Genomic DNA, 71017 nt, shown 5'->3' with positions numbered 1-71017 from the left:
AAAAGTTCATGTTTTATGTTTGGTCGAGTTCTTGAGTTCTTAGTTATGTTGTTGTGTCTTAGTCGAGCTAGTATGGTTGTTTTTATGTATGGGTTGAACTTCGGGGACGAAGTTCTTTTTAAGGAGGGAAGACTGTAATACTCCGTATTTATGAGTCTTGGGGTACTCTATCGAGTAGGCCTTACTCTGTCGAGTAAGGGAGTTTTGCGAAATAAAATAGTTTCTGACCTGTTGGGTACTCGATCGAGTAACTAGGGTACTCGATCGAGTAATGGGGTACTCGATCGAGTAGCCGGTTTACGGGGAGTTTTTCTCGGGTTTTGTTAATTATGCGATTAAGATATATAACCTTCCGTCATTGTTTCTAAATCACTTTTGCAAAACCTAATTTACTGTTTAAGAGAGAAGGCAAGTTTGTTCTTAATCCTAATCGCATTGTTGACAAATCCCGGAGCTAGAGGTGTCGGATTTCATTGTTCTTGGCATCATAGTGTTCCTTGCGTCAAGGGTAAGTCCTACATACCAATTTTATAGCGTTTGGTTGACTTTGTTTAAACCCTAAGTTTGGGATTGGGGGTTTTTATGATTTGTTAAGGTTAGATTGTGATTATGTGATTATGTGATAGGGAGAAGGATTTGTAAAGGAGAGGTTTTGAGACAAGCTGCTAGATCGTCGATGATTGTGTTGCTTTCCGGGTAGGATTTCTACTCGGTATTAGTCCCATAATGGGATGATTGTTGATGTGTTGAGATTGATTGTTTAATATCGTAATTGTGTTGTGACGGTGGTTGATTGTGATTATTGATTAATATCGTAATTGTGTTGTGACGGTTGTGATTGTGATTGTTGTCTCTGGTTCTCGAGATGCGTTCTCGGCTGAGTGGAGTCACTTGCGGGAGTGGCTTCACGCCCTAGTTTCGCCCTTCGTGGAACCCGCCACGGAAGGGGATGTGCACATTAATGGACAGGGTTATCGCTCGGTATGATGAGCGGGGCTTAGGTGGGAACGGCTGCGGTCCCCCACTGGCAGGGCTGGTCCATTGAACAGTCGGTGATTGAGATTGATGGGATTGGAGTAATTGTGTGTATGTGTGACGGTTAAGCTGTCTGTGTATCTTACTGTTGATATATACATAAGTTGTGTGATTAGTACTGACCCCGTTTAAATGTTTTAAAAACTGTGGTGATCCATTCGGGGGTGGTGAGCGATTTAGCAGCGGTATATCTTGGATACGCGTGGGATCTAGCTGGGGGTGGAGTCATCACATATCAGAGTCTTTAGTCTTTATTTGTGTTTATTAGAAACAGTTCCTTTCGGTTGGTTTATAGTTTGAGAACGATTTGTATTTTGCTTACGGTTGGTTTTGTAATGTAATCACTTAAACTTATTTAATAAAGTATGTTTCTTCATTGTCTTATGATTATCATGCCTCGGGTAACCGAGATGGTGACATCCTTATACCTGAGTGGTCCTGGTAAGGCACTTGGAGTATGGGGGTGTTACAGTTCTAGAAGGTTCCAGAATATTCTAGAATAATGTAGAAACATCTAGAATGTTCTAGAATACTCATGTACATACTAGAATAATCTAGAAGAGTCTAGAAGGGTCTAGAAGAGACATGAATGTTCTAGGTGTGTGTAGAGAAACCTAGAATATTCTAGAGATATCTTGTATGTATAGAAGAGTCTAGAGGCTTACAAGTCTAGGTCACTCTAGAATGCTCTATTCTAGAGAATTCCAAGAATGTGGGAGAAGGAGGAGGAGCACTATAAATAGAGGTCCTCCCCTCCCATTTCATGTATCCTGAATTCACAACAAATCAATACAAAACTAATTCCTTCAAACTAAACTCCAACTAATCAACCTTCAACTAATCAACTAAACAAACAACTAATCTTCACTCTACTTCTTATACTCCCCCATACACCAACAAGTGGTATCAAGAGCTCTAAAGATCTTAGGGCAACAAAATAAAACTATGGCTTCCGCATCAAATACTCTATCGTCTACTCTTCCAATTTTTGGAGGAGAAAATTACGACTATTGGTGCATTAAAATGAAGGCTCTCTTAAAATCAAATGCACTATGGGAGATTGTGGAAAATGGTCCCGAAAAGCAACAGCGGTGTTCAACCCACGAAGCATCCTTAAAGAAAATAAATGAGGATGAGATAAAGGACGCCAAAGCCTTGTCTTTTATCTTTAATGCTGTTTCGGAGACCATCTTTCCAAAAATAATGCGGGCTTCTACCGCAAAAGAAGCATGGGATTTACTCCAAAAAGAATTCCATGGTGATGAAAGGATAAGAACAATACGTCTCAATACCCTAAGAAAAGATTTCGAAAATTTGAAGATGAGGGAGAATGAAGACATACAAACCTATACTTCGAGAGTAACGGAGATAGTTAACCAAATGAAAATATATGGTGAAGATATTACCGACACGAGAATCGTGCAAAAAATTCTCGCGACTTTAACCAAAAAGTTCGACATGATTGTCACTGTTATTGAAGAATCAAGGGATCTTTCAAAGCTCAAAGTAACCGAGCTACTTGGATCCTTACTCGCCTATGATCAAAAATTCAAGACTGAAGAATCTTCTTCCGAGGATGCGTTCAAGTCATCACATAAAGAAAAGCGGTCCGGAGGGTGGAAGAAGAAAAGTGACGATGGTGGCAATAAACAAATGTCACAATCAAAGGGAAAGTTTCCTCCTTGTGGTATTTGTGGAAAGAATAATCATGCAGAAAAGAATTGTTATTTCAAAGGCAAGCCCCGGTGTCACCATTGTAAGAAGTATGGGCACATTAAAAAAGATTGTAGACAAAAACAAATGGAGTCCAAGGACCAAGCTCATTATTCAAGTAGCGTTAATAATGAGCACCTCTTCTATGCCGGCCAAGCAAAGACTTCAAGCAAAGAAAGTAGGTGGCTAATTGACAGTGGTTGTACAAGTCACATGACGAATGATTCAAGCATCTTCAGCGAGTTGGATACTTCTGTCCAAACTCCGGTACGAATGGGGAATGGCGAAGTTCTGACATCGAAGGGCAAAGGTACGATCATTGTTCCAACTAAGCAGGGTACAAAATACATTAAAGATGTGCTGCTTGTCCCGGATCTTGCTGAAAATTTGCTAAGTGTGGCACAAATGATCAAGAATGGTTATTCACTAGTCTTTGCGAATAATCATTGCACCATATATGACCCCGGAAATAAGGAGATTGCTAAAGTTGCCATAGAAAATAAAAGCTTCTCCTTGAAATGGAAGTATGGCCTAGAGTCATCATATCGAGCTCACGCCGCGGAGACCTGGCTATGGCATAGAAGGTACGGACATTTCAACTTACGTGCACTAGCCGACTTACACAAGCAGAATGTTGTGCGGGATTTTCCAACGATTCAAGTAACTAAAGAACTATGCGAGCCTTGTCAACTTGGAAAGCAACACCGCCTGCCATTTCCAAAGAGTCAAGCATGGAGGGCAAGTAAAAAGCTAGAGCTTGTTCACACAGACGTATGCGGTCCTCAAAGAACCTTATCTCATCTTGGAAACAGGTACTTTATCCTGTTTATTGATGATTTTACTCGAATGACTTGGGTATATTTTATGAAACAAAAATCAGAAGTATTCCAAGTCTTTCAAAATTCAAAGCTCTCATTTGAAAATCAAAGCGGGTGCAAATTGAAGATGATTAGATCCGATCGCGGGAAAGAATATACTTCTTCACAATTTGACCAGTTTTGTGAAGATGAAGGTGTAGAACATCAGCTCACCGCAGGATATACTCCACAACAAAACGGGGTATCCGAAAGAAAGAATAGGACCGTGATGGAGATGGCGGATGCATGTTGGTGAAAAGAAAATGCCGAAGAAATTTTGGCCGAGGTCTACACATCCGTATACCTGCTCAACAGACTTCCAACAAAGGCAGTTAAGGGAAAAACTCCAGTAGAAGCTTGGAGCGGTAAAAAGCCTACAGCTAAACATTTAAAGGTGTTTGGCTCGATTTTCTATGCTCACATTCCAAGGCAAAAAAGGAGCAAGCTTGATGATAAGGCAGAGAAAGGTATATTTCTTGGCTACGACTCAAAATCAAAGGCTTACCGGATTTTCAATCTCAATACGGAGAAGATTATGATAAGCCGAGACGTGGAGTTTGATGAAGATGCAATATGGAATTGGGAAGAAATGAAGGTGGAAAGAAATGTGATCCTAGTTCCTGATCACCAACATCCAGAAGGTGATGAAGATATGATCAACAATAATGATCCTCCTACACCTCCATCAACTCCAATTCATGCACACTCTCCATCCTCTAACGACAATTCGGAGAATGCTACGGGACCTCGAGGTAAGAAAGATCTCTCAGAAATTTATGCAGAATGTCCCATTATTAATCTGAATGAAGAGGAATGTGAGAGATGCTACTTCGCTTTTGAGGAGCCAAGAGACTATGATGAGGCTTCCAAGTACAAAGAGTGGCAAGACGCAATGGAGACGGAAATAAACATGATAAAGAAGAATAACACCTGGGAATTAGTGGACAAACCCAAGGATCGAAAGGTGATTGGAGTGAAATGGGTCTACAAAACAAAGTTGAATCCAGATGGCTCAATCAATAAGTACAAAGCAAGATTGGTCGTAAAAGGGTACTCCCAACAAGCTGGAATAGACTACGGAGACACATTTGCTCCAGTTGCTCGTCATGATACGGTAAGGACTCTTATTGCTCTGGCTGCTCAAGAAAGATGGAAAATTTATCAACTTGATGTCAAATCTGCCTTCCTTAATGGAGAACTTGAGGAGGAGATATACATCGAGCAACCTCCAGGCTTTGTCACACAAGGAAATGAAGAAAAGATGTGCAAGCTGAAAAAGGCTCTATATGGCCTCAAACAAGCTCCAAGGGCGTGGTACAGCAAGATTGATTCTTACTTCCTTCAGCAAGGCTTCATGAGGAGTAAAAATGAGCATACACTATACGTAAAGAAAAAACAAGGTGATCTTCTCATCGTTTCTCTCTATGTTGATGATCTCCTTGTCACAGGAAACAATGCCCAAATGATTCTTACATTTAAGGAGGAGATGAAGAAAAGGTTTGAAATGACGGATTTGGGCTTAATGAATTTCTTCCTTGGCATGGAAGTCCATCAAGCAGAAGATGGAATCTTCATTTCTCAAACTAAGTATGCTCGGGAAATCCTCAAAAGGTTCAAGATGGAGAACTGTAAGCCGGTTTCTACTCCTTTGGTCTTGAATGAGAAGCTATCCAAAAATGATGGGTCAAAAGAAGTTGATCTCAAGCAATACCGAAGCTTGGTTGGAAGCTTACTTTACCTCACAGCTACAAGACCTGATCTTATGTTCGCCACAAGCTTATTATCAAGATTTATGAGCAAACCAAGTGAGGTTCACATGGGTACAGCGAAGAGAGTACTTCGATATCTAAAGGGTACTCTAGAGTTTGGAGTATTTTACCAGCCTTGCGACAATCCAAGATTAATAGCGTACTCCGACAGTGACTGGGCAGGATCGGTAGATGACATGAAAAGTACTTCAGGCTATGCCTTTACTTTCGGCTCAGGAACATTCTCATGGAATTCAAAGAAGCAAGATATCGTAGCTCAGTCAACAGCCGAAGCCGAGTACGTTGCGGCTTGACCATGATCAATCAAGTAATATGGCTAAGGAAGATACTTCAGGACTTAGGCTACAATCAAGAAGGAGCAACCAAGGTTATGGTGGATAACAAGTCAGCAATCGCCATTGCGAAGAATCCAGTGTGCTTCAGCAAGACAAAGCACATGAAAGTGAGGTTCTATGCACTTCGAGATGCTGAGCAAGAAAAGGAAGTGGAACTTATCCATTGCCCATCCGAGTTTCAACTAGCTGACATTTTAACCAAGGCTCTACCGACAACAAGGTTCGAGTTTCTACGATCAAAGCTGGGTGTCACTCCAAAAGTCTCAAGGAGGAGTGTTGAAGTGTGAGACTTTTCTGGAGTGTTCTAGAAGGTTCCAGAATATTCTAGAATAATGTAGAAACATCTAGAATGTTCTAGAATACTCATGTACATACTAGAATAATCTAGAAGAGTCTAGAAGGGTCTAGAAGAGACATGAATGTTCTAGGTGTGTGTAGAGAAACCTAGAATATTCTAGAGATATCTTGTATGTATAGAAGAGTCTAGAGGCTTACAAGTCTAGGTCACTCTAGAATGCTCTATTCTAGAGAATTCCAAGAATGTGGGAGAAGGAGGAGGAGCACTATAAATAGAGGTCCTCCCCTCCCATTTCATGTATCCTGAATTCACAACAAATCAATACAAAACTAATTCCTTCAAACTAAACTCCAACTAATCAACCTTCAACTAATCAACTAAACAAACAACTAATCTTCACTCTACTTCTTATACTCCCCCATACACCAACAATTGTTCTAATGTCGAGATACCCTACTATGAAGTCGTGGATCTTGTGTCTCTCGAGTATTTGAGTTTAAGTCATGTCGTTGTAGAGGAGCGTATGCTATTTCATATTGTTAGTTCCTGTCTGAACCTGAAAGACTTGTGTATCTCATTTTGCCCTGGCTTCAAAAATTTGGTGATTCCACGTCATAATAAACTAGAGTATCTCTATATTGAGGGAGATGTACCTGTAGACGGCGGGAAAGTCATTCTCGAGACTTTCGATTGCAATATCAACTGCGGGAAAGTCATTCTTGAGACTTTCGATTGCAATATCAACGGCGAGAACGACCATTGGCCGATTATCTCAAATCGTGGTTTATTGAGAAATTTGAGGCATCTGTTTGTAACTCGTCTTCCTATTACAGGGGAGGATCTTGCTAAACTACTACCGGAACTCACCTCGCTAGAGAAATTGATGTTTATTGGCTGTGACATGCTGACGAGTATCCAAATATCGCATACTCAACTAAAACAAATTTGCTTATATGAATGCGACAATAATTTGTTAAATGTTGTGATTGATGCTCCAAATTTGAATAAGTTCAAATTTCATGGCAAAATACGCCCGCCCTTATCTATCACCATTCATAGTCAAGCTAGTTGTACCATAAATATCCGTACAAAGGCACGCTATCTTGATACTGACGGATTTTTCAAATTGAAGAAGCTCTTGAAAGGACTAAACAGCTGCAATGTTCTGAAAATCTTCTTGTCTGGGAGACACGATATCGAGTTTGATGAAGAAAAAAGCGGAAATGCTGAACTTGGACCCCCTTGTGATATCGAAGAGCTGGTGTTAAACATGTCACGTTGGAAACTCTCAAGCTCCTCGCTTTCAGCCTTTTTAAACGGTTTATTCTGGACTTGCCACCCTCCTATAATTTCTTTGCGAATTTATCCATACCTTTATACATTGAGAGTTGAGGTATGCTCATGTTTTTGCTTTGTGTTACGGGTTTTTACAATGAGCTCTCTTGTGATAAAGGTTTATTCGGCTCTATCTCTGTTATTGAACTCACAGTTGTTGTTTTGCAGCCTTTGGTGAATAACCTGGTGGAGATGGTCAAATGTTTGGAACATCCTCTCAAACGGATTGAAGTTGAAGAGACTAATAATGACTCTTATTTCCTCCACGTACAGTTGAGATTGTGTTGGTGAAGAGTAAAAGTCTCTCAGTCTCGAGTTGATGGCGTTGCAAGTTTCGTGTAGTACGATGTTGTAGTCTTTCTATTAGTATCTAACTATCTATATGAACTATATCAGTCTTTCTGACTGTTTGGGCATAGCATGCTATTTGGTTTGTTAAAATTTTAGGTTATCAAGGTTATTAATCAAACTATTTATCAATCCGGATTTTCTAACATGTGCCCTTAGGGCACATGATAATAAGCTAATTAGGGAAGGTTTGTTGAGAATATATCATGACAAATTAGAGATAAAACTCATATTTACCATAATTAGTGATATAATGTTGAAAATCTTTCCATACTTAACTTATTAACATGTGCCCTAAGGGCACATGTTAGAAAAACCCCAATCATTTTAGCACTCGTTTGAAAATAATTATCGTCAATAAATCCACGTTTATCATTTTTTGAGATTTGAGGAAAAACTGCTAGCAATTTTAGTCAACTAGATTATTGTTATCTAATGATGAAATACACCATTATTGTATTTCAATGCAACATATTTCGTCCGACAAAGTTTCCTAAGAACCGGTTAAGTTGATGCTTTAAGGACCCCTGTCATCCTGCAAACCGGAGTTTTTGACCTGGTTTTACTCATACCTCTATATGTTTTTCAGTTTTTGACCTGGTTTTGCTCACTATTATTAATTTCTATTTTTTTAATACACTACTGTATTATTTTTTCCGATTATATCCTATCCTACTATATAATATAATACTAGTATAACAAAACTTTATCGTATATTTATTAATATACTTTTCCTATTGTAATTTGTACACTTTCCCTGTTCTAGAATTCTTGTACCCTCGGGTTTTTATATTGGCTCTACTATAGTCTATATATATATATAGCAAAACCGTATGAAATACACTACCTGTTGTTTTTTTAATGAAATACACAAATAACACATTCAATCAACTTCTTCAACTCTTAGTCTCGAGTTTTGGTTGGGAGTTTTACACTACCTGTTTGACGAAATTCCTCGGTGAATATGAAGTCCGATTGCAATAACCCAAAACATGAGCAGTTTAATTCTATGGATAGGCTCTCAGATTTACCGGATTTTATCATACATCAGATAATTTCTTATTTGGATACGAAAGAGGCGTATAGAACTAGCGTCTTGTCGAAAAGGTGGAATCAAGTCTTCACTACGAACCCAATTCTAGATTTTTATCAGTGTCAATTTTCTAATGAAACCGCTTCAAGACTTTTGGAATATATAGATACTCGAATGCAAAAAATTTCGAAAGAAAACCTGCGTATAACGACGTTCAGACTTGATCTTCCAGCTACTGATTTACTGTTGGCTTGCAAAGTTGATGAGTGGCTTGAGATAGCCTTGCGTAACCAAGTTTCGGAATTGTTTCTTGTAGGTCCCGCTAATTACAAATCACCCAGTATTCTGTTTTATGCTAAGTCATTAAAACGTCTTGATCTTTCTTATGTTGAGATACCCTACTGTGAAGCTATGAATCTTGTATCTCTCGAGTATTTGATTTTAGGTGATGTCATAGTAGAGGAGCGTATGCTATTTCATATTGTTAGTTCTTGTCTGTTACTGACAAAATTGGTTATCTCAAGCTGCTCCGGCTTCAAAAATATAGTGATTCCACGTCATAGTAAACTGGAGTGTCTCTATTTTGATGGAATCCTACCTGAAGACGGGAGAGTCATTCTCGAGACTTCTAGTCTTAGGTCTTTTACGTACATTCCCGATGACAAGACCCCTTGGCCGATTATCTCAAGTCGTGGTTTGTTGAGAAGTTTGAGGTTTATATGCGTAGCTCAACTTTCTATTACAGATGAGGCTCTTGCTGAACTACTACCTGAACTCGCCTCGCTAGAGAAACTGGAGTTTTCAAGCTGTGACACGCTGACGAGTATCAAAATCTCGCATACCCAACTAAAACAAATTTGCTTAGTAGATTGCGACAATTTGTTAAATGTTGTGATTGATGCTCCAAGTTTGACGAAGTTCAAATTTCATGGCGAACTAGACCCGCGCTTATCTATCACCATTCATAGTCAAGCCAATTGTAACATCGATATCCATTCATATGCTTGGTATTTTAAAACTGACGCATTTTTCAAATTGAAGAAGCTCTTGAAAGGACTAAACTGTTGCGATGTTTTGAAAATCTTGTTGATTGACGGATCATCTGAGGTATAATTAATTGTTTAGATTAGACTATGAGTTTATGTTTTCATTAGCTTTGCTAACAAACTCTTATGATTGTTTTATTGAAGACTACGGACGATGATATCAAATTTGATGAAGAAGAAAGCGGAAATGCTGAACTTGGACCCCCTTGTGATATCAGAGAGCTAAAGTTAGACCTTTACTCATATTGGGAACTCTCAAGCTCCTCGCTTTCAGCCTTTTTAAATGGTTTATTCTGGACTTGCCGCCCTCCTGTAATTTCTTTGCGAGTTGATTCTGGCTGTCGTAAATTGACAGTTGAGGTATGGTCATGTTTTTGCTGATTTTTGTTTATATGTGCTTTGTAACGAGTTTTTACAATGAACCGTGTATTCAGAACTCTCTCTGTTATTGAACTCACGGTTGTTGTTTCCCAGTCTGTGTTGAGTAAACTGATGGATATGGTCAAATGTTTGAGACATCCTTTGAAACGGATTGAAGTTGAAGACACAAACAATGACTCTGATTTCCTCAAGTCAAGGAAAGTCAAAGTACAGTTGAGACTATATTGGTGAAGAATTACAGTCTCACAGTCTCGAGTTGTGTTAAAGAAGATTCTTTATGATATTGTGATATATCGTAATTGGAATAATTCCGAATTATGGAATAAGTTAGAAGATATTATGATTCTATTTAGTTCGATTTTGAGGAACAGGTTCTCTAGTTATAGGCTCTCGTTGTTTTCGTCGGTTTGCTGAATTTTTTTGGTTTTAAGGTTATTAATCAAACTATTCAGCTACAAGTTTATATATACAAAGCTCGATTTAAGCGACCATAACTCATGTTTACAAGATCAAAAAATGACGATTTTTTTTTCAAATTGGTCGTCTTTCCGAGAACTACGACCCGAAAAAAAAGATTGTCGAGTTTGAAATTCATGGCCAAGAGATTTTAGTTAATGTATTATACAACTGGTGATGCAATGTTCTTCGAGCTAAATATTGTAGCGGGCGATGCGATGTGGATATGTTCAAACCCAAAGCTAACATGTCCAATGTCTGGGCTGGCATATCGTCACAAGCAGCTAATATAGTTCGTGGTACCACAGCAGACGTCGGGAATGGACAACGAAATCTCTTTTGGGATCACTCATGGGTCGATGAAGGTAAATTATCCGACAAAGTAATCGCAGAGATACCGGAGAGTTTAAGTGGAGCATCAGTCAGTGATATGTGGGACAATGGTTCGGGGTGGAAGTGGGATGTCTTCGCTAACTTCTTACCCCAAGAATGTCTTCTAAAAATTGCCTCGTTCTCGCTATCGATGGATCCTAATCTCGTTGATTCGCTATATTGGAACGGCACATCCCATGGGAAATTCACCATAAAGTCAGCTCTCAATATTATTAAGGGGACTAATCCAGAAACGGATGATAATCAAGTTCGATGGCACGTTATATGGAAACTTCCTGTACAGCAGCGGATTAAATTTTTTATTTGGCTAGCTGCTCACGGTCGGGTCATGTGCAACGTGAATAGAGTCCGTCGCAATCTGTCGGATGACCCTAGCTGCCCTCGTTGTCAAGCAGAAGAGGAAACTATAGATCACGTCCTTCGTCATTGCCCTGTATCTCGCAGTATTTGGCATCACCTCGGTATTCCTAGTACCAATGCTTCCTTTTTTAATTCGCCTTTCCCGATTTGGTTATCTCTAAATGCTAGTAACAGTGTGGCCGAGAGTTTACATGATTGGTCGATGAAGTTTGCGATAACTTGTTGGTGGATATGGCGGTGGAGAAACAACGTCGCGTTTGATAGGGCCCATGAGAATCCAACGTACCCAATTGAATTCCTCCATCAACAATTTGCTACTTCGAAATCAGTGTTCGATAAATTTTCGCTATTCATTCCCTCACCTGGTTCCACCCGCAAGGAGGTGTTCATTCGCTGGTATCCGCCGCCTTATGGATGGTGTCTTCTCAATACAGACGGGGCCTCTAAGGGGAATCCGGGACACGCGGGTTGTGGAGGTATTTTTCGGGATGATACAGGTAATTTTATCTCAGCCTATTTATTCTCGGGTGGTATTTGTACGTCTATGTGAGCGGAGATGCTTGCATTGGTTGCCGGACTTGAAAGAGCAAGGACCCTCCAAATTAAGAAACTACTTGTCCATATGGATAATGAATCTTGCATCAGCCTGGTTTTGGAGGACAAATTGGTCAGCAATAGTCTTCGACACTTAGTCCTTCGTTGCAAGGAATTAATCCGGGAACGTGGTTGGATAGTACACATACGCCATGTATTTCGAGAAGCAAACAAGGCTAGCGATTGGTTAGCTAATAAAGGAGTACACTCGTCTACCATCATCAAGCATCTTGACGCTCCCCCGGAAGCTCTTCGGACGATTCTTCGTGAAGATCTGTTGGGTGTTACTACACCCCGTTTTGTTCCTTAATCCTCGGGCTTAGCCCTCTTATGAACCAAAAAAAAAAAAAAATACAACTTGTTTAATGCAGGTGAGCTTTGTTATAAAGTTATCGAGCACTACTAACAAAATTATCGACCTATGATACAAAGTTATTGAGCTTAACATAATAATTATTAAGCTCAATAACTTCGTAAATTAGCTCAAAAACTTGTAAAATAGCTCAACAACTTTGTGTAAGAGCTCAACAACTTTGAGACGGTTGTACCATGCTACTATACAACTGGTTGTAGGATAGTATTTGTGAAGAGATTTGGTCACTCGAAATTTCTTCGGTAAAAAAAAACCTTTGACATACAAAAACTCCTAGCCAGGAGATCCAAACTCGACAATTTTTTTTTCAAGTCGTAGTTCTCGGAAAGATATAAATTTTAAGAAAAAACTCGTCACTCTTTGAGCTCGCCAACTTTTGATGAAATTTTGAATGTTTGATGCAAATCGCCATGGGGCTGGCGACTGGATTTTTTTTTTTTTTTTAAATTTTTTTTTGGAGATTACTGATACAGTGGGAAGGGGAACATAATCGCCAACCGACCTGGCGACTTGAACCCTTCACATTAGCTTCGTCTACACCGAGTCTACGTGGCCCATTTTCGACAATTAATTTGAGACTCAACCCATTTCGTTAAATAATTAGTGAAAATTGCCCATTTTGAAAACTAATTCTTAATAATATGTGATTCTGTATGTTTGAAAAATTCACTTAACAGGCACCAGGCAGCCTTTCTAATTATATCTATACCGGAAATTTTCGAGTTCATTATTAAGCTGTAGTGATATTTGCTGAGCTCAGTACTTGTAAATTGCGAGTCGATTATTAAAAAGTATTAAGTTGTGAGTAAGTTTTATTGAACTGATGAAACCAGGATTTAACGTCTGGGGTAGCAAAAAATAAATTAAAAAGAAATATACATGTAATGGGATTCGAACATCTTAAGAGTTGTATTTATCATTATCCTTATATTAATTATTACTAGTTTGGATGCCCGTGCGTTGCAACGGGGTAATTAACTTAGTTAAAAAAAATTGGTTATAAGGTCTTAATATTTACATCTTATCTCTAATCATTTATTTAGATATGATCAAAAGTCAAAACATCTTATTTAAGAGACGCAAAAGATGTTAGGTTGATACCTAAGTTCCAAGGATGCCTCATATTTATAATCATAAAACCACTACATCTTATGTTAATCTTTCGATGTGGGACAATTCTATTATTTTTATATAATCTTACATTATTTTTCAATGTGGGACATATAACATACTAAGAAGTACACAATTTTATATATGTACAAATTATATGAAATCTATACGGTAATGATATCATTTTTACCACGAATCAAATTATGTTATTTTCATAATTTTCTTAATGATATTTTTTTGCCAAATGAAATGTAAAATTTTTTATATAAAAATTAGAAACATCACTTGAATATAATGTAGGAAATAAATTTTATAATAATTAAAAGATTCTCCACTTTATTTTTTACATCAAAAAATATTATTTATAATACTTTCCTAAATTAATTTTTAAGATCACCCCACCTTATGTGAATTTTCTAATGTAGGACAATTCAACTATTTATATGTAGTATATTTACTACACCTACATTATTTTTCAATGTGGGACAAATAACACACGAAAAAGTACACCATCTTTTTTGCACCTATTTCGATATCCAACCCGATTTAATAATGAGAAAATATTATACTATCTATTTATATTTGTACGTTTTTTCCATTTTTTGTCATAATTAAAATATGTACAAATGATATGATTTAAATTACATTTTTTTCCTAACACGACTTTTAAGATGTAATTGAGGGACAATAGAATGTATAAACAAATGCAAAATATTTCTTTTTTTTCTGGTGCGATTTTGATTAATGGTTAAAAATTATGATGTATTTTAGCTACTCAAATGTAATGAGGCATAATAATTACCTATATTTGAAAGCTAAAAAGATTTAATTCTACTATTTATCAAAGTAAAAAAGCTCATTATTGATTTGTCTGTGGATTCAAGATCTTTTTATGCAACACTTGATTGTATTATAATTCATAAATTTTCTATTTTAGTGCAGAGATTATCATTATATGACACAAACAAATTTATGTATATTTAGCACCCATTTTATTTTTTAATTATGGCTTTGTCTTAAATAAAGTTATTATACTATCGATTGTCTTAAAATAAACATTATAATATCACTAATATAGTAATATATAATCGCTTTTATAAATATCTACGTGATTAATATTTGTATGGTATTGTTGCAACTAAGGTTTGCCGTTAATACAAACTCTTATAATAACTCTCTAAGATAATTTTTAAGCGATTCAAAAGATTTTGGGTTGATACCCCTAAGTTATGACTCATATTTATAATCATGTGATACATCACCTCATGATAATCTTCTAATGTGGGACAATTCAACTATTTATATGTAGTATATTTACCACACCTACATTATTTTTCAATGTGGGACAAACAATATACTTAGAAATACACCATCTTTTTCACACCTAATTCGACATCTAACCCAATTTAATAATAATAATAATAAGCAAATACTATAGGAGTACTATTTATTAATATTCGTATAATACATTTTTTTAACTTCTTATCGTAATTAAAATATGTGCAAATAATATGATACTATATTCTAATGCTAGCATTTATTTACCACGAATCTAATTATATAATTTTTCAAAAAAAAAATTATGTTGCTTTGTTGCTAAATGAGATGTATAAGTTTTTATATAAAAATTATAAACATTACTTGGACATATAAAAAATATATATATCATATCGTGGAGTTAATGATAAAAACTCTTAAGAGTTCTCCAAGACAATGTTTAAGAGACTCAAAAGGTTTTGGGTTGGCATTTTGGTTCTAAGAATACCTTCTATTTATAATCATATTATAGGAATATAGAAGTTAGTTAAAGAATTAGTTGGAGTCGGTTATACACTAACTACTCCTAAACAACTATGGTTAAGTAATTAACTAACTATGGTTAGGTTGTTAAGAAATCTGTTATAAATACTAACAGATTCATTCATTGTAATTACTTCTTATTACATGTAACAAATTCTCAAATTAATATTACAATCTCTTTACATCAGGTTTTGTTCCTTATACAATTCTTGCGTATTCATCTTCATATCTTCATCTCTTCTTATCTTCACCATCTTTTACATCTCCATCTTCAACCTTGAAGCTCAATTGTTCACCTATGCTAACAGTCACATAATTCAATACATATGATCACCCACCTTATGCTAAACTTTCGATGTGGGACAATTCTATTATTTATACGTAATATATTCACCACACCAACATATTTTTCAATGTGGGACAAATAACATACTTAGAAATACACCATCTTTTTCGTACATAATTCGACATCTAACTCAGGTTAATAATAATGAGCAAATACTATACTCCCTCGATTCAAGACCAAATACAACATTCATTTTTTTACACTATTCATGAACGAATAGAATCTTTACGATTCCTTGCAATATGTAAGACAAAATATGGTCACGTGGGATCTTATTTGATTCACCTATAAAGTACAATGAGAATATCAAATTTTAAATTTTTTATAATGTAAACTTAAAGATATTTACGTTGTAATTTGTGTCTTGGCAAGTGTGTAAATGAAAATGTTGTATTTGGTCTTGAATGGAGGGAGTACTATTTATTAATATTCGCACGTTTTTTTTTATAATATTTTTTTGGCAAATGAGATGTATAAGTTTTTATATAAAGATTATAAACATCACTTGAATATAATACATAATATAGAAAAAATATGTATATATCATACTGTGAAGATAATGATATAAACTCTTAAGAGCTCTCCAAAACAATACTTAAGAGACTCAAAAGGTTTTTGGTTGGTATATAGGTTCCAATGATGACTTCTATTTATAATCATAGGATCACCCATCTTATGTTAATCTTTCGATGTGGAACAATTATATAATTTATACGTATTATAATCACCACACTAACATTGTTTTTCAATGTGGGACATATAACATATTAAAAGAAGTACACCATCTTTAATACTCGTATGTGCAAATCATATGAAATCTATACTCTAATGAAAGCATTTTTTTGCCACGAATCTAATTATATTATTTTCATAATTTTTATAACGACATTTTTTTGCCAGATGAAATGTCAAAGTTTTTATATAAAAATTAGAAACTTCTCATGAATATAAAATAGGAAATATAGATATTATAATAATTAAAAGATTTTGCACTTTATTTTTTATGTGGAAAATATTATTTATGAAACTTTCCTAAATTAATTTTTGATGATGTGGACGCTCTAGAATCGCTCGAAAAAACTCTCTTTTATGTATATATATAGATATATAGACTATACCTTATATTGGTGATTCAAACATCTTGTGATTATAAGTTTATTATAAATTTCAACGTCTTAAGAGTTGTATTTATCATTACCCTTATACTAATTATTACTTGAGTTCGGTTTAAATTAGCAAGCTTTATAATGAGTTTACTTTTTTTGAAGCTCGGGTGAGATCGAAATCAGCTAGTTTCCAATAGCTCGGGTGAGATGATGAGAATCCTACCTGGCTTCCATATCGAAATCAGCTACTTTCCTTGTTCTAGAGTTCTTGTATCCTTAGGTTATAATATTGACTCTACTATATACCAAAACCGTATCATATATTTTTTTACTCGGCCCTAATTGACTCTACTATATATGGGGTCGTTTGGTTACCCATTCTAAAACACATGAATTACAATTCATGGGATTTGCAAAATGGGAGAGTTGTTTGTTTGCCCCAAATCACATGAATTGAAGTTCCATAGGAACTTCAATTCCTCCATGATGTGGGAAGTTGCTTACCTAGGCCCCCTTAGGTAAGTGTGAATTCCTGTGGAATTAACTTCCCACATTCCAACCAAACATCTTTCTTCCATTTCATGTGATTTACGAAATCATGGGAACTCTTATTTCCTTGGAACTTCAATTCCCTTAGCGAACCAAACGACCCCTATATATATGTACCTCTTTTTTCATTGAATACACGGGCAGTTTAATTCCTCAGCCCTGTTTGACGAAATTCCTTGGAGCATATGATGAACGATTGCAATAACCCTAAACACGGGCAGTTTAATTCCATGGATAGGCTCTCAGATTTACCGGATTTTATCATACATATTATCATGTCTTGTCTGGATACGAAAGAGGCATATAGAACTAGCGTCTTGTCGAAAAGATGGAATCATGTCTTCGCTACGAACCCAAATCTGGAATTTTGTCATTGCGAATTTTCTAATGAAACTGCTTCCAGACTTACGGAATATATAGATACTAGAATGCAAAAATATTCGAAAGAAAACCTTCGTATAACGAAGTTCAGACTTGAATTTGCAGCTATGGATTTAGATTTAGTGTTGCGAAGCAAAGTTGATGAGTGGCTTGAGATAGCCGTGCGTAACCAAGTTTCGGAATTGTTTCTTGTAGGTCCTGCTAACTACAACTACAAATCACCCCGTATTCTGTTTAGCGCTAAGTCGTTAACACATCTTGATATTGGTAATGTCGAGATACCCTACTATGAAGCCGTGGATCTTGTGTCTCTCGAGTCTTTGAGTTTAAGTAATGTCGTTGTAGAGGAGTGTATGCTATTTCATATTGTTAGTTCCTGTCTGTTACTGACAAAATTGGTTCTCTCATTCTGCTACGGCTTCAAAAATATAGTGATTCCACGTCATAGTAAACTGGAGGATCTCTATTTTGATGGAGATGTACCTGAAGACGGGAGAGTCATTCTCGAGACTTCTAGTCTTAGGACTTTTAAGTACAATATCCAGGACGAGAACCCTTGGCCGATTATCTCAAGTCGTGGTTTATTGAGAAATTTGAGGTTTCTAAGCGTAGCTTTTCTTTCTATTACAGATGAAGCTCTTGCTGAACTACTACCTGAACTCGCCTTGCTAGAGAAACTGGAGTTTTTATGCTGTTACATGCTGACGAGTATCAAAATCTCGCATACCCAACTAAAACAAATTTGCTTATGTGATTGCGACGGTTTGTTAAATGTTGTGATTGATGCTCCATGTTTGAAGGAGTTCAAATTTGATGGCAAACTACGCCCGCGCTTATCTATCACCATTCATAGTCAAGCCAGTTGTAACATCCATGTCCATACAATGGCTCGCTATCTTGATACTGACGGATTTTTCAAATTGAAGAAGCTCTTGAAAGGACTAAACAGTTGCAATGTTTTGAATATCTTGTTGCAGGACGGATCATCAAAGGTATCGCAAATGAGCTGCATATAATTATTTAGACTATGAGTTTATGTTTTCATTAGCTTTGCTAACAAACTCTTATGATTGTGTTCTTCAAGTCTACGGATGATGATATCAAATTTGATGAAGAAAAAAGCGGAATTGCTGAACTTGGACCCCCTTGTGATATCGGAGAGCTGAAGTTAAACCTGTACTCATATACGAAACTGATCTCAAGCTCCTCGCTTTCAGCGTTTTTAAATGGTTTACTCTGGACTTGTCACCCTCCTATGATTTCCTTGCGAGTTGATTCTATATGTCGTAAGTTGATAGTTGAGGTATGGTCTTGTTTTTGCTTTGTGTTATTTTAAGTCGAATTAGGGGCTGAAATGGTCAAAAATTAACTCACAGTCGTTGGTAACGGGTTTTATGATGAGTAGCGTTTTCCAATCTATCTCTGTTATTGATCTCACAGTCGTCGTTTTGCAGCCGTTGCTGAATAACCTGGTGGATATGGTCAAATGTTTGGTACATCCTCTCAAACGGATTGAAGTTGAAGAGACTACCAGTGGCTTTGATGTTCTCGACGTACAGATGAGACTGTGTTGGTGAAGAAATGCAGCCTCTCCGTCTGTAGTTGATGGCGCTGCAAGTGTGATGGACATAGCAGTACGACATTGACACTCATTTGATAGGCCGATAGAACGTTGATTTCAAGCACACTATTTTTAGGACATACCAGGCAGTCTTTCTTATTGTGTATCTATATGGACTATATCAGTTCGGTTTATCTTGATTTCTTGTAATACCGGAAATTTTCGACTTTTATTTTGAGAACAAGTACTCTAGTTATAGCCAAATTCAATCTGGCTATACAGCAATCGCTTATATATTTGCTCTCATTGTTTTTATATTTTCCGCTTGCTCCACAGTACGAACTATTGCTGGCAGGTTTCGAAATCACAATGACAACACAAACATTACCACTTTCGCTTTTCAATCAGTTTTCGCGGAATATTAATGGTCAAAGTAGTTACCATTTACCAATACAGTTTTATTCGAAGCTCAAAGTCCCATGACGAAAGGGAACCATTAGCATCTTCGATTTCCATACGTTTCAGCGGATGCTTCAAACATTTCACCTTCTTCTGCAGTATGTCAATCAAAGTCTGCAATACCATTAACATTAGCCAGTAGGATCTTAGATCACAACCGATTCAAGATATTCCGGACAAGAACCTTTACTATGCGAGACGGATTAACCACAAACTGTTTAATCCTATAAAGTAGTCCCTTCAGTTACTAATCGTTGTCCTTTCTATTTTAAGAATGAATTTGATGAGCAATTTGATCATTCACACTCAATTTGTTCCACTTGTCACCTGGTAATTGGTCCCCTCCTCTTTCCTTGGTCATTGTGCCAAAAACAAAGGATAACAATTGACCAGGACAGAATAACTGAAGGAGTATAAAAAAAGTAGGCATTAATGAAAATGAGCATACCTTGATGATAATGTTCTGAGATTCTAAAATAATAGATAAAGATAGAATATCAGGGCGGCAACACCATAGCAAGCCATCTACGAGAGCTTCACATGAAGACACTCCAAAGTTGGAATCGAAGGAGTTTACAGACAGCTTCAGCTCTTGGATATCACACGGTGATCCGTCATCAATCGTGTTAAGTAGATCCTTGTCAAATTCAATCTTTACATTACAGATGAAGATCAATCAGCAAAAAGATGTTTCACTTACCCTCCAGTTTAGCAAGTAAAAAGTGCCAAAATAGCATTCATGGTTCTATAAATCACTGTTTTCTGAAGGTATTTCAAAGCACCCATTTTCACTCTAACTGAAATGCACACTGAATTTTGCAGTGAATGCCTTAATAGCATTCATGGTTCTATAAATCCTTGGCATTTAAAAATGACGAAGTTTTTAACTCGAAAAGTATTGGTTTGTTTCATTGTGTTAGTATGTCGTACACTAATACACAGTGGTGGAGCGAGGGGGGCTAGCAGGGGCGGTCGCCCCCGCTGAAAATGGAAAAATCCGAAATTTTTAGTTAAATTTTCAAACATTTTTCAAATTTCCCTTGTGAAATTTCTCGTTCGCCCCCCTAATGGGAAATTCTGGCTCCGCCACTGCTAATACATGACAAATAAAACAGAATGGCATATGATCGTTTCCTGAAAAAAAAAATACTAAAACTGATAGCAATACCTGTTGTGCATTAGCATTGAGAATGATAGACAAAACCTTGCAGCAGCAGTTTGATTTGCTGAGGAGGTTTTTGATTCCGACCAATGCTCGGGTACCAAGATTAAAGAAAGATAGATGAAGATAGGCATTGTATTTTTTATGACTGTTGATCACCCACAAAAGTGGTAAGTGACCATTATAGCGAAATGTGTCCAGGTTTGGAGCTTCAATCACGAGATTAATCAACTTGAAACAATGATGGATGACAAATTCCTTAAGCGTTTGACTTGCAATTTTAACATTTTTTGGCATGGTACAAAACAAAAATTCCATGTTTTCTATTGATGGAAGTTCAGACATTAATTTGTCAAAAATATCATCGACGATACATACATGAGAAATTTGTAATACCCTCAAATTTTTCTTCGAAGCAGGCGTAAGAATAATGGGAAAAGGATCAACTGTTTTGCCATCGAAGTAGATACAACGCTGAAAACTCGATGTATCCACCAAGATAGTCCCACCTGCAAGTACAGTTTGAGCTACACTGAGGGACTCCAGTCCACTGCAAAATGGAATAGAAATATTTTGAAGGCCAGAGCACCTGTCAAGGTTCAGAATTTTCAACGGATATGACTTGATAATATCGTGTAGCATATGTTCGTCTACAACGACCTCTGATAAATCCAAAGATTGTAGCGAGACAAGCTTCAAGTTTTCATAATATGGCACTTTCACTCTACTCAATTTCATACTTGTCAATGATTTTGACAAGAACAAAATAGCGGGTAATCCATAAGGAGAACGCTTATGAATAAAAGACAGCGACAATTCCTCAACTTGGTTTTGCAAAGCAATTCCAACACATCCATCAATCCTCCCAGCCATCCGTTTATCAGCAGTTAGATATTCAACTCTGAACTTCCTTATAGATAGATTTTTCTCGGAGTATTGTCGCATTGTAGTTCTACGCAATTCATAAGTCTATGAACAGTTTTCTTATGAGAACGACCTTTTTTCTTAGTAACAAAAAACTGAGACCTAAAATCAAGAATTAAGCCAGTGGACCAAATATGAGCCCATCTTTTCGACAAAATGGTCGTTCGACATGCTTCTTCGGTACCCAGATAAGAAATGATATGATGGATGATAGAATCAGGCAAATCTGATAATCTATCCATGGAATATAACTGCCCATATCTTGCTTTCTTTCCATCGACCACCATTTTCATTGAGGAATTTCGTCGAACAGTTGGTGTGCAACTCCCAAATCCTAATTATGCTAAAAGATTGCAATTTGTTCAAGTCTCTTTGACCAATAATACCAGCTTTTCAACCTCAGTGGGAAATAGATCGGATCTCGACTTATTAAGCTTATTGAGTTTGACCTAATAACTTGCCTAATAAAAAACACAAGAAGGTTACGAATTTAATTAGTGCACGTAAAAATGTAAAATATGTATAGGTGTCATGTTGGAGGCTAAAGTCAAAATGTTGAGTTGTGAAATATCTGGTGTAAAATAAATTAATTTTGAAGGATATTTTTTATTTTTAATTAATTTTGTCGAATTTGGTTTGTTAAAGTGGTAAAACCCGACAAAATGAGTCAAATTCATCCCCTATCTACCAAAAAAATCACTAAAATTTAGGAGAGACGGTCTCTCACTAAGTTATTAAGAGACCAATCTTTCGTACCCTTTTATTTGTATTTCGTACCCTTTTATTGTTGATCGTGACATAGTAATATCGTACTTGTTTAGATAATAAATGTACCTATTTTATCACTAAGCATGATTTGTAGCTATTTTATTACCTTTAGTACCACTTTTTCTTAAAATTGTACATTGGTCTCTCAATAAAGCTTATTAAGAGACCGTCTCTCAGAAGACCTACTAAAAAAATTGGTGGATCTAAAATTTTTCATCCGTAAGTGGATTATACATCCGATGTATTACCACCAATAGCTTAGTTTTTTAGCATTATAATAAAGTTTCTGAGTTTTATTATAAAGTTTCTGATTTCATTCAATTAGACATTAAGCTCAAAAAATTACAATATTACTCAAAAACATTACATATAGGCCCTGTTTGTTACTCAGCAGATTAATAATAGCAGAAGCAGATTGGTCAAGCAGATTATAAATGACATATTGGATTGACATGTTTGACCATTATGTTTCAATTAGCAGATTTAATAAAAGTGTTTGGTAATTAGCGGATTTAGGTTAATAGATTGTTGTATCTATCTGTAAATGGTTGACATATTCAATTTTCCCAATCTACTAATATGAATATGCTGGGTGGAGCAGCATATTGAAAAACAGTAGATTGAAGCTCAATCTACTGTTTTAATATGCTATTTACCAAACACATAAATTAGTAGATTGGTGAGTCAAACATGCTAAAAGGCTTGAATATGCTGAAAATTCACCAATCTACTGTTTACCAAACACCCCCATAACCTTAGTTAAATTTGGGTTTGACGGCAAAAAATTAAAATTAAAATTTATAAACTCTAAAAAAACTCAGAAAAAATACACATAATCTCAAAAACTATTGAGATCTGAGGTAGTACAATGTTCCTATTTCTCAAAATAAAGTTATACCCAGTTTTTGCCAAAAATAAAATTATACCCAGTTTTTGGCGGGAAATTTTCTCTGATCATCTTCTCAATTTTGGCGGGAAATTCTTACTACCCTTTAATAGTGATGGGGCATATTCTGCACCGCTGACCAAGTCAACACACTGAGCAAGGTCAAAGATATCCACAGCAAGTCAACGACTTAGACTGCCTAGCCGATGCGACCCATCTACCGCTAGCAGGGTATCGGCATGGCAACCCGCCAGCCGGGGCACATATCCGCGTACTCACATCCAAGACCCTCGGCCGGCCTGCCGTAAGTCCATCGGCCGAGGGTAGAACGGTCATTCCACCTGATAAGCCACTTGGCCACTTGGCCACTACGTGACAAAAGGTGAAAGCCTATAAATACTCCTCAACCTTCATTGAGGAAAGGATCCACGACATCTCAGAACTTAACCTAAATACACTATTCATCTGGTAATATCTCCCTTATCTCTCTACAATACACCTCTAGCCAAGTATCACAGCTTAATCCTTTAAGTTTACTGACTTGGGCGTCGGAGTGAGTACGCTTGGCACAAAGCCAAGCCCTCAGTTCGTTCATTGTTGCAGGAGAGGCCGAGAGGAACGATAAGGACAAGAAGAATCCAACCCAAGACATTACTCTACAAGCCACGGGTGGTAACGATACTTGCTCTGGAATTACACCCGGAACAATTGGCGCCGTCTGTGGGAAAAGACACTAGAAGCTAGTCACATTCATTCCCAAACAAAAAAAAAAAAAACCCAACAAAAACCCACCCAAAAAGCTAAGAAAATGTCGAAACAACAAGATGCAGTCGTAACCGACGAAACTGCATTTTACCAAGATGATACTTTCAACAATTCTGGAGTCATACAGCCCTCCACCGGCGGTGTAGTCCAACCGGAGTTCGGGATGCCATCGATACCCGACACGCTCGCCCCAACCAGGTCACCATCATGGGACATGTGGTTGACATAGCAAAACTGAAAATGCTCCTAGACCTAATTAGTAGTACGCCTGCTCACACTGTCACATCGACAAGAGCGGCGGAAGCTGTCCGGGAGACCAGGGCCCAAAATGTGACTCCGAGAAATTTGGACGGAGCACTAGGAGAAGCTGACCCAGCCAAGCCGCCAGGGGAGCCCAAAGTGGGCGCGGTAGACCAAAGTCCTTCCCGCACTCGTGGGAGGACAGCGTCCCCGCCGCACGAACGAGGCTCACCCCGAAGAAGCCAGAGGAGTCCGACTCAGCAGAGTTGGAGAAGAAGTCCAAGCCGAAGAAGGAGCCCCTCCCGCTACGGGGGAAGGAGCCAGGTTAGGGACCCACGGAGCCGATCGCCGCGTGCCGTTCGACACGTGGTTAGGCAACCCCTCAACGCCTACGTCCTCGAAGTCCCGGTGCCGAATAAACTCAAGCTGCCACCTCTGTCATACAAGGGAGATGGTGATCCAGTCGACCACGCTGAGGCCTTCGAGTCTTACATGTCGGTATGGGAGCAGCCCGATGAGGTCTGGTGCCGAATTTTCCCAACAACTTTGCATGGGATGGCTCAGAGCTGGTACAAAGGGCTTCCTGATGGCTCGGTGTACTATTACGCCGACCTAAAGGGCGCTTTCCTAGCCCAATACTCCTGCAATAAGAGAAGGGCCGTAGAGACATCTGACCTCCTGACTATAAGACAGGAGGGGGGCGAGTCTCTCCGAAGCTACGTAAAGAGGTTTGATGAAAAGGTCCAGCAGATCCGAGAAGTTAATCCCGAGCTGGCGGCCTTCGCGCTGATGAAGGGCCTCCCAAAGGGAGATTTAAAAAATGAGCTCATCAAGTGCAGAGGCCTGAGCATGGACGCCGCCAGGCAGTTGGCCGAACAAGCCATCAAGGTAGAAGACTATCACAAGGCCTGGGTAGGCCCCGGCGAAGCCGAGCACTCAGGGGAAAAGAGCCACCGGGAGAACAGCCCGGGGGAAAGACGCCGTGGCGACAACAGGTCACGGTCCGACGAAAGACGCCGTAAGAATGATAGGTCGCGGTCAGATAAGCCTGCCTGGAAACAAAGCCCGGCGGATACCCGAGGGAGCTCGGGAACGTACTACAAAAAACAGTACGAAAATCACACCCCTCTGGTTGTATCGGCCGCCGAAGTTTTCGCTTTGAGCAAGAACGAGGGCCAGAAATGGGAAAGACCCCCTAGGCCGAGGAGTGACGGTGACACGAGCCAGTACTGCAAGTACCACGGCCACACCGGACACCTTACCAACGATTGCCGACACCTGAAGGATGCCATTGAGGAACTGATCCGTAAGGGAAGCCTCGGCAAATATGTTGCCAAAGGCCAAAAACCAGATGCCGGCGGATCGAACAGCAAGTCCACCGCTGAGCGGTTAGGAGTAGTCAATGTCGTCATCAGGGACAACGAGAGCAGTGGGTCCGCTCATGAGCACAAACGGCCCCAAGATGAGCCTCATCCGGCCATCAACTTTGTGCCCAACACAGCAACCCCCGCTCCCAGCATCCCAGACATGACCATTGGACAAGAAGACTACGATGGAGTCGTCGCTTTTCATAGCAACCCACTTACAGTCCGCCTGGACATAGCCAACCACTTGGTGAAGCGATGCCTGATTGACACGGGCGCCTACACAAACGTTATGTACAGAGAATGCTTTCTCAGCCTCGGACTGAGGATCGAAGATCTGAATCCCTGCACCGACCCATTATACTGACTTTTCGGGGACGGCCTGGTACCCCTGGGGTCGGTTAGATTGCCGGTGAGGTTTGGCGAGGGGAATACAACCAAGAGTGTCATGTCTGAATTCATAGTCATCGACGGCGTGTCCGCCCACAACGTTCTCGTAGGCCGAGTCACTCTGAGCGAGATCGACGCTGTGGTATCCATCAGGGCCCTGACACTGATATATGTCTCGGACCGGGGGGAGGCGCAGAAGCTCACCTCGAAAAACGAAGACCCCGATTTATGGGAGGTTTACGCTAATAACTCGAAGGCCGACATCGTTATTATCAGCCCAAACGGAGACGTGTTTGAGCACGCCTTGAAGCTTACCCCATTGGCCACAAACAATGAATCCAAATACGAGGCGGTAATAACTGGAGTCGAGCTAGCTAAAGCCGCCGGAGCAGAGCGTATCATGGTGACGACGGACTCACTCTTAGCGGCCAACCAGATCAAAGGCGAGTGCGAAGCCCAAGACTACGGGACGATCGGGTATCTAGTGAGGGTGAGAGCCGTCGCTTCAGAACTAAAATCCTTCCGGATACAGTACGCCCCCAGATCCGGGAATGATCGGACCATCGGCATGGTCGAAGGAGCAGAGACCGAGGAGGTAGAGATTGACCCAGGCCGCACCGTAACCATCGGTGTCAACCTGGAACCAAAATTCAGAGCCGACCTCCTGGACCTGCTGAGGAAAAATAAAGATGTTTTTGCATACTCGGCGGCCGAGATGCCAGGTGTGAACCGGGAGGTGATTGTTCACAAGCTGAACGTACTCACCACCGCTCGCCCAGTCAAGCAGAGAATGAGGAACTCCTCCGCCGAGAAAGATGAGGCCATCAAAGCCGAAGTAGACAAATTACTAGCGGCGGGTTTTATCATGCCTTGTACTTACCCCGAGTGGTTAGCCAATGTTGTAATGGTGAAGAAGTCATCGGGGGCATGGAGAATGTGTGTAGACTTTACCAACCTTAATAAAGCATGCCCCAAAGATTGCTACCCCTTGCCTCGAATAGATAGCTTGATCGACGCCACGGCAGGCTACACCATGCTGAGCCTGCTGGACGCTTTCTCGGGGTATCACCAAGTGTTTATGGCCGAAGAGGACATGCCTAAATGCGCATTTATCACCGCCAACGGCACGTACATGTACAAAATGATGCCGTTTGGTTTGAAGAACGCTGGAGCAACGTACACGAGGCTGGTGGACAAAGTGTTCCAAAACCAAAAAGGGCGAAACATTGAGGCTTACGTCGACGATGCTATTGTAAAAAGCAAGTCCGACAAACGAGCATCCGGCCGATTTACACGAGACATTTTGTTCACTAAGGAAATACAAGATGAAGCTCAACCCAATGAAATGCAACTTCGGTGTCCGGGTAGGCAAATTCCTAGGCGTACTTGTCGGTGCCGGGGCATAGATGCCAATCCGGACAAGGTCCGAGCAATCCTAGACCTACCGGAACCAAGGAATCGGAAAGAGGTTATGATGTTGACCAGGGAGAATGGCGGCTCTTGCTCGTTTCATCTCTCGGTCGGCCGACAAAAGCACCCCATTTTTCAAAGTGTTAAAAGGAAATAAAGACTTGGTGGGGAGGAACAGAGCACGGCTTTCAAACAACTAAAAGCTCACCTTCAGACTCTCCCAACTCTGTCCGGTGCCCGTCATCGGGGGAGACGCTATACCTATACATAGCGATTACCTCGGCCACGGTCGGTATTGTGATCATCGGGGAAGAAGACAAACAAAGAACACCCAATCTACTTCGTCACCATACACTGTTGCCCGCCGAGAGAAATTACCCGCTAATCGAAAAAGCAGCCTTCGCCGTCGTCATCGCCACAAGGAAGTTAAAACCCTACTTCGATGCACACCCCGTGATGAGTCCTAACCGATCACCGTTGGAGAAAGCTTTGGAAAAGTTTGAGCAGTCCCACGAGCTCATCAAATGGGCAAGAGAACTCTCCGGTTTCGGCATTCAAGTACAAACCAAGGCCTTCGATAAAGGGGCAAGCGCTTGCAGATTTCCTGGCCGAATGCACATATCAGGAAGAGCCAAACCCAGGCATATGGGAGGTCTACACCGACGGCTCCTCCACGACGAACACTCAGAGCCGGCATCCTTATCATCAGCCCAAACGGGGACGAGTTTGAGTACGCCCTGAAATTCACCTTCTCGGCCTCGAACAATGAGTCCGAATACGAGGCGGTGATAACCGGAGTCGAGCTAGCTAGGGTGCGGAGCAGAACACATCGTGTTGAAGATCGACTGTTGTTGGTTACCAACCAAATCGAGGGGGGAGTATGAGGCCCGGGACGACGGAATGGTAAGGTACCCGGAGAGGGTAAAAGCCGACGTAGCAAAATTGAAATCCTTCCAAATCCAGTGCGTTCCCGCATCCGAGAACAATCGGGCCGACGCTCTCTCTAAACTAGCCAGCTCAACCATCAAGAATGTCACCAACCGTCTTTGGTAGATATCGGGAATGCGAAAAGCATCACCGAGACCGTCGGCATGGTGGGTAACATAGAGACCGAGACAACGTGGATGACTCCTATAATGAGATACAAGCTTACGGGTGAAGCGCCGGAGGGCCGCAATCCCTCGGCCAAAATAAAAAGGATCGCCGCTGTGTACCGGTATTCGAAGGGGAATCGTATAGGAGATCCGTAGTAAGACCACTCTTGAAGTGTGTCGGTCCGGCCGACGCAGAACTAATATCGACGAGAAATTCACGAGGGCATCTGCGGACATCACATGGGGGCAAGAACACTAGCCCACAAGGCTCTCCGAGCTGGCTACTCGGCCCACCATGCTTCAAGATTCCGAACGAAGACCAAGAAGTGCACGAACGTCGGATGCACGCCCGGTGATACACGCTCCCTCCAGAGACCTACAGCCGGTGCTTAGTCCCCTTCCCTTCGCGCAGTGGGGGATGGACATGCTAGGGCCGTTCCCGACAGCCTCCGGAGGAAGGAAATTCTTAATCGTCGCCGTCGACTACTTCACCAAATGGGTTGAGGCCGTAGCAGTACCAGCAAAGACCACAGCAGCCGTCAGGAAGGTAATCTGGGAAAACGTTATAACCCGCTTCGGATTGCCCCAAGTTATGGTATTTGACCACGGTCGAGAATTCTGGAGCGACCTAATAATGAACTGGTTAGAGGAGCTGGGCATCAAGTTTGCGTACTCCTCCGTCTGCCATCCGCAGAGTAACGGGCAGGCGGAGGCAGCCAACAAAACCATCCTCAACGGCTTAAAGAAGACAGTCGAAGACCTTAAGGGTAGGTGGGCCGACGAACTACCCGGCGTCCTATGGTCCCTTCGAACCACAGAGAAAGAAGCAACGGGATACACCCCTTTCCACCTAGTCTACGGCCCCGAAGCAGTCCTGCCAATCGAAGCGACGGTGCCGACATTCAGAACGACCACCTTTGACCCAGTTGAAAACGAGGAGGGCCTAAGGGCTTCCCTGGATCTGGTCGAAGAGAGCCGAGACGCGGCACGCCTGAACTTGGCCGTATATCAGAACCGGATGAAGAGAGCCTACAACCGAAGAGTCCACAAAAGGGACTTAAAAATAGGGGACCTAGTCCTAAGGAAGTCGGCTGCCACCAACAAAGGAAATATTCATGGGAAACTGACGGCCAACTGGGAAGGTCCCTACAGAGTAGTTGAGGAGATGAGGCCGGGTACATACCGGCTGACAGACATGGGAGGTGTGCCCTTGATGAGCCATTGGAACACCGACAACTTGAGAAAATACTTTGTATAGCGGCGGAGGTATCCAAACCCATTGTGGACACCCCAGCGCACAATCATAACATATGAATAAAACGCCCAGGTTCCCAATCAAAGTGTCTGTCCCCTCCGAAATTTGCCGCCAAACGAGGAAAGAAACGCTATCGAAGCCGCAACCCCGATTACCTCGGTCAAAACCGAGAGCGACGGGGAACACGACGGCCGATACGCTAAAAGAGAGACGTATACTCAGCGCAATTGAGACGCCAATCTAGCGGTCAATATGCCTACACGATTCTACGGACGCTATCAAAGCCGCAACCCCGATTACCTCGGTCAAAACCGAGAGCGACGGGGAACACGACGGCCGATACGCTAAAAGAGAGACGTATACTCGGCCGCAATTGAGACGCCAACCTAGCGGTCAATATGCCTACACAGTTACGGACGCTATCAAAGCCGCAACCCCGATTACCTCGGTCAAAACCGAGAGCGACGGGGAACACGACGGCCGATACGCTAAAAGAGAGACGTATACTCAGCGCAATTGAGACGCCAATCTAGCGGTCAATATGCCTACACAGTTACGGACGCTATCAAAGCCGCAACCCCGATTACCTCGGTCAAAACCGAGAGCGACGGGGAACACGACGGCCGATACGCTAAAAGAGAGACGTATACTCAGCGCAATTGAGACGCCAACCTAGCGGTCAATATGCCACACAGCACGGACGCTATCAAAGCCGCAACCCCGATTACCTTGGTCAAAACCGAGAGCGACGGGGAACACGACGGCCGATACGCTAAAAGAGAGACGTATACTCGGCACAATTGAGACGCCAATATAGCGGTCAATATGCCTACACGATTACGGACGCTATCAAAGCCGCAACCCCGATTACCTCGGTCAAAACCGAGAGCGACGGGGAACACGACGGCCGATACGCTAAAAGAGAGACGTATACTCAGCGCAATTGAGACGCCAATCTAGCGGTCAATATGCCTACACAGTTACGGACGCTATCAAAGCCGCAACCCCGATTACCTCGGTCAAAACCGAGAGCGACGGGGAACACGACGGCCGATACGCTAAAAGAGAGACGTATACTCAGCGCAATTGAGACGCCAATCTAGCGGTCAATATGCCTACACAGTTACGAACGCTAAAGACGTTGAACACAGTTGAGACGTGCATTCGAACTACCTCGGTCATGCCGAGTGCGGAAACGAGCGCACTCAATCAGCAACGTGAAAAGAAGCGAAGAACTATGATCGAAGCCCCGGCCAAGCCAAAGGCCGGCGAAGATAACTTTATTACAGGTAATTGCAAGGAGAGTACAAACGACGGCCGTCCCCATGTGGGTAGCCTAAACTCTACCTACCAAAGTTTTACAAAAGGCAAAAAAACAAAAAAAAGCAAAAGATTACAGACTTGGGATTTGAAGCGCCAAAAGGATGGCAGGGAGAGAAGGCTCAATAGTTGGCCCCCGAACAGCTGAAGCTATCCGAGACGCCGGGTGAGTCCGGTGACGACCGCCCGTCTCCCTATGCCTGCTGTTGCCCTCCATCTGTAGCAACGGCATCTTCGGTGGCCGGCTTTGAGGAAGGCTGACCATCTCCAAGTAACTCCTTCGCCTCAGCTGTCTGAGCCGCCTTCGCCGCTTCCGCCTTCTCCGCAGCCTCAGCTATCTCATCCATGAACTGGTCATATTTATCCCACGGGAAGGAGCCGTCAGGGACGGACCTTCTGATTGCCTCCCTGGCCGCCTCCTCGGCCCGGTCCCGGAATTGGACGCACATTTTAGGGAGGAGATCGTCTTGGAGCATTTCAATATCCTTCTCTTTTTGAGCAAGGATAGCCTGCACATTACTGAGCACCTCCGCCTGCTTGTGGAACCGACCCTCCCACTCGTCCCTCTTGGCAACCACAGCGTCGTAGGCGCCTTTATACCTATTCCGCTCCTCCATCATCTTGGCCGTGGCACCATCAGCATCCTCAACTTTTGCCCTCTCAGCCCTCAGCAGCTTTTCAGCCTCCTCCGCACGCCTCACAGCAGCATGAAGATCCAGCTTAGCCTTCCCGGCTTCCCCCTTCGCAGCGGAGAGATCAAGGCCGGAGCCTTGTAATCGCGGCCGGATTGGCCGTGGCCTTTTCCCGCTCTATGATAAGGGAGGCGGCGGACGACTCCATCTCCCACCTCTTGTATATTTTCTCGCCCTCCGCCACGAGCTCGGTGGGAGTAAACTTCTGGGGTAAGGAGTCCACAACGACGTTTTGGTCACCAGCCTTCTCAGCCGCCTTCTCAGTCGCCTTCTCCGGTCGCGGTTCAGTGAGAACGGCAGCCGCCGACGATGGATCTACAAAAAATTTACACAGAGCATCCAGGTCACCTTGCGTTGACATGTCAGAAAGCCTGTCGTCAGGAATGCCCAACGAGCCGGCTAAATCCGAACCACAAGTTAAATCCGTACCAGTTCGAACCCTCTTAGTTGAGAGTCTTTGGTGGAAGAAGCAGCTCCTCCCCGGAACGGCGGCGGAAGCAGACGGTGGGTCTTTCCTCTTCCTCGGAGAAGGGATCTTAGCAACGGTCACCTCCTCCTCAGAAATGTTGATCACCTCCACATGAGCCTTTTCGGCCACTGGGGTCAAAGAGGGAGTTGCCATTGAAGCGGCCGCCGACTTGGACGCCGCCTTCTTCGATCTCTTCGGCACACCACCAAGAACCCGTGCCTGAGCCGTCTCCGGATCCAACGCCTTCGCCTGTTTGTCCATGAGATCGTTAGGGGACACTCGGCGATCCTTCACTTCTGCCGTAGGATGACGGGTGAGAACCTTCCCGTCCTTATCAAGCCCCAACCTCCCCAAGTCTTTTTCTCGACGAGATCCCGACCAAACCGATCTGCAAAAATCGAACAAGAGTTACGTAAAGGAAGTAAAAGCAAAGCTCAGGAAAAAGAACATAGCAAGCAAAGGTGGGCCTCACACCGACCCCACTCACCCCAGCTGAGGGCCGGTATGAGGCCGACGCGGCATAGCATCTCGTCCTGAAGAATAATCTGAGTCGGGGGCAGCCATCCCTCCTCAGCATCAAATAGCTGCATTGCCCGCCTCTCATCCGCAGAAAGAGGGACAAAAGTAGCGTCCATCTTAACCTTGTTACCCCGGGAGACGTATTTCTCATACTCCTCCCGGGTCTCACACCGTAGGTGAACGGGGCCATGAAAAGACCGAGGCAACGGGTAGTCCTCCGGCACTTGGACGTACACCCATCGCTCTTGCCAGTCTTTGCAGGAAGTGAGTTTGTTTACGGAGACATATCCCGCTCCGTCTCGCACGCTTATACCACCCCACCCTTCGGGCGAATGACGGCCGAAGACTATGAAGTCGGCGGAATAAGTCAACCGTAGGGACCTCCCCTTTAAAGAGACAGAGCCATACAAAGCCAATTATCGTCCTCACGGCCAACGGATGCAGTTGGGCCACGGCAAGATTCATAGCTCTGATGATGGGCACGACGTGTTCGTTCAAAGGAAACCGGAGCCCGTACTCCAATTGCCTAATGTACACGCCGATATGACCCGGGGGAGGACAGCAGACCGCCTGACCCTCCCGAGGGAAAACGATCTTATACCCCTCACCAAGGAAGAAGTGATCTCCGAAAAGAGTTTCCCCGGAGCTGCTTGCGAATTTGTTTGTCCAGGCACGGTCGAGGCCAGTCGTGCAGGCCTCACCATGGTCTGGAACAGCCCTCCTCCCACCACCAGCAGGAGCCCCCTCACCGCGATCCGGAGTAGTAATCCTCCCACCGTCACCGGGAGCCCCCTCATCGTCATCCTCATCTTCCAACCCCTCCAGGAGAGCCATCTCAGCTACAGGGGAAGGAGACCTAGGCCCCCCAAACCTTAGCGGGATGGCCTCCAGTATCTCCTCCTCATCAAAACGCGACGGGGAACCCCCCGGCGCGGAAGTACCAATCCCGGCATCAGCAGAAGACATGATTCACAAAAATTACTAGCAAGAAAAAATAAAAGTTTGTTTGTTTACCTTAAAGAAAAACACTCGCCGGATCAAATCTTCCGAAGATTAAGAAGACAAAGACAACCCTTGAAAGTTTGGAGAGATGAAGGTTTTAGAGAGAAATTTTCGAAAATTAAATGGAGGCCAAAATCACGGAATAACTACCCTATTTATAGAGAAAAGCCCATGAAGAAGGACCAATCAGGGCACAGCCCATGAAGCGTCAACCAATCAGCGAACACACACGTGTCAAGCATGCAACCGCGGAATGTCAATCGTCGCAACAGTTGAATGTCAATCAATGCACCAGTGACCAAACGTCTTCAACACGCCTATTACATCTCTTCGATCGTTCATCTCCCTCAAACAGATTCCTAGGTACCTAGTCTCCGCGGCTCATCGATCAACCAAGCCAGGAAGCACGTACGGGGCAATCCAAATCAACCGGCACTCTCAGCCCTGGTCTCGGCCAGCGTCATGTTCTTTTCCACATCGGATACCCTTTACGCATCCATGTGGAGGGGGGATATGGTATATGGAGCGGCCTAGCAAGAGCCACGCTGGTACACAAGAAGACACCGATACAGAAAGATTTTCGAAATTTACTCTGCAGAATATACGCTCGGCATACATCGGAGCCCATACCACGGCATAGACTACGCTGGGGGCAAATTGATGGGGCATATTCTGCACCGCTGACCAAGTCAACACACTGAGCAAGGTCAAAGATATCCACAGCAAGTCAACGACTTAGACTGCCTAGCCGATGCAAATCGACCCATCGGCACCGCTAGCGAGGGTATCGGCATGGCAACCCGCCAGCCGGGGCACATATCCGCGTACTCACATCCAAGACCCTCGGCCGGCCTGCCGTAAGTCCATCGGCCGAGGGTAGAACGGTCATTCCACCTGATAAGCCACTTGGCCACTTGGCCACTACGTGACAAAAGGTGAAAGCCTATAAATACTCCTCAACCTTCATTGAGGAAAGGATCCACGACATCTCAGAACTTAACCTAAATACACTATTCATCTGGTAATATCTCCCTTATCTCTCTACAATACACCTCTAGCCAAGTATCACAGCTTAATCCTTTAAGTTTACTGACTTGGGCGTCGGAGTGAGTACGCTTGGCACAAAGCCAAGCCCTCAGTTCGTTCATTGTTGCAGGAGAGGCCGAGAGGAACGATAAGGACAAGAAGAATCCAACCCAAGACATTACTCTACAAGCCACGGGTGGTAACGATACTTGCTCTGGAATTACACCCGGAACAAATAGCTTACAAATTACAATTAAATCTTTCTCAAAAGCAATCAAATATAAAATCAATTAGGGTTAGGAGTTGCACACCAACTGTTCGACGAAATTCCTCAGTGAAAATGGTGGTTGAGGGAAAGAAACAAAGACATGGGCAGTTAAAAACCAAGGATAGATTATCAGATTTGCCAGATTCTCTCCTCCATCATATCATTTCTTTTCTGGGTACTAAAGGAGCGTGTCGAAAGAGCATTTTGTCGAAAAGATGGGTTCATATATGGTCTACTGGCTTAATTATTGATTTTAGTCCTATGTTTTTGTTGCTATGAAAGATGGAATTTTTGAGGATGAATTTGTTGGAACTAGTACTAGTCCTTACAGGGAGGAAACTGTTGAGAGACTTATGAATTTCATTGAATCCACAATGCGACGATATTCCGAGAAGAATCTTTCTATAAGGGTATTTAGACTTGAATATCCAACTATTGATCCAAAGATGTCTGGGAGGATTGATAAATGGCTCGGAATCGCTTTGCAAAACCAAGTTAAGAAATTGTTGCTCTCTGTTATTCCCAAGGGTTTTCGCTCTTATCTATTGCCCGCGTTTTTTTTCTTGGCAAAATCATTGATAAATGTGACACTTTCTAGGGTTAGAGTGCCTTATTTTGAAAATATGAAGCTTATTTCGCTACAATGTTTGGTTTTAACAAAAGTTGATATAGACGAACATATGCTACACGATATTATCAAGTCATGTCCCTTGAAATTTCTGAGCCTTGACTGGTGCTCTGGCCTTCAAAATATTTCTATTCCTTCCTGTAGTAGATTGGAGTCAGGGGCGGATCTAGGGCTAGGCTACTCGGGCTAAAGCCCGAGTAGTTTTTATGGAAAAAATATATACTTTATCTATTACTAGAGTAGCAGTGTTATCCTTGTGGTCTGGTGGTCTGCTAGTTACTTTTCATACCAACATCCCGTGTTCAAATCCCATTTTGAACTAGGGCGAAGGTTTTCTTGACTTTTATTTTTTGCCTTTTTAATTTTCTCTTCGTACCTCCACGTTATAGACTTACATCAGATATTTATTTTAATTATTATTCTTTCTTATATTTGTTATAGGTGTTTGTCTTCTTATCTCATAGGAGTAATTTTTTCCCTTCTGACAAGCGAGTTAAATTATATGAAAAAGATATGTACTTCATTACAATGATGTGTATATTTTTCATAATTTTCCTTTTATGAGCAACAATTTAACGAGTTTTGCTAAAAATTTTAGGGGTTAATTCAATCAAAATAATTTGTCGTTAAAATAGTTAGAACAATTATAAATTAGCTTCATTCAATATAAATAGTAAAATATCACTACAAAATAACAGCTTGTGAATATACAATACTTTTTTTTCGCTCAAAGATTACGAAAGTGAAAGTTAAATTTAATACCCATTGAAACTTTTAGAAACAATTGGCTTATCATATTCTTATATTTACTTTATATTTCAAATCTCGGAAAAAAATTTGCTATCAGTTTATAAAGTTTAAAAATTTAGCCCTAGATGGATTGGATTCCTGGGTCCGCCCCTGATTGGAGTTACTCTATGTAGCTCGAACTCTACCTGTAGGCGGGACTATCTTGGTAACGCCGTAATCTGGACCTAAACTTTGTCATATTTTACATGTTGTACGGTGTATATCGTAGAATATGAGCTTTGTGATAAAGTATCCGAACTTTATGTTAAAGAATATGAGTTTTATTAGAAAGTACTAAGGTCATCCATTAGACATTAAAAACATGAACTTTGAGTTAGCTCTGAAAGAATACATATAAGTTCGGATTCTTATACCTTGATTGTACAATGCTTATGGTACAACTGGATGTATGATACTATTTGGAAATGATTTATAGGCAACCATGAATGCTATTAAGACATTCGCTGGGCAAAATTCAGTTTGCATTTCAGTTAGAGCAAAGGGTTATAATTGCCGTTTCTCTAAGTTTCAAAGTCTAATGTGGATTAGCCCGTCACAAGCAAGACTAGCTGAAGTTATTTTTGGTTGGTTCGTTCGGATTGTGATTATTATGTTTTTTTTCGGGTTATTTCATAATAAGAATCCATCATATTAGTGGTCTGCAATAATCATTCCCTTCTATCAATAATCTCAATTAAATCCAACCTAAACACCATACCTTCTAATAGCGAACCAGTTGATATTTTGTGATGTTTATGTGTATCAAATAAACCAAGTTCTTTATTCATCACTTGAAAATATTACACCTAAACTTCATATATAGCAGTTAGGTTGTCCAAAAACTATCAAATATTTCATCATAAACTGTGAGTCGTAGAATATGGACAGTTGAATTTTGGAATTGGTTGAAGATCGGACCCGCGGGTAGACCCGGATCCTACACAAACCCTTAGGGTCTCCTAATTTTGGAGGTGAGGTAGTGTGTTTTGTGTGATCCAAATTCATTTTCTTAATTTTTGTGGAAAAGAGAGAGAGGATGAGATGAGTGAATAAGAGGGAGTATAACTCTTCCAATCTGGTACGAATATAATCCAAATTATCGGGTTTTGAATCGATTCGGTTTTGGATGTTAAAATTGGTGCAGAACCCAATTTTATAAACCCAAACCAAATTATTATCCATCCATCCAACAACAGTAAAATATGAAACCACTAGAAGTAGGTTCGTGCTTGGCAATTATAATCTATATTTATATTTATATTTATATTTATTTATATTTATATTTATTTATTTATATTTATATTTATATTTATATTTATATTTATATAAATTTATATAAAAATATAATAGAAGAACCGCTATACATTAAACTGGACACGTGTCAGCTCCTCAATAAAAAATTTCCCGCCCAACAATAACTTTTGCTTAACCCTAATTACATACAACTGTTAACCCTACCGTCATTCTCTAAACACGCCACACACTTATTTACCCACCCAAGACATTTATTTCTTTCACATCAATCTGTCACTCCCTTTAATCCTGTTATTTCTAACTATGCTATTTTTCAACATCAGGATTGCTCCATAAATTCAATAAGGTAAGCTTATATATTCTCTTTTAGCTGAAATTTTTTTCTTATAAATTATCATAAGTATTACTTTGCACCGAGTTGTATTTGTTTCAGATATTTGATTTTTTGAAATTAATTTGGTATTATAAACTTGTGATTATTTGAATAATCTATGAGGGTATCATCATGTGTTCTGCAAGAGTAAACTTTTTAATTATCATAGATTTTGCCTTATTGAGAGAGCTTGTGATTTCATATTTTCCTTCCCCGGTTTTAGATCTAATTGGTTGCATGCGTATTTTATGATTTTTATGGTTAATTAATTGATACGAATTAGCAATGGTATTTATTAAATCGAGTGAAGTCATGAGTTAATAGATTAATTTGGCTGATTTTGAGTTTATTAGCAACCATAGTTTCTTATATAATTACTTTCACTTACAGGGCAGTTAGAACGAGCAAATTACAATTTCACCAATCACCATAGTATCATTCATGGTACAACGAGCAAATGCGAGGCTCTGTTGGCCCTAATTTGCCGCCTTATATGTAATTACGGTATGTTCAAAATTCTAATAATATTTCTTCATCATTATCTTAAGAAACTTGCATCTATAAGTTTTTTTTTTAATGTCATCACTTAAATCGCTATACTGCTACTATCTCTCATAATGCATCTACTCCGTATAAGTTTTTTTTTTAATGGTTGTCCTTCAAAGAAAGCTACAAAAGTTACATGATTAGCAGTCAGTAGACGGATATATTACTCTTTGTTACATAATTTATCCGTTTGTGAATTTATGTTTCGTATGTTTTCTGGTATTGAGTTTCTTCTACACATAGGCATAATATAGGAATTTTTTTCTTAAATGGGGTTTAAATCCGAAATATTTACAAAAGTGGGGCTCTTTTCAAAGTATTTACAAGGAATGGGTCCACGTCATCACAAGATACGAAATTTAATTTTTTTTTTTTTAATAAACTTAACCTCTCGCTGTGTGAGACAGCGAGTAGATGTTATTGCCTTTGCTACCATACATGCTCATTGGTCGTCTTCGTTCTCCTTACTCCGACCACCAAAACACAAACTACCAACACCATTCTCTTCATCTCACTTCCCTTATCAAATATGCCCATTTTTTTGAGTGATTAGCTTAGTAGTTTTCAAAGTAAATAGCCCGAAAAATCACCGCTCACAAAATTGTTTTTGCGTTTTCGGTTTCGCGACTGGCTGGGTTTGTCTCGTTAATAACTCATCTTCTCCTTTTCTTATGTCAATTGTGTTTGTTTTCTAAAATCTAGTGGATAGCAAAGGCATCATAAAATGAATCAGAGCTGTCAATCGTGCACCGGAGTTGCTTCTGACTTTTGAGTTCATCTAAAATCATTAACAAAGAGAGTACATACAGCCCCTTTGTTTCGAGAAGGGCATAAGAATGATTGAGTTTGCTACTACCATCATCATAACTTCTTATGATTATTGATGATTAACAAGCCCACATAGAATAATACCTCAAATGTACAAAAGTTAGCCATCTTACATTATGTGCGGCACTTATTAGCGAAACCGAAAACGTAAAAATAGTTTTGTGAGCGGCAACTTTGCGGACTATTTACTTTGCAATATACGAGGTTAATCACTCAAATAAATGGGTATATTTGGTAATGGAAATGAGTGCAATAGAATGGTTGTGGTAGTTCGTGTTTTGGTTGTCGGAGTAAAGAGAACGAAGACAGCCAATGAAGCATGTTGGGGAGCTAACGCAATGACATCTTCTCGCTGTCTCACACAGCGAGAGGTTAAGTTTTATTTTAAAAAATAAAATTCCGTACCTTGTGATGACGTGGACCCATTCCTTGTAAATACTTTGAAAAGAGCCCCATTTTTGTAAATATTTCGGATTTAAACCCCATTTAAGAAAAAAATTCATAATATAGTATAACGACCACTGCTGAAGAAACAAACTGTACATAACATAATACTGGAATATAAAAAAGATTATGTAAGTTAACGAATCATATCCAATCACTCGAAACTCAGCTTGTTAACACCTAGGTATTGGCTAATTATAAAATTGTTCGATTGAATGTCTTGGCAGTCTCATAATTCCGAATTCTTATTCATTTTTATAAGATGTTTGTACATTCAAACTAATATTCTATTTGAAGCTAAAATTTAGAACTTTTTATTCATATTATTTATATATGCCCGTGCAATTTTGCACGGGTTCTAAGCTAGTTGTAATTGTAATTAGGGGTGAGAATGATGAGAATCGGAGCAATATGGGTAGGACGCCGACAAATAGGAGGTTTACTTACCAAGCTCCCGACAACAACAAAGTACGATGATGCTCTTCTCAACTTCCTCCGTCTCAGGGCCCACCCTTTCCCCTCTTTCTTCTGCACCTCCAATTTTATTTCTCAGGTTTTTTTTTTTTTTTTTTAATTTTTCTAATTATATTTTGAATTAATCTTTATTCGTGGTTCCGAATATATATAGATTTATATTAATTTAAAAATAAAATTCAGATTACGTAGTACTCCGATATGATAATTTGGGAAATTTGCTAGCTAATACGGAATACTGTTTTTCTTATTGATATTCGCCACATTATTATATCTCAATGTTCATGCTTAAATTTGCCATATTTTTTAAATGCAGGTTAAACAACTGACCGTAAATAAGTATCCTCTCGATCAACTTGATAAGCTATCACCTTCTGATGACGAATGTTCTTCCTCGGATGACGAATGTTCTTCTTCGGAAGAAGAAGACCGATGGCCTTCAGATAAGAAAATATTACCGACTTGGCTTTTCAACGTTGAGCGATTCATAGTTGCTCCTTTTATTCAAGTATTCTCGGTCTCACTACATACCGACGCTAATGATGATAGACCATGTGAAATTTATGGTTCTATTTATGCTACTAACGCGCGAGGTGTTGTTTCCAATCTCTATACTAAATTCATTTCCAATCCCGAGACTGTTCCTAACAAGGGTATCTTATCCCTAAAAGGGGGATATGATATCGTTCTCTCATATGGTCCTTCCACAAACACCTCCATTGATTTCGATCTCAGTGATAAGTCTCGCAACTCCGTTGTCATTAAAGAGAAACATAATTTGCATTCCTTTAATGAAGATTTTGAGGATACCTCTAACAAGCTCATAAAAGATATTGTTTACGGGGAGCGTTGTTTTGCACTCGTTTACTACGCAAAATTCTTGTATGCATGTCGTGCTGTTGTATATGTTGCATTCTATACTAAGCGCGACACAACTAGCACTTGTGTTGATGTCCACGGAAGCATTGTTGTGGGATATGACAATGCTAGGCGATTTTGCAACAATGATGACGAAGTGAGGGATATGAAGTATTTGCTTTTCAGCAAGCCGTTTGATCAACCTGAACGCGTTATAGTTGGGAGGACTATGAAGCTATCTAGATCTGTGGTGGTTCTTCCTGCAGGTTCGGCTCTCGTCATTGATGCAGACGTCTCAGATTCCCGTGGCCGATTAGTTCATGGTTCTGTCGAATTCCATGTAGATGGCCAAAGCAAAAAGTCAATTGACGATGAATTTGGTACTATCAAAGTGATTGTTGCCTTTGATCCTCCTCGTTCGGAATTTATACCTGATTTTGATCGTAGAGAAGAAGATTTCGGAGAGGCCGAATTGGATGCACTGACAGAAAATTCACTGGTAAACTCACCAAGTTCCAATTTTTTTGTTGACACATAATTTGTCATGTTTGTTTTGCAACTCCAATATTTGAATTTTTTGGTTAATTAGCGTTAATTAGCAAAATAATTAGGTAATTAGCGTTCGTTTGAAACTATTTGGGTCTATAGTGTCCACGTCATCTCTTTTTATTTTTTTTCCAATTTTTATATGAAACCGCTAAGAAACTTAGCGGCTTTATTTAGGTTTTTTTTTTATATATATAAAAGGCAAAACCGCTAGGAATCTTAGCGGTTTACCATATCAGTACTGTCATTTTATAGCGGACTTAATGCAAATTGTTGAAAAATGGTGGAATAAGCCGCTGAGAATCTCAGCGGCATTGCTTTTCAATTTTTTATTATTTTTTTTTAAAAAAAAACTGATATAAATATTTGAACGATGAAAAGCCGCTAGGTTTCTTAGCGGTTTTGTATAAAAATTGAAAATAAAAATAAAAAGTGATGACGTGAACACTATAAACCAAAATAGTTTGAAACCAACCCTAATTCCCTAAATAACGTGCTAATGAACGCTCATTAACCAAAAAATTCCCAATATTTGATGCTAAACTACCTTAGCACTCCTGCTATATTTCACAGCAAGTTGAGTTTGATGAATATGCTGATTTATGACTTCAAATGTTAATATTCCGAGTTCAATCTGTTAAGTCCCGAACAATACATTTCTAATGTTGTCAATTGTTTTATTGATGTCTCTCTTTTGATCAGGTTCGTTCTCATCAAGAACAGAATTTGACGTTGACTTCCCCAAGCGACAACATAGTCGAGGTTAGTGAGAATTTTTACGGGGTTACATTGGCAGAGTTGTTCTCTGTATATGTTTATGGAACTAATCACGAGGTTTCTACTGTTTGCGGAAAGATATCTGTTGAAGATCGTCCTTTTCTCTACCCTGGTAGGAATATCTTTCAACGGGACCTCGACTATCCATATATTTTCTCCGAGGAGAAGGGTTCTATTTTAATAGAAGGTCACTATCCGCCTAACTCTGACCGTCCATTCTGTATATATCTCTATCTCATAGACCCGACGACAAACAACAATGAATTATGCAGGGGTGAAATCGTCTACGATCATGTAGCACCTCGAGGCGATGTTCCATTAAATAAAAGACTATGTTCATATATCAAGGGAGCTCATGGCTATGCTTTGTTACATTACATCATCTTCACGCGTGCGTGCCAAGCTACCGTTGAAATCAGGTTCCTGCTGCCAGACCATCCTTCATCCCTTCCCATTTTTATTTGTGGGTCGGTCTTTGCTAGCTATAGCAATCAGAGCTATTCCACTATGTATGCCAAGAAATATTACAGAAGTCGGCTTTTTTATAAGCCACAGGCTGATCGTATACAATTAGTCGATGATTTGAGAATTCCGTTATCCAAGTCAGTGGTCGTGGTTCCTAAAGGTGCCGCTCTTGTTGTCGAGCTTGACTTGGATATATTGTCCTGTGGCAACGTAAAAGATATTGTGTTTGGCAAGAAAGAGATGAACATCAGTTTGTCGAGAACAATACGTGCTGAAATACTGGGAAAGTATTCTGGGGTTCAAATTTCGGCCAAGTTCGAGCGCTGTTGATAAGTATTCTGGGGTTCAAATTTCGTCAACAATGATATATACAATCTTTTCCTTTTACGTAAAAAAAATTAACAGGAATGACAATTGTTTAATGTCAACAAATATGAATCAATGATGTACGATCTTTTCATTTTTGAACTTCGACAAAAAAAATATTTTTAATGGATACGGTTGTTTAAGCATCACCATTGACAACGCAAAAAGAAAAGAAAAAATCATATGGCCATTAATCGTTTTCGATCTTTATTAGAAAATTTACAGCATCAACTTAACCGGTTCTTAGGAAACTCTGTCGAAAAACATAGAGGAATGAGCAAAACCAGGGCAGGAACTCCGGTTTGCAGGACGACAGGGGTCCTTAAAGCATCGACTTCACCGGTTCTTAGGAACATTGTCGGATGAAATATGTCACATTGAAATACAACAATGGGGTCTTTCATCGTTAGATAACAATAATCTATTTGACTAAAACTGCAAGCAGTTTTTCCTCAAATCTCAAAAAATGATAAACTTGGATTTATTGACGATAATTAGTTTCAAACGAGTGCTAAAATGATAAATAGTTTGATTAATAACCTTGATAACCTAAAATTGTAACAAACCAAACAGCATGCTATGCCCAAACAGTCAAAAAGACTGATATAGTTCATATAGATACTAGTAGAAAGACTGCAATATTACTACACGTCAACTCGAGTCTGAGAGACTGCAATTCTTCACCAACATAGTCTCAACTGTACTTCGAGATACGGAAGGTCATTATTAGTCTCTTCAACTTTAATCCGTTTGAGAGGATGTAAAAACCTGTAACACAAAGCAAAAAAAATGAGAATACCTCAACTTTCAATTTATAATGGCCACGATCAACTCGCAAAGAAATTATAGGAGGGTGGCAAGTCCAGAATAAACCGTTTAAAAACGCTGAAATCGAGGAGCTTGAGAGTTGGCAATCTGACAGGTTTAACTTCAGCTTTTCAATATCACAAGGGGGTCCAAGTTCAGCATTGCCGCTTTCTTCTTCATCAAATTCAATATCATCATCCCTAGACAAGAACATTTTCAAAACACTGCAGTTGTTTAGTCCTGTCAAGAGCTTCTTCAATATGAAAAATCCGTCAGTTTTAAAATTAGAAGCCATTGTATGGACAAAGATGTTACAATTGGCTTGACTATGAATGATGATAGAGTCTATTTCGCCATAATATTTGAATTTGAACTTATTCAAAGTTGGAGCATCAATCACAACATTTAACAAATTGTCGCAATCATAAAAGAAAATTTGTTTTAGTTGGGTATGCGATATTTTGATACTCGATGGCATCTCACAGCCATGAAACACCAATTTCTCTAGCGAGGTGAGTTCCTCCTGTAGTAGTTTAGCAAGATCCTCACCAGTAATAGAAAGACAACTTACGCTTAGATGCCTCAAATTTCTCAATAAACCACGATTTGAGATAATCGGCCAAGGGTCGTTCTCGCCGTTGATATTGTAACCGAAAGACCTAAGACTAGAAGTCTCGAGAATGACTTTCCCGCCGTCTACAGGTACGTCTCCCTCAATATAGAGATCCTCCAGTTTACTATGACGTGGAATCACCAAATTTTTTATGCCAGGGCAAAATGAGATACACAAGTCTTTCAGGTTCAGACATGAACTAACAATATGAAATAGCATACGCTCCTCTAAAACGACATTATAATGTAAAGACAAAATCTCGAGAGACGCAAGTTCCAAAGCTTCATAAAAGGGTATTTCGACATTATCACAATCAAGATTTCTTAACGACTTTGCACAAAACAGAAAACTGGGTAATTTGTAGTTAGTCGGAGCTCCAAGGAAAATTTCCGTAACTTGGTTCCGCACGGCTATCTCAAGCCACTCATCAACTTTGGAAGGCAATAGTAAATCGTTAGGCGGAAGTCCAAGTCTGAACTTCGTTATACGGAGGTTTTCTTTTGAAAATTTTTGCATTCGAGCATCTATATATTCCAAAAGTCTTGGAAGCGTTTCCATAGGAAACTTACGGTTATAATAATGATCAAAATCCAGAATTGGATTCGTAGCGAAGATTTGATTCCATTTTTTCGACAAGACGCTAGTTCTATACGCCTCTTCCATATCCAAATAAGAAATTATATGATGTATGATAAAATCCGGTAAATCTGAGAGCCTATCCATAGAATCAAACTCCCCAGGTTTTGGGTTATTGCAATCGGGCGTCATTTTCACCGAGCAATTCACAAGTAGCTAACCAAACATAACTAGAACTCGAAAAATTTCCGGTATCAAAAGAAATCCAGGAAAACTTGCAATATTGTGCTTGAAATTAAAGCAACGGTACCTGTCAAATGAGTGTCAATGACGACGTCCTGTACGAGACTTGCAGCGCCATCAACTCCAGCTTGAGGGACCGCAATTCTTCACCAATACAGTCTCAACTGTACGTCGAGCGAACTTGACTTAATTAAGGAAATCAGGACAGTTAACCCCTTCAACTTGAATCCGTTTCAAAGGATGTTTAAAACAATTGGCCATACCCTCCAGTTTTCTCAACCAAAACAATAACTGCGAGTCTGTGAGTTCAATAACAGAGATAGATCCGAAAATACTGCTCATTGTAAAACCCGTTACAAAAAGCATATATATGGAACCCAATGTTATAAACTAGCATCGTTTCGACAAAATGCTAGTTCTATAGGCCTCCCTCGTACCCAAAAAAGAAATGATATGATGTAGGATCAAATCCGGTAAATCTGAGATCCTGTCCACAGTATTCAGCTGCCCAGATATTGTTTCATCGCAAACGGGTTTCATTCTCAGTGAGGAATTTCGTCGAACAGATGGTGTGCAATAGCGCAAATGTGAAAATTCTCCTGCAACGTAGGGAAAACTGAGTTACGCAGCAGAACGGGGTTTTAGCTCAAGGAGAAACGAGTAATGCAGACTAGCGATTGCTGAGTAATTAATTGTCCACAAAATTAGGCAAAGAGATGTACTCCTTGTTTTAACGAAGTTCTGAAAACACACAAGTTATCTTTTAGACAAAAGAGAAATTAAGTTTGACCGACCAAGTATGAAATGACCACAATTTTGGATCCAGCAAGTCTCCCATGTGACGGGTATATCCGTCACAACCTTGCGACGGGTCCAATACTACAAATTGTAACAAATTGTAGGGCTACCGGTAAATATTGTAGATAAAGATCAGAGAAAATTTACCGCCAAAAGTATAATGTTAGGAAAATTCGCGCCAAATTTGTGTTGGTGAGATGAATTAATTTAGTGTACTGGACTGTTGGACATACAATCGGACGTTATAACAAGTTTAGCTTCAAATTCGAGTGGAGCCGTGGAGGTGAGACTTAATGACTGGGTCAACACGAACACGACAAATTGTAACAAACCAAACAACATCAACTTAACCGGTTCTTAGGAAACTCTATCGAAAAACATATAGAGGTATGAGCAAAACCAGGGCAGAGCGTTGGAGAGCACATTCAGCTTGTGAACGATGACCTCTCGGCTCACGCCTGGCATCTCGGCGGCTGAGTACGCGAAGACGTCTTTGTTCTTCCTCAGCAGGTCTAGGAGATCGGCTCTGAATTTTGGTTCTAGGCCGACACCGACAGTTACGGTGCGTCCTGGATCAATTTCCACTTGCTCAGTCTCGGCTCCCTCGACCATGCTGACGTTGTTGGTGCTCATCGGATCACCCTCCTGTCGTAAGGATGGGCTCTTCCCCTTCTCTGATTTCTTCGCCACTTTGAGGGATTGCATGTTGCACCCTCTGGCAGATATTTGGACATTGATGATTTCGTCTCTCTCGTCCTTTGAGACGAGCTTTTGTGCCTCCTCCCGGTCCGAGACATACATTAATGTCAGGGCCCGGATGGACATTACAAAGATCGGCCTCGCTCAAAGTAATCCGGCCTATCGAACATTATAGGCGGACGAACCATCAATGACCACGAACTCGGACCAAACATTTTTAGCCGCATCGGCTTGGCCGAACATCACCGGCAATTTGATTGACCCTGGGGTACCGGGCCGGCCCCGGAGAAGCATGACAGCGGGTTGGTGCGGGGGCTCAGGTCCTCAATCTTCAGGCCGAAATTGAGGAAGCATTCCCTGAACATGATGTTCGTGTAGGCGCCTGTATCAATTAGGCACCTCTTCACCAAGTGGTTGGCTATGTCTAGGTGGACCACCAGCGGGTCGCTGTGTGGGGCTACGACTCCTTCGTAGTCTTTCCTTCCGATGGTCATATCGGGGACGGTGGAAGCGGGGGTCGCTGTGGCGGGCACAAAGTTGATGGCTTGATAAAGCTCATTTAAGTGCCGTTTGTGCCCATTAGCTGACCCACCGTTCTCGTTTCCTCCGATAACCACCTGGATCACTCCCATCCTCTGGGATACTGATTTCTTCTTCGCCCCGTCGGAGCTCGTTTCCGGGGTCCCAGCTACGTACTTGTTGAGGGCTCCCTTTCGGATCGGCCCCTTGATGGTATTCTTCAGATGCCGACAGTCGTCGGTCTTATGGCCGGGCTGGCCGTGGCAGAATGCGGTTTCGTCACTCACAATTACCTCAGGTTGTTTTGACATCTTCGTAGCTTTTTGGGTGGGTTTTGTTTTGTGTTTTTAAGGGATTTGATTAGCTTTTAGTATCAATTCCCCACAGACGACGCCAATTGTTCCGGGTGTGATTACGAAGCAGTGTTGTTACCACGTAAGCTTTGTTGAATGATGACTTTTCTTGACTCTTCCTCTCGGCCTCTCCTGAAACAATGAACAAACTGAGGGCTCGGCTTGGCACCGAGCGTACTCACTCCGACGCTCAAGTCAGTAAACTTAAAGGGATTAAGTTGTGTGTAACTTGGCAAAGTATATTGTAGAGATAAGGGAGTTTATACCAGATTATGAGTGGTTTAGGTTATCTTTTTTGGATCCCCTTCTCAATGAGAGAAGTGGAGTATTTATAGACTTTCACCTTTTGTCACGTAGTGGCCAAGTGGCTAGCAGGTGGAAAGACCGTTCTACCCTCGGCCGATGGACCCATGACAGGCCGGCCGAGGGGTCTTGGATATGAGTACGCGGATATGTATCCCGGCTGGCTAGTTGTCCTAGCCGGGACCCAAGTGACAGGCCGATAGGCTGCATCGGCTAGGCTGTCCGATACGTTGACTTGCTGTGGATATCTTTGACCTTGCTTAATATGTTGACTCGGTCAGCGGGGGCAGAATATGCCCCATCAAGCTAGTTTCCATATCTTGTGTGGAGATGATGAGAATCCTACCTAGCTTCCATATCTTGTTTGTAGATATTATTATTTCCAATTCACTTTCCTATTTTAATTGTAATTTGTACACTTTCCTTGTTCTAGAATTCTTGTATTGGCTATACGCCTATACTATATAATAAAATCGTATTTTTTTTACTCAACCCTAATTGATTCTACTATATATGTACCTCTTTATTTATTGTTGAAGTACACACATTCAATCACTTTAGATAGAGATTTTCAACCTGTTTCGACGGAATTTCTTGGAGAAAATGATGACCGATTGCAATAACCCAAAACATGGGCAGTTTAATTATATGATGTATGATAAAATCCGGTAAATCTGAGAGCCTATCCATAGAATTAAACTGCTCATGTTTTGGGTTATTGCAATCAGACTTCATATTCACCGAGGAATTTCGTCAAACAGGAAAGACTACAACATCAAATTTGATGAAGAAAAAAGCGAAATTGCTGAACTTGGATACCCTTGTGATATCGGAGAGCTGAAGTTAAACCTGTACTCATATACGAAACTGATCTCAAGCTCCTCGCTTTCAGCCTTTTTAAATGGTTTACTCTGGACTTGTCACCCTCCTATGATTTCCTTGCGAGTTGATTCTATATGTCGTAAGTTGATAGTTGAGGTATGGTCTTGTTTTTGCTTTTTGTTATTTTAAGTCGAATTAGGGGCTGAAATGGTCACAAATTAACTCACAGTCGTTGGTAACGGGTTTTATGACGAGTAGTTGTTTTCCAATCTATCTCTCTTATTGAACTCACAATCGTCGTTTTGCAGCCGTTGCTGAATAACTTGGTGGATATGGTCAAATGTTTGGTACATCCTCTCAAATGGATTGAAGTTGAAGAGACTACTAGTGGCTTTGATGTTCTCGACGTACAGATGAGACTCTGTTGGTGAAGAAATGCAGCCTCTCCGTCTGTAGTTGATGGCGCTGCAAGTGTGATGGACATAGCAGTACGACATTGACACTCATTTGATAGGCCGATAGAACGTTGATTTCAAGCACACTATTTTTAGGACATATCAAGGCAGTCTTTCTAATTGTATCTATATGGACTATATCAGTTCGGTTTTTCTTGATTTCTTGTGGTACCGGAAATTTTCTTGTTATAGCCAAATTCAATCTGGTAAACGCCCAAATTAATTAACGTGTGTTAATTGCTTATATATTTGCTCTAATTTTTTCATTGGTTTGTTGAAACAAAAGAAACTGTTATTGTTTTTTTCGCTTGCTCCGCAGTACAAACCATTGTTGACAAGTTTCAAATTCATTTACCACTTTCGCTGTTCAATCAGTCTTTGCAGAATAAGTGACTGTTAGAGTCGCAGCACCTAATCAGACAAATTACTCAACTTAAATGTGGTAAAGTCGTCGAGGATTCCGGGTACTACTATTTAGACTCGCCTTATTAGACTGTCAAAAGCATAGTTACCGAATTCGCTATGAATACGTCCTTACCAATTCGCGATTTGCTCTTACAGAATGTGTGTTCTATGTATTTTCTGTAAGCAACATGATAGAATTCGCTTTTAACAATTCGCGATTCGTAGGGCACCGACCGAATTCGGTAACCATGGTCAAAAGAGGACTGAAGCATTACATATTAATTGTTCTGATTTCCTCAACTCAAGCACGCTCGACGTACAGTTGAGACTGTATTGGTGAAAAATTGCAGTCTCTCGGGCTGGAGTTGATGGCACTGCAATTCTCGTGCAGCACGACATGAACATTCATTTGACAGATCGGCCGTTAATTTCAACAATCTTGCAATTTCAGTAGACAGTTAGCAGGCAGCCTTTCTAATTGTATCTATTATCAGCAGAATACGATTGAAAGCGCTACCAATTATCAAAATTTCTACGTCCCAATTTAAATGAAACGGAGAAAGTAAATTTTAACAGCAATAGCTCTTAAATTTTGGGCAAAATTTCTGAAATTGACTCGGTTTGGTTTAAACCTAGCAAGCTTTATAACGAATTTACCTTTTTCAGTCTCCGATGAGATCAAAATCAGCTAGTTTCCGTATCTTGTGCGGAGATCCTACCTAGCTTCCATATCTTGTTTTTTTAATATTATTTCTAATTCACTTTCCTATTGTAATTTGTATCCTTAGCTTATTGTTTCGTGCCAAGTCGTTAAGAAGTCTTTGTTGGACTAATCTTGTGATACCCTACTATGAAGCTGTGGATCTTGTGTCTCTCGAGCGATTGGAATTAGTGATTCCATGTCGTAGTAAACTGGAGGATCTCTATATTCAGGGAGACATACCTATACACGGGAAAGTCATTCTCGAGACTTCTAGTCTTAGGTCTTTTGAGTACATTCCTGATAACGAGAATAACCCTTGGCCGATTATCTCAAATCGTGGTTTATTGAGAAATTTGAGGCTTCTAAAAGTATATAGTCTTTCTATTACCGATAAGGCTCTTGCTGAACTACTACCTGAACTCGCCTCGCTAGAGAATCTGGAGATTTCGGGGTGTCACATGCTAACGAGTATCAAAATATTGAATACCCAACTAAAAATAATTTGCTTTTCTGAATGCGACAATTTGTTAAATGTTGTGATTGATGCTCCAAATTTGAAGTATGTGGATGATGATGACATCAAATTTGATGAAGAAGAAAGCGGAAATGCTGGACTTGGACCCACTTGTGATATCAAAGAGCTGAAGTTAGACCCGTCATATTGGCAACTCTTAAGCTCCTCGCTTTCAGCCTTTTTAAATGGTTTATTCAGGATTTGCCACCCTAATATAATCTTTGCGAGTTGATTCTGGCCATTATAAATTGAAAATTAAGCTATGCTCATGTTTTTGCTCTGTGTTATGGATTTTTACAATGAGCTGTGTATTCGACTCCATCTCTGTTATTGAACTCACAGTTGTTGTTTTGTAGCCTGTTCTGAATAAGCTGGCTGATATGTATTGCCAGTGTGTACAAAACCAAGACCACCCAAACAAAGCACATTAGCCATTAGATATATAGGTTCCATTTTTCCATCAAAGAAGTAAAAGCATAATGTGTATATGAAAGACTAGAATTAAGCTTTCGAAACCAAAGTGATAGAAAACCCAATTACATACTAACACAAAGTTTCGTTATTCATATGAATTAGTTCAGCATAAAACTCGAATCCGTTTAATAAAGCAAAATATAACTAAAATAGTAACAAAGAGATACATAGAAGTGTTCAAGTCTGTTTAATAGAGCTACTGTTAAAAAAAAAAAGAGCTTGAAGTTTGAAGTAGTTACCATTTACCAATACAGTTTTATTCGAAGCTCAAAGTCCCATGACGAAAGGGAACCATTAGCGTCTTCGATTTCCATACGTTTCAGCGGATGCTTCAAACATTTCACCTTCTTCTGCAGTATGTCAATCAAAGTCTGCAATACCATTAACATTAGCCAGTAGTCCCTTCAGTTACTAATCGTTGTCCTTTCTATTTTAAGAATGAATTTGACGAGCAATTTGATCATTCACACTCAATTTGTTCCACCTGACACCTGGTAATTGGTCCCCTCCTCTTTCCTTGGTCATTGTGCCAAAACCAAAGGATAACAATTGACCGCGACAGAATAACTGAAGGAGTATAAAAAAAGTAGGCATTAATGAAAATGAGCATACCTTGATGATAATGTTCTGAGATTCTAAAATAATAGATAAAGATAGAATATCAGGGCGGCAACACCATAGCAAGCCATCTACGAGAGCTTCACATGAAGACTCTCCAAAGTTGGAATCGAAGGACTTTACAGACAGCTTCAGCTCTTGGATATCACACGGTGATCCGTCATCAATCGTGTTAAGTAGATCCTTGTCAAATTCAATCTTTACATTACAGATGAAGATCAATCAGCAAAAAGATGTTTCACTTACCCTCCAGTTTAGCAAGTAAAAAGTGCCAAAATAGCATTCATGGTTCTATAAATCACTGTTTTCTGAAGGTATTTCAAAGCACCCATTTTCACTCTAACTGAAATGCACACTGAATTTTGCAGTGAATGTCTTAATAGCATTCATGGTTCTATAAATCCTTGGCATTTAAAATGACGAAGTTTTTAACTCAAAAAGTATTGGTTTGTTTCATTGTGTTAGTATTTAGTACACTAATACACAGTGGTGGAGCGAGGGGGGCTAGCAGGGGCGGTCGTCCCTGCTGAAAATGAAAAAATCCGAAATTTTTAGTTAAATTTTCGAACATTTTTCAAATTTCCCTTGTGAAATTTCTCGTTCGCCCCTGCTGAAATTTTTTGCCCCCCTAATGGGAAATTCTGGCTCCGCCACTGCTAATACATGACAAATAAAACAGAATGGCATACGATCGTTTCCTGAAAAAAAAAATACTATAAGTGATAGCAAATTAGCAATACCTGTTCATCATTAGCACTGAGACTGATACACAAAACCTTGCAGCAGCAGTTTGATTTGCTGAGGAGGTTTTTGATTCCGACCAATGCTCGAGTACCAAGATTAAAGATAGATAGATGAAGATAGGCATTGTATTTGTTATGACTATTGATCACCCACAAAAGTTGTAAGTGACCATTATAGCGAAATGTGTCCAGATTTGGAGCTTCAATCGCGAGATTAATCAACTTGAAACAATGTCGGATGACCAATTCCTTAAGCGTTTGACTTGCAATTTTAACATTTTTTGGCATGGTACAAAACAAAAATTCCATGTTTTCTATTGATGGAAGTTCAGACATTAATTTGTCAAAAATATCATCGACGATACATACATGAGAAATTTGTAATACCCTCAAATTTTTCTTCGAAGCAGGCGTGAGAATAATGGGAAAAGGATCAACTTTTTCGCCATCAGAGTAGATACAACGCTGAAAACTCGATGTATAAACCAAGATAGTCCCACCTGCAGGTACGGTTCGACCTACACTGAGGGACTCGAGTCCACTGCAAAATGGAATGGAAATATTTTGAAGGCCAGAGCACCTGTCAAGGTCCAGAATTTTCAACGGACATGACTTGATAATATCGTGTAGCATATGTTTATCTACAACGACCTCTGATAAATCCAAAGATTGTAGCGAGACAAGCTTCAAGTTTTCATAATATGGCACTTTAACTCTACTCAATTTCATACTTGTCAATGATTTTGACAAGAACAAACTAGCGGGTAATCCATAAGGAGAACGCTTATGAATAAAAGACAGCGACAATTCCTCAACTTGGTTTTGCAAAGCAATTCCAAGACATCCATCAATCCTCCCAGCCATCCCTTGATGAGCAGTTAGATATTCAACTCTAAACTTCCTTATAGATAGATTTTTCTCGGAGTATTGTCGCATTGTAGTTTCTACGGAATTCATAAGTCTAAGAACAGTTTTCTTATGAGAACGACCTTTTTTCTTAGTAACAAAAAACTGAGACCTAAAATCAAGAATTAAGCCAGTGGACCAAATACGAGCCCATCTTTTCGACAAAATGGTCGTTCGACATGCTTCTTCCGTATCCAGATAAGAAATGATATGATGGATGATTGAATCAGGCAAATCTGATAATCTATCTATGGAATATAACTGCCCATATCTTGCTTTCTTACCATCGACCACCATTTTCATTGAGGAATATCGTCGAACAGTTGGTGTGCAACTCCCAAACCCCAATTATGCTGCCTATGGGAGTATGACTGGATTGCAATTTGTTCAAGTCTCCTTGACCAATAATACCAGCTTTTCAACCTCAGTGGGAACTGGGAAATAGTTGCACTGGATTGCAATTAATTAAATTCGTAACCTTCTTGTGTTTTTTATTAGGCAAGTTATTAGGTCAAACTCAATAAGCTTAATAAGTCGAGATCCGATCCTCCTTAAATACTCAAATCGTGTACATAATCAACTCTCGAGGGGCAATTTGTAAGCTGTAAAAATGTAAAATATATGTATAGGTGTCATGTTGGATGCTAAAGTCAAAATGTTGAGTTGTGAAATATCGGGTGTAAAATAAATTAATTTTGAAGGATATTTTTAATTTTTAATTAATTTTGTCGAATTTGGTTTCTTAAAGTGGTAAAACCCGGCGAAATGAGTTAAATTCATCCCTTATCTACTAAAAAAAAATAGACAGATCTAAAATTTTCCCTCCAAAATAAAATTATACCCAGTTTTTGCCAAAAATAAAATTATACCCAGTTTTTGGCGGGAAATTTTCCCTGGTCATCTTCTCAATTTTGGCGGCAAATTCTTACTACCTTTAATAGCTTACAAATTACAATTAAATCTTTCTCAAAAGCAATCAAATATAAAATCAATTAGGGTTTAGGAGTTGCACACCACCTGTTCGACAAAATTCCTAAGTGAAAATGGTGGTTGAGGGAAAGAAACCAAGACATGGGCAGTTAAAAACCAAGGATAGATTATCAGATTTGCCAGATTCTATCATCCATCATATCATTTCTTTTCTGGATACTTAGGGCTTGTTTGGATAGCAAAATAGGAGGGAAAGGGAGGGGAGGGGGATAGAGGGAAAGGAAAGGGAGGGGAGAGAAGGGGAGGGAGAATAGGAAGTGGTTGTTTGGATATATTTTCCCTCCAAATCTTTCCTATGTTGGAGAGATTTTGTTTGGCCTTGGAGAAAGGAAAATGAATCCCTCCAAATCTCTCCCCCTCCATTTCTCTTTACCAATATTTCTTATCCAAACAAAAGATTTTAAATCTCTTACTCTCCCTCCCTTTCCTTTCTCTCCAAATCTCTCAATCCAAACACACCCTAAAGGAGCGTGTCGAACGAGCATTTTGTCGAAAAGATGGGTTCATATGTGGTCTACTGGCTTAATTATTGATTTTAGTCCTATGTTTTTTGTTGCTATGGAAGATGGAATTTTTGAGGATGAATTTGTTGGAACTAGTACCAGTCCTTACAGGGAGGAAACTGTTGAGAGACTTATGAATTTCATTGAATCCACAATGCGACGATATTCCGAGAAGAATCTTTCTATAAGGGTGTTTAGACTTGAATATCCAACTATTGATCCAAAGATGTCTGGGAGGATTGATAAATGGCTCGGAATCGCTTTGCAAAACCAAGTTAAGAAATTGTTGCTCTCTGTTATTCCCAAGGGTTTTCGCTCTTATCTATTGCCCGCGTTTTTTTTCTTGGCAAAATCATTGATAAGTGTGAGACGTTCTAGGGTTAGAGTGCCTTATTTTGAAAATATGAAGCTTATTTCGCTACAATGTTTGGTTTTAACAAAAGTTGATATAGACGAACATATGCTACACGATATTATCAAGTCATGTCCCTTGAAATTTCTGAGCCTTGACTGGTGCTCTGGCCTTCAAAATATTTCTATTCCTTCTTGCAGTAGATTGGACTTACTCTATGACAATCTATGTAGCTCGAACTCTAACTGTAGGCGGGACTAAAAACATGAACTTTGAGTTAGCTCTAAAAGAATACATATAAGTTCGGTTTCTTATACTTGGTTGTACAATGCTTATGGTACAACGGGATGTATGATCCTATTTGGAAATGATTTATAGGCAACCATGAATGCTATTAAGACATTCGCTGGGCAAAATTCAGTTTGCATTTCAGTTAGAGCAAAAATGGGTGCGGGTGCTTTGGAATTGGTTGAAGATCGGACCCGTGGGTAGACCCGGATCCGACACAAACCCATAGGGTGATCTCCTAATTTTGGAGGTGAGGTAGTGTGTTTTGTGTGATCCAAATTCATTTCCTTAATTTTTGTGGAAAAGAGAGAGAGGATGAGATGAGTGAATAAGAGGGAGTATAACTCTTCCAATCTGGTACGAATATAATCCAAATTATCGGGTTTTGAATCGGTTCGGTTTTGGATGTTAAAATTGGTGCAGAACCCAATTTTATAAACCCAAACCAAATTATTATCCATCCATCCAACAACAGTAAAATATGAAACCACTAGAAGGAGGTTCGTGCTTGGCAATTATAATCTATATTTATATTTGGGTTTTTCTAACGTGTGCCTTAAGGGCACACATTAATAACCCATTTATGGTAAGATTAACAACAATTTCACATGAGATACTCAATAAAAAATTTCCCGACCAAAAATATAAAAATATAATAGAAGAGCCGCTATACATTAAACTGGACACGTGTCAGCTCCTCAATAAAAAATTTCCCGACCAACATCACTTTTGCTTAACCCTAATTACATACAACTGTTAACCCTACCGTCATTCTCTAAACACCCCACACACTTATTTACCCACCCCACACATTTATTCGAAACCCTATTCTTTCACATAAATCTGTCACTCCCTTTAATCCTGTTATTTCTAACTATGCTAATTTTCAACATCAGGATTGCTCCATAAATTCAATAAGGTAAGCTTTATATATTTTCTTTTAGCTGAAATTTTTTTCTTATAAATTATCATATTACTTTGCACCGAGTTGTATTTGTTTCAGATATTTGATTTTTTGAAATTATTTTGGTATTATAAACTTGTGATTATTTGAATAATCTATGAGGTATCATCATGTGTTCTGCAAGAGTAAACTTTTTAATGGACCGATTATGGTTATTATGCAATTTATGTTGATCATAATTTTCATTAAAGTTAAATACATTGTTTTAATGTCTCTTAGGCTGCATTTTCATCTTGAAGAACTACTTTTATTTGCTTTGTACTCCATTTTGAGATGTATTCGATTAACTTTTTTTTTTTCCTTTTACTTTTGGGTTTGATCGCAGGCTACTTGATTACGGCTTTGAAAATAGGTTTTGTCGGATGAGATGAATAATTAAAATTATTAAGAAGATATATCATTAAGAATTTAAGATGACTTCAAGGTTAAGGGACATGTAATGACTTCAAAAATTGAAGTATTTTTAGTGTGATCATTTTGTTATGGAGATTAGTATACTCATTATAAAATTGTTCGATTGAATGTCTTGGCAGTCTCATAATTCCGAATTCTTGTTCATTTTTATAAGATGTTTGTACATTCAAACTAATATTCTATTTGAAGCTAAAATTTAGAACTTTTTATTCATATTATTTATATATTCCCGTGCAATTTTGCACGAGTTCTAAGCTAGTTGTAATTGTAATTAGGGATGAGAATGATGAGAATCGGAGCAATATGGCTAAGACGCCGACAAATAGGAGGTTTACTTACCAAGCTCCCGACAACAACAAAATACGATGATGCTCTTCTCAACTTCCTCCGTCTCAGGGCCCACCCTTTCCCCTCTTTCTTCTGCACCTCCAATTTTATTTCTCAGGTTTTTTTTTTTTTTTTAATTTTTCTAATTATATTTTGAATTAATCTTTATTCGTGGTTCCGAATATATATATAGATTTATATTAATTTTAAAATAAAATTCAGATTACGTAGTACTCCGATATGATAATTTGGGAAATTTGCTAGCTAATACGGAATACTGTTTTTCTTATTGATATTTGCCACATTATTATATCTCAATGTTCATGCTTAAATTTGCCATATTTTTTAAATGCAGGTTAAACAACTGACCGTAAATAAGTATCCTCTCGATCAACTTGATAAGCTATCACCTTCTGATGACGAATGTTCTTCCTCAGATGACGAGTGTTCTTCTTCAGAAGAAGAAGACCGATGGCCTTCACGTGAGAAAATATTACCGACTTGGCTTTTCAACGTTGAGCGATTCATAGTTGCTCCTTTTATTCAAGTATTCTCGGTCTCACTACATACCGACGCTAATGATGATAGACCATGTGAAGTTTATGGTTCTATTTATGCTACTAACGCGCGAGGTGTTGTTTCCAATCTCTATACTAAATTCATTTCCAATCCCGAGACTGTTCCTAACAAGGGTATCTTATCCCTAAAAGGGGGATATGATATCGTTCTCTCATATGGTCCTTCCACGAACACCTCCATTGATTTCGATCTCAGTGATAAGTCTCGCAACTCCATGGTCATTAAAGAGAAACATAATTTGCATTCCTTTAATGAAGATTTTGAGGATACCTCTAACAAGCTCATAAAACATATTGTTTCCGGGGAGCATTGTTTTGCACTCGTTTACTACGCAAAATTCTTGTATGCATGTCGTGCTGTTGTATATGTTGCATTCTATACTAAGCGTGACACAACTAGCACTTGTGTTGATGTCCACGGAAGCATTGCTGTGGGATATGACAATGCTAGGCGATTTTGCAACAATGATGACGAAGTGAGGGATATGAAGTATTTGCTTTTCAGCAAGGCGTTTGACCAACCTGAACGCGTTATAGTTGGGAGGACTATGAAGCTATCTAGATCTGTGGTGGTTCTTCCTGCAGGTTCGGCTCTCGTCATTGATGCAGACGTCTCAGATTCCCGTGGCCGATTAGTTCATGGTTCTGTCGAGTTCCATGTGGATGGCCAAAGCAAAAAGTCAATTGACGATGAATTTGGTACTATCAAAGTGATTGTGGCCTTCGATCCTCCTCGTTCGGAATTTATACCAGATTTTGATAGTAGAGAAGAAGAAGATGTCGGAGAGGCCGAATTGGATGCACTGACAGAAAATTCACTGGTAAACTCACTAAGTTCCAATTTTTTATTTTTTTTGGTGTTGACCAGGAGTATCCCCTACCGACAGCTGGGGCAATCTCCTTCGGAGGTACTGAAGGCAATTTAATGGGTTGACCCCTCCCAAGTTTGGCTTTTTCATTCGCAAGAGTCAGGAATCGAACCTCTGACTACTTGTTTAAGTGATGAGAGCCCTTACCACTCACACCAACCAACTTTGGTTTTAAGTTCCAATTTTTTTGTTGACACATAATTTGTCATGTTTGTTTTGAAACTCCAATATTTGATGCTAAACTACCTTAGCACTCCTGCTGATTTATGACTTCAAATGTTAATATTCCGAGTTCAATCTGTTAAGTCCCGAACAATACATTTCTAATGTTGTCAATTGTTTTATTGATGTCTCTCTTTTGATCAGGTTCGTTCTCATCAAGAACAGAAGTTGACGTTGACTTCCCCAAGCGACAACATAGTCGAGGTTAGTGAGAATTTTTACGGGGTTACATTGGCAGAGTTGTTCTCTGTATATGTTTATGGAACTAATCACGAGGTTTCTACTGTTTGCGGAAAGATATCTGTTGAAGATCCTTATCTCTACCGTGGTAAGAATATCTTTCAACGAGACCTCGACAATCCATATATTTTCTCGGAGAAGGGTTTTATTTTAATAGAAGGTCACTATGTTAACTCTGAACGTCCATTCTGTATATATCTCTATCTCATAGACCCGACGACAAACAACAATGAATTATGCAGGGGTGAATTCGCCTACGATCATGTAGCACCTCACGGCGATGTTCCATTAAATAAAAGACTATGTACATATATCAAGGGAGCTCATGGCTATGCTTTGTTACATTACATCATCTTCACGCGTGCATGCCAAGCTACCGTTGAAATCAGGTTCCTGCTGCCAGACCATCCTTCATCCCTTCCCATTTTTATTTGTGGGTCGGTTTTTGCTAGCTATAGCGATCAGAGCTATTCCACTATGTATGCGAAGAAATATTACAGAAGTCGGCTTTTTTATAAGCCACAGGCTGATCGTATACAATTAGTCGATGATTTGAGAATTCCGTTATCCAAGTCGGTGGTCGTGGTTCCTAAAGGTGCCGCTCTTGTTGTCGAGCTTGACTTGGATATATTGTCCTGTGGCAACGTAAAAGATATTGTGTTTGGCAAGAAAGAGATGAACATCAGTTTGTCGAGAACAATACGTGCTGAAATACTGGGAAAGTATTCTCGGGTTCAAATTTCGGCCAAGTTTGAGCGCTGTTGATAAGTATTCTGGGAATGACAATTGTTTAATGTCAACAAATATGAATCAATGATGTACGATCTTTTCATTTTTTGAACTTTGACAAAAAAAAATATTTTTAATGAATACGGTTGTTTAAGTATCACCATTGACAACGCAAAAAGAAAAGAAAAAATCGTATGGCCATTAATCGTTTTCGATCTTTATTAGAAAATTTACAGCATCAACTTAACCGGTTCTTAGGAAACTCGGTCGAAAAACATATAGAGGTATGAGCAAAACCAGGTCAGGAACTCCGGTTTGCAGGACGACAGGGGTCCTTAAAGCATCGACTTCACCGGTTCTTAGGAACATTGTCGGACGAAATATGTCGCATTGAAATACAACAATGGGGTCTTTCATCGTTAGATAACAATAATCTATTTGACTAAAACTGCAAGCAGTTTTTCCTCATATCTCAAAAAATGATAAACTTGGATTTATTGACGATAATTAGTTTCAAACGAGTGCTAAAATGATAAATAGTTTGATTAATAACCTTGATAATCAAAAAATTGTAACAAACCAAACCGCATGCTATGCCCAAACAGTCAAAAAGACTGATATAGTTCATATAGATACTAGTAGAAAGACTGCAATATTACTACACGAAACTTGCAGCGCCATCAACTCGAGTCTGAGAGACTGTAATTCTTCACCAACATAGTCTCAACTGTACTTTGAGGTACGGAAGGTCATTATTAGTCTCTTCAACTTCAATCCGTTTCAAAGGATGTTCCAAACATTTGACCATCTCCACCAGATTATTCAGCAAAGGCTGCAAAACAACAACTCTGAGTTCAATAAGAGAGATAGAGCCGAATACACAGCTCATTGTAAAAACCTGTAACACAAAGCAAAAAAAATGAGAATACCTCAACTTTCAATTTATAATGGCCACGATCAACTCGCAAAGAAATTATAGGAGGGTGGCAAGTCCAGAATAAACCGTTTAAAAACGCTGAAATCGAGGAGCTTGAGAGTTGGCAATCTGACAGGTTTAACTTCAGCTTTTCAATATCACAAGGGGGTCCAAGTTCAGCATTGCCGCTTTCTTCTTCATCAAATTCAATATCATCATCCCTAGACAAGAACATTTTCAAAACACTGCAGTTGTTTAGTCCTGTCAAGAGCTTCTTCAATATGAAAAATCCGTCAGTTTTAAAATTAGAAGCCATTGTATGGACAAAGATGTTACAATTGGCTTGACTATGAATGATGATAGAGTCTATTTCGCCATAATATTTGAATTTGAACTTATTCAAAGTTGGAGCATCAATCACAACATTTAACAAATTGTCGCAATCATAAAAGAAAATTTGTTTTAGTTGGGTATGCGATATTTTGATACTCGATGGCATCTCACAGCCATGAAACACCAATTTCTCTAGCGAGGTGAGTTCCTCCTGTAGTAGTTTAGCAAGATCCTCACCAGTAATAGAAAGACAACTTACGCTTAGCTGCCTCAAATTTCTCAATAAACCACTATTTGAGATAATCGGCCAAGGGTCGTTCTCGCCGTTGATATTGTAACCGAAAGACCTAAGACTAGAAGTCTCGAGAATGACTTTCCCCCCGTCTACAGGTACGTCTCCCTCAATATAGAGATCCTCCAGTTTACTATGACGTGGAATCACCAAATTTTTTATGCCAGGGCAAAATGAGATACACAAGTCTAGGCCTTGTTTGGCAAACAGCAGAAGCAGATTAATGATAGCAATAGCGTTAGCAGAATACGTTTGGCAGATTTTAATAGCAGGTTTGACCATCATATGAAATTAGCAGAATTAAGAAAGCGTGTTTGGTAATTAGCAGATTATAGGACAAATCTACCATTTCCATGTATAAACTCAATATGCTATTACAATATCTTTGCTATTAGCAAAGATATTCAAAAAAATGAGATTCCGGCCAATATGCTATCTGAATATGCTATTAACCAAACATGTAAAATTAGTAGATTGATTGGTCAAACTACTATTTAAGCCGGAATCTACTAATTTCACCTAATATGCTGTTTACCAAACAGGGCCCTAATCTATATTTATAATCTATATTTATATTTATATTTATATATTTATATATAAAAATATAATAGAAGAACCGCTATATATTAAACTGGACACTTTTGCTTAACCCTAATTACATACAACTGTTAACCCTACCGTCATTCTCTAAACACCCCACACACTTATTTACCCACCCAACACATTTATTCGAAACCCTATTCTTTCACATCAATCTGTCACTCCCTTTAATCCTGTTATTTCTAACTATGCTAATTTTCAACATCAGGATTGCTCCATAAATTCAATAAGGTACGCTTATATAATCTCTTTCAGTCCGTCTTGCTTCAGACCGCCTTATTTCAGACCGTAATAAGACTTCTCACTCACAAGTGAGAAGCACATGGGTGGTGGGACACCCCCATGTGCTTTCCCACTCACACTCTAAATGGGTTTTTTGTGAGAGAAAATGGTATCCGTCTGACAATTTCAGACGGATATGGCTGTTGAAATAAGAATTTGTGAATCTCTTTTAGCTGAAATTTTTTTCTTATAAATTATCATATTACTTTGCACCGAGTTGTATTTGTTTCAGATATTTGATTTTTTGAAATTATTTTGGTATTATAAACTTGTGATTATTTGAATAACCTATGAGGGTATCATCATGTGTTCTGCAAGAGTAAACTTTTTAATCATCATAGATTTTGCCTTATTGAGAGAGGTTGTGATTTCATATTTTCCTTCCCCTGTTTTAGATCTAATTGGTTTTGACATTATTTGAATAATCTATGAGGTATTACCATTGTTTAAACCAGGAAGAATGAAAATAAAGTTTCAAAACCCTTTATTTTCTATAGCATTACCGACTTATCATAATTAATTTTTGACTGTTTGATAATCTAAAGTTGTTAACTTAAACTAGATTACCTCAGAGTGTGCCACTAGAATGTTATTAATGCACACAATCAAAATCTTTTATTAGGTAAATTGTTTAACCATCACCTATTGTATTTTACTATGCCGTAATTCTCTAACCCTCACACTTATCACTCAATATGACTGGAGCAGATTTCTCTACATACCCTCCTTTCCTTTGCCCCTAACCCAGCCTCAAATAATTGCAGACCATTATAAGGTAAATAAATGATTGAGACGGGGTAAGGATGTTTCAAATATATAATCACTTGCTACTAATCCCGACTAATATACAGATTTACGCATGATTTTTTGTCAATTATTGGTTATTGTGAATGTTTGACATGAGTTACCTCCTCAATATGTTAAATGTTTGATTATTTGTCTCTCTTTATGCACATGGAAGCTCCCTACATGTTATTGTCTTTGTATTTGACTTTGATCACCATATCTTGCCAAATTTAATGGACCGATAATGGTTATTATGCAATTTATGTTGATCATAATTTTCATTAAAGTTAAATACATTGTTTTAATGTCTCTTAGGCTGCATTTTCATCTTGAAGAACTACTTTTATTTGCTTTGTACTCCATTTACTTTTACTTTTACTTTTGGGTTTCATTAAACTTTTTTTTTTCCTTTTACTTTTGGGTTTGATCGCAAGCTCCTTGATTACGGCTTTGAAAACAGGTTTTGTCGGATGAGATGAATAATTAAAATTATTAAGAAGATATATCATTAAGAATTTAAGATGACTTTAAGGTTAAGGGACATGTAATGACTTCAAAAACTTGAAGTATTTTTAGTGTGATCATTTTGTTATGGCGATTAGTATACTCATTATAAAATTGTTCGATTGAATGTCTTGGCAGTCTCATAATTCCGAATTCTTATTCATTTTTATAAGATGTTTGTACATTCAAACTAATATTCTATTTGAAGCTAAAATTTAGAACTTTTTATTCATATTATTTATATATGCCCGTGCAATTTTGCACGGGTTCTAAGCTAGTTGTAATTGTAATTAGGGATGAGAATGATGAGAATCGGAGCAATATGGCTAGGACGGCGACAAATAGGAGGTTTACTTACCAAGCTCCCGACAACAACAAAGTACGATGATGCTCTTCTCAACTTCCTCCGTCTCAGGGCCCACCCTTTCCCCTCTTTCTTCTGCACCTCCAATTTTATTTCTCAGGTTTTTTTTTTTTAAAATTTTTCTAATTATATTTTGAATTAATCTTTATTCGTGGTTCCGAATATATATAGATTTATATTAATTTTAAAATAAAATTCAGATTACGTAGTACTCCGATATGATAATTTGGGAAATTTGCTAGCTAATACGGAATACTGTTTTTCTTATTGATATTTGCCACATTATTATATCTCAATGTTCATGCTTAAATTTGTCATATTTTTTAAATGCAGGTTAAACAACTGACCGTAAATAAGTATCCTCTCGATCAACGTGATAAGCTATCACCTTCTGATGACGAACGTTCTTCCTCAGATGACGAGTGTTCTTCCTCGGATGACGAATGTTCTTCCTCAGATGGAGAATGTTCTTCTTCGGAAGAAGAAGACCGATGGCCTTCACGTGAGAAAATATTACCGACTTGGCTTTTCAACGTTGAGCGATTCATAGTTGCTCCTTTTATTCAAGTATTCTCGGTCTCACTACATACCGATGCTAATGATGATAGACCATGTGAAGTTTATGGTTCTATTTATGCTACTAACGCGCGAGGTGTTGTTTTCAATCTCTATACTAAATTCATTTCCAATCCCGAGACTGTTCCTAACAAGGGTATCTTATCCCTAAAAGGGGGATATGATATCGTTCTCTCATATGGTCCTTCCACGAACACCTCCATTGATTTCAATCTCAGTGATAAGTCTCGCAACTCCGTGGTCATTAAAGAGAAACATAATTTGCATTCCTTTAATGAAGATTTTGAGGATACCTCTAACAAGCTCATAAAAGATATTGTTTCCGGGGAGCGTTGTTTTGCACTCGTTTACTACGCAAAATTCTTGTATGCATGTCGTGCTGTTGTATATGTTGCATTCTATACTAAGCGTGACACAACTAGCACTTGTGTTGATGTCCACGGAAGCATTGCTGTGGGATATGACAATGCTAGGCGATTTTGCAACAATGATGACGAAGTGAGGAATATGAAGTATTTGCTTTTCAGCAAGCCGTTTGACCAACCTGAACGCGTTATAGTTGGGAGGACTATGAAGCTATCTAGATCTGTGGTGGTTCTTCCTGCTGGTTCGGCTCTCGTCATTGATGCAGACGTCTCAGATTCCCGTGGCCGATTAGTTCATGGTTCTGTCGAGTTCCATGTGGATGGCCAAAGCAAAAAGTCAATTGACGACGAATTTGGTACTATCAAAGTGATTGTTGCCTTTGATCCTCCTCGTTCGGAATTTATACCAGATTTTGATAGTAGAGAAGAAGAAGATGTTGGAGAGGCCGAATTGGATGCACTGACAGAAAATTCACTGGTAAACTGACTAAGTTCCAATTTTTTTTTTTTTTTTTGGTGTTGACCAGGAGTATCCCCTACCGACAGCTGGGGCAATCTCCTTCGGGGTACTGAAGGCAATTTAATGGGTTGACCCCTCCCAAGTTTGGCTTTTTCATTCGCAAGAGTCGGGAATCGAACCCCTGACTACTTGTTTAAGAGATGAGAGCCCTTACCACTCACACCAGCCAACTTTGGTTTTAAGTTCCAATTTTTTTGTTGACACATAATTTGTCATGTTTGTTTTGAAACTCCAATATTTGATGCTAAACTACCTTAGCACTCTTGCTATATTTCACAGCAAGTTGAGTTTGATGAATATGCTGATTTATGACTTCAAATGTTAATATTCCGAGTTCAATCTGTTAAGTCCCGAACAATACATTTCTAATGTTGTCAATTGTTTTATTGATGTCTCTCTTTTGATCAGGTTCGTTCTCATCAAGAACAGAATTTGACGTTGACTTCAAGCGACAACATAGTCGAGGTTAGTGAGAATTTTTACGGGGTTACATTGGCGGAGTTGTTCTCTGTATATGTTTATGGAACTAATCACGAGGTTTCTACTGTTTGCGGAAAGATATCTGTTGAAGATCCTTATCTCTACCCTGGTAAGAATATCTTTCAACGGGACCTCGACAATCCATATATTTTCTCCGAGGAGAAGGGTTCTATTTTAATAGAAGGTCACTATGTTAACCCTGAACGTCCATTCTGTGTGTATCTCTATCTCATAGACCCGACGACAAACAACAATGAATTATGCAGGGGTGAATTCGCCTACGATCATGTAGCACCTCACGGCGATGTTCCATTAAATAAAAGACTATGTTCATATATCAAGGGAGCTCATGGCTATGCTTTGTTACATTACATCATTTTCACGCGTGCATGCCAAGCTACCGTTGAAATCAGGTTCCTGCTGCCAGACCATCCTTCATCCCTTCCCATTTTTATTTGTGGGTCGGTCTTTGCTAGCTATAGCAATCAGAGCTATTCCACTATGTATGCGAAGAAATATTACAGAAGTCGGCTTTTTTATAAGCCACAGGCTGATCGTATACAATTAGCCGGTGGTGATTTGAGAATTCCGTTATCCAAGTCAGTGGTCGTGGTTCCTAAAGGTGCCGCTCTTGTTGTCGAGCTTGACTTGGATATATTGTCCTGTAGCAACGTAAAAGATATTGTGTTTGGCAAGAAAGAGATGAAGATCAGTTTGCCGAGAACAATACGTGCTGAAATACTGGGAAAGTATTCTCGGGTTCAAATTTCGGCCAAGTTTGAGCGCTGTTGATAAGTATTCTGGGAATGACAATTGTTTAATGTCAACAAATACGGAGTATGAATCAATGATGTACGATCTTTTCATTTTTTGAACTTTGACAAAAAAAAAAAAAAAATTAATGAATACGGTTGTTTAAGCATCACCATTGACAACGCAAAAAGAAAAGAAAAAATCGTATGGCCATTAATCGTTTTCGATCTTTATTAGAAAATTTACAGCATAGAGGAATGAGCAGGACGACAGGGGTCCTTAAAGCATCGACTTCACCGGTTCTTAGGAACATTGTCGGACAAAATATGTCGCATTGAAATACAACAATGGGGTCTTTCGTCGTTAGATAACAATAATCTAGTTGACTAAAACTGCCAGCAGTTTTTCCTCATATCTCAAAAAATGATAAACTTGGATTTATTGACGATAATTAGTTTCAAACGAGTGCTAAAATGATAAAGAGTTTGATTAATAACCTTGATAATCAAAAAATTGTAACAAACCAAACAGTCAGAAAGACTGATATAGTTCATATAGATACTAGTAGAAAGACTGCAACATCGACTACACGAAACTTGCAGCGCCATCAACTCGATAACTCTTCACCAACACAATCTCAACTGTACGTGGAGGAAATCAGAGTCATTATTAGTCTCTTCAACTTCAATCCGTTTGAGAGGATGTTCCAAACATTTGACCATCTCCACCAGGTTATTCACCAAAGGCTGCAAAACAACAATTGTGAGTTCAATACGAGAGATAGAGCCGAATACACAACTCATTGTAAAACCCGTAACACAAAGCAAAAACATGAGCGTACCTCAACTATCAATGCATAAAGGTATGGATAAATTCGCAAAGAAATTATAGGAGGGTGACAAGTCCAGAATAAACCGTTTAAAAAGGCTGAAAGCGAGGAGCTTGAGAGTTTCCAACGTGACATGTTTAACACCAGCTCTCCGATATCACAAGGGGGTCCAAGTTCAGCATTTCCGCTTTTTTTTTCATCAAACTTGATATTGTGTCTCCCTGACAAGAAGATTTTCAGAACATTGCAGCTGTTTAGTCCTTTCAAGAGCTTCTTCAATTTGAAAAATCCATCAGTATCAAGATAGCGAGCCTTTGTACGGATATTTATGGTACAACTAGCTTGACTATGAATGGTGATAGATAAGGGCGGGCGTATTTTGCCACGAAATTTGAACTTATTCAAATTTGGAGCATCAATCACAACATTTAACAGATTATTGTCGCATTCATAAAAGCAAATTTGTTTTAGTTGAGGATGTGGTATTTGGATACTCGTCAGCATGTCACAGCCAATAAACATCAATTTCTCTAGCGAGGTGAGTTCCGGTACTAGTTTAGCAAGATCCTCACCTGTAATAGGAAGACGAGTTACAAACAGATGCCTCAAATTTCTCAATAAACCACGATTTGATATAATCGGCCAAGGGTCGTTCTTGCCGTTGATATTGCAATCGAAAGTCGCAAGACTAGAAGTCTCGAGAATGACTTTCCCGCCGTCTACAGGTACATCTCCCTCAATATAGAGATACTCCAATTTACTATGACGTGGAATCACCAAATTTTTAAAGCCAGAGCAAAATGAGATACACAAGTCTTTCAGGTTCAGACAGGAACTAACAATATGAAATAGCATACGCTCCTCTATAACGACATTATGACGTAAAACCAAAGACTCGAGAGACACAAGATCCAGAGCTTCATAGTAGGGTATCTCGACATTATCACAATCAAGATGTGTTAACGACTTAGCACAAAACAGAAAGCGGGGTAATTTGTAGTTAACAGGACCTTGAAGTTCAATTTCCGCAACTTGGTTACGCACGGCTATTTCAAGCCACTCGTCAACTTTGCAACCCAACAGTAATTCAGTATCTCGAATAAGTGCAAGTTTGAACGTCTTTATACGCAGATTTTCTTTTGAAAATTTTTGCATTCTAGTATCTATATATTCCAAGTATCTTGGAATCATTTCCGTTGGTAAACTATAATGATAATAAAAATCAAGAATGGGGTTCGTAGTGAAGACTTGATTCCATCTTTTCGACAAGACGCTAGTTCTATACACCTCTTTCGTATCCAAATAAGAAATTATCTGATGTATGATAAAATCCGGTAAATTTGAAAGGCTATCCATAGAATTAAACTGCCCATGTTTTGGGTTATTGCAATCTGTCATCATTTTCTCCAAGGAATCCCGTCAGAAAAGGTTGAAAAACTTCTATCTAAAGTTGATTGAATGTGTGTACTTCAACAATAAATAAAGAGGTACATATATAGTAGAATCAATTAGGGCTGAGTAAAAAAATACGATTTTATTATATAGTATAGGCGTATAGCCAATACAAGAATTCTAGAACAAGGAAAGTGTACAAATTACAATTAAAATAGGAAAGTGTACAAATTAATTGGAAATAATAATATCTACAAACAAGATATGGAAGCTAGGTAGGATTCTCATCATCTCCACACAAGATATGGAAACTAGCTGATTTCGATCACAGAGCAAACTAATAATTATAAACTAGCTGATTTCGATCACACTAGGTTCGTCTTAATATTAAAAACGGGTTAAATATCGTAGTTTTTAATCGTATCATGCAAATAGAGATATACATCTGGTTTCATGTGTAACTACTCATAACATTTTCATAATACAAAACGCAGTTCAATAAAATTCAGTCATATCTCTGTATAATCCACCCGCAATTCACAAGTAGCTAACCAAACATAACTAGAACTCGAAAAATTTCCGGTATCAGAAGAAATCCACTCGCAATTCACAAGTGGCTGTGCTTCTTTCTCTTGTGAAGTAGCCGTCTTTCAATGCAGTTCTCAACGCAATTTTCATCTTGGGTCATTCGGATGCAACCTCTTTGTGTTTCTAACACAAGGGTAAGGCTGCGTACATCCGACCCCCCCCCCCCTTACCCCGCAATTTGCGGGAGCCATTGAGGCACTGGGGTAATGTTGTTGTTGTTGTTGTTGTTGTATCAGAAGAAATCCAGGAAAACTTGCAATATTGTGCTTGAAATTAAAGCAACGGTACCTGTCAAATGAGTGTCAACGACGTACTGCACGAGAGTTGCAGTGCCATCAACTCCAGCCCGAGAGACTGCAATCATCATAAGTCAGTACCAATAGTTGAGAGCGTCAATGCCTCAACTCGGTTACGAGCCACTCATCAATCTTTTCAGCCATGTTTAGATTTTCAAGTATAATCTCCCTTGACACAAAATCTTTTCTGGGAGTATCCTCGCAATGTCGTGTTAACGAATTTCTTAAATCTATCAATAACTTTTTTACCCATATCAACAACTCCACCCTACCAAAGTTGGCTGGTGTGAGTGGTAAGGGCTTTCATCTCTTAAACAAGTGGTCAGGGGTTCGATTCCTGACTCTTGCGAATGAAAAAGTCAAACTTGGGAGGGGTCTACCTATTAAATTGCCTTCAGTACCCCGAAAGAGATTGCCCCAGCGGTCGGTAGGGGATACTCCTGGTCAATACCAAAAAAAAAAAAAAAAAACAACTCCACCCTGAAAACGAAAATAATAAGGGTCGAAATCAAGAATTAGACCTGTGGACCAAATATCAGTCCATCTTTTCGACACGCCTCTTTCGTAACCATAA

At 39.5% G+C, this 71017-nt stretch overlaps 8 protein-coding genes across 8 annotated transcripts; 4 read left to right on the top strand and 4 right to left on the bottom strand.

The window, feature by feature from the left end:
* Positions 1-35264: 35264 nt before the first annotated feature.
* Positions 35265-36010, top strand: LOC141608765 (putative F-box/LRR-repeat protein At3g18150). Its single transcript, XM_074428110.1, has 2 exons — positions 35265-35367; positions 35475-36010. The coding sequence occupies exons 1-2, from the start codon at positions 35265-35267 to the stop codon at positions 36008-36010; spliced, it is 639 nt and encodes a 212-aa protein (XP_074284211.1).
* Positions 36011-38122: 2112 nt separating this feature from the next.
* LOC141606661 (uncharacterized) lies at positions 38123-43633 on the top strand. Its single transcript, XM_074425875.1, has 5 exons — positions 38123-38209; positions 38627-38740; positions 40438-40607; positions 40845-41885; positions 42635-43633. The coding sequence occupies exons 3-5, from the start codon at positions 40446-40448 to the stop codon at positions 43502-43504; spliced, it is 2073 nt and encodes a 690-aa protein (XP_074281976.1). The 5' UTR covers positions 38123-38209; positions 38627-38740; positions 40438-40445; the 3' UTR covers positions 43505-43633.
* Positions 43634-44220: 587 nt separating this feature from the next.
* Positions 44221-45728, bottom strand: LOC141608764 (putative F-box/LRR-repeat protein At4g15060). Its single transcript, XM_074428109.1, has 2 exons — positions 44461-45728; positions 44221-44308 (listed from the first exon to the last, which is right to left on the bottom strand). Exons 1-2 carry the CDS (start codon positions 45726-45728, stop codon positions 44221-44223), a joined length of 1356 nt encoding a protein of 451 aa, XP_074284210.1.
* A 6220-nt stretch (positions 45729-51948) lies between these two features.
* Positions 51949-54557, bottom strand: LOC141606662 (uncharacterized). Its single transcript, XM_074425876.1, has 2 exons — positions 53183-54557; positions 51949-52640 (listed from the first exon to the last, which is right to left on the bottom strand). The coding sequence occupies exons 1-2, from the start codon at positions 54392-54394 to the stop codon at positions 52257-52259; spliced, it is 1596 nt and encodes a 531-aa protein (XP_074281977.1). The 5' UTR covers positions 54395-54557; the 3' UTR covers positions 51949-52256.
* Positions 54558-57045: 2488 nt separating this feature from the next.
* Positions 57046-60716, top strand: LOC141609465 (uncharacterized). Its single transcript, XM_074428514.1, has 4 exons — positions 57046-57143; positions 57878-58047; positions 58285-59328; positions 59743-60716. Exons 2-4 carry the CDS (start codon positions 57880-57882, stop codon positions 60601-60603), a joined length of 2073 nt encoding a protein of 690 aa, XP_074284615.1. The 5' UTR covers positions 57046-57143; positions 57878-57879; the 3' UTR covers positions 60604-60716.
* Positions 60717-61276: 560 nt separating this feature from the next.
* Positions 61277-62390, bottom strand: LOC141608763 (uncharacterized). Its single transcript, XM_074428108.1, has 2 exons — positions 61497-62390; positions 61277-61399 (listed from the first exon to the last, which is right to left on the bottom strand). Exons 1-2 carry the CDS (start codon positions 62388-62390, stop codon positions 61277-61279), a joined length of 1017 nt encoding a protein of 338 aa, XP_074284209.1.
* Positions 62391-62796: 406 nt separating this feature from the next.
* Positions 62797-67483, top strand: LOC141606660 (uncharacterized). The gene is made up of 4 exons (XM_074425873.1): positions 62797-62939; positions 64575-64744; positions 64978-66063; positions 66514-67483. The coding sequence occupies exons 2-4, from the start codon at positions 64577-64579 to the stop codon at positions 67375-67377; spliced, it is 2118 nt and encodes a 705-aa protein (XP_074281974.1). The 5' UTR covers positions 62797-62939; positions 64575-64576; the 3' UTR covers positions 67378-67483.
* Positions 67484-67961: 478 nt separating this feature from the next.
* On the bottom strand, positions 67962-69322 carry LOC141608762 (uncharacterized). Its single transcript, XM_074428106.1, has 2 exons — positions 68180-69322; positions 67962-68084 (listed from the first exon to the last, which is right to left on the bottom strand). Exons 1-2 carry the CDS (start codon positions 69320-69322, stop codon positions 67962-67964), a joined length of 1266 nt encoding a protein of 421 aa, XP_074284207.1.
* Between the last annotated feature and the right edge of the window lie 1695 nt (positions 69323-71017).

Source organism: Silene latifolia, chromosome 10, assembly GCF_048544455.1.
Source record: "Silene latifolia isolate original U9 population chromosome 10, ASM4854445v1, whole genome shotgun sequence".
NCBI classification, from domain to species: Eukaryota; Viridiplantae; Streptophyta; class Magnoliopsida; order Caryophyllales; family Caryophyllaceae; genus Silene; species Silene latifolia.
Note: the sequence above shows the minus strand (reverse complement) of the source record. Positions and strands in the feature narration are given on the sequence as shown.

Bases quoted from the DNA above. Each gene is read 5' to 3' on its own strand.
- LOC141608765 (XM_074428110.1), top strand. From the start codon at position 35,265: ATGGTGGTTGAGGGAAAGAAACAAAGACATGGGCAGTTAAAAACCAAG. The intron at 35,368-35,474 runs GTACTAAAGGAG...TTGCTATGAAAG, and splicing joins TCATATCATTTCTTTTCTGG to ATGGAATTTTTGAGGATGAA.
- LOC141606661 (XM_074425875.1), top strand. From the start codon at position 40,446: ATGATGAGAATCGGAGCAATATGGGTAGGACGCCGACAAATAGGAGGT. The intron at 40,608-40,844 runs GTTTTTTTTTTT...TTTTAAATGCAG, and splicing joins CCTCCAATTTTATTTCTCAG to GTTAAACAACTGACCGTAAA. The intron at 41,886-42,634 runs GTAAACTCACCA...TCTTTTGATCAG, and splicing joins CACTGACAGAAAATTCACTG to GTTCGTTCTCATCAAGAACA.
- LOC141608764 (XM_074428109.1), bottom strand. From the start codon at position 45,728: ATGACGCCCGATTGCAATAACCCAAAACCTGGGGAGTTTGATTCTATG. The intron at 44,309-44,460 runs GTCAGATTGCCA...TTTGTGTTACAG, and splicing joins GAAAAGCTGAAGTTAAACCT to GTTTTTACATCCTCTCAAAC.
- LOC141606662 (XM_074425876.1), bottom strand. From the start codon at position 54,394: ATGAAAATGGTGGTCGATGGTAAGAAAGCAAGATATGGGCAGTTATAT. The intron at 52,641-53,182 runs GTATTGCTAATT...TGTAATGTAAAG, and splicing joins TCAGTGCTAATGATGAACAG to ATTGAATTTGACAAGGATCT.
- LOC141609465 (XM_074428514.1), top strand. From the start codon at position 57,880: ATGAGAATGATGAGAATCGGAGCAATATGGCTAAGACGCCGACAAATA. The intron at 58,048-58,284 runs GTTTTTTTTTTT...TTTTAAATGCAG, and splicing joins CCTCCAATTTTATTTCTCAG to GTTAAACAACTGACCGTAAA. The intron at 59,329-59,742 runs GTAAACTCACTA...TCTTTTGATCAG, and splicing joins CACTGACAGAAAATTCACTG to GTTCGTTCTCATCAAGAACA.
- LOC141608763 (XM_074428108.1), bottom strand. From the start codon at position 62,390: ATGGTCAAACCTGCTATTAAAATCTGCCAAACGTATTCTGCTAACGCT. The intron at 61,400-61,496 runs GTATTCTCATTT...GTTGTTTTGCAG, and splicing joins ATTATAAATTGAAAGTTGAG to CCTTTGCTGAATAATCTGGT.
- LOC141606660 (XM_074425873.1), top strand. From the start codon at position 64,577: ATGAGAATGATGAGAATCGGAGCAATATGGCTAGGACGGCGACAAATA. The intron at 64,745-64,977 runs GTTTTTTTTTTT...TTTTAAATGCAG, and splicing joins CCTCCAATTTTATTTCTCAG to GTTAAACAACTGACCGTAAA. The intron at 66,064-66,513 runs GTAAACTGACTA...TCTTTTGATCAG, and splicing joins CACTGACAGAAAATTCACTG to GTTCGTTCTCATCAAGAACA.
- LOC141608762 (XM_074428106.1), bottom strand. From the start codon at position 69,322: ATGCAAAAATTTTCAAAAGAAAATCTGCGTATAAAGACGTTCAAACTT. The intron at 68,085-68,179 runs GTACGCTCATGT...GTTGTTTTGCAG, and splicing joins TTTATGCATTGATAGTTGAG to CCTTTGGTGAATAACCTGGT.